Below are 72,089 nucleotides of genomic sequence, written 5' to 3' on the forward strand. Positions count from 1 at the left end.
GTGCATATGCGGTGCGGGGATTTAAAACAATAGTGCAGTGCGTGTGTCGTGCGATGCATTTAAAGCAATAGTGCATGTGCGGTGATTTAAAACAATATTGTGAGGCGCGGGAATTTAAAACAATGATGCATGCGCGGTGCATTTGAAAGCATTTATGCAAAGCATTTAAAACAATAATATTTGTACGTCGATATATTGGAAAAACTCATTTGGAAGACTAAACATTAATTTATCGCGGATTTCGAGAATTATTAATATTTGAGAGGCATAATTGTTAAAAGAATGTTCAAACCGTTCGACGCGCAATCCTTGCAAAGCCGCAAACATTATATATTTCAACTTCAGCAACTTGAAAATCTGCATCCAAAGAAAATTTGTAAGTTTTGGGGGGAAGGTTGATTCGCGTTGGCTTTGAAGATCTGGCTCTTGGCGCTTCGCTGCTTCCAACCTGGCCTGGACTTGTAACCTCTGCCCATTTCTAAGTCTTGGCTAACTGTGACACATTGAATCAAAGCGAGCGTCCTTTCTATAGAGTCTTCCTTTTTCCTGATGACTCTGTTGACCATATACTCTTTCATGTCTCTCGATGTCACTTGCGATGATGCCCTTAAAAATGTCCGAGTTTCTAGCATAGGAGGATATTGCTTTGCGATGATGCCCTTAATATTTGTCCCAGTTTCGGACATAGGAGGATGTTGAGCTTTTGCAAATGACGAGACCGAGCCTTATAGAGGTTGCCTACGTATTCTAATAAGGGAATCAGGCTAAGCGTAGTTCAAATTTAGAGACGAAAGAAGTCCCCTTATATCCGGAGGCGGCGCTCATATCCCAATAATAGAAGGTGGTGCTCGGCCTTTGCAAAACATCCGGAGGCGGTGCTCGGTCCATGCAACATATAGAAAGCGGTGCTCAGCCTTATGCAGAAATATCAAAAGGGCGGTGCTCAGCCCATGCAACAGATAGAAGGCGGTGCTCAGCCTTTTGCAGAAATTTTCAAGGGGCGGTGCACAGCCCATGCAACATATAAAAGGCGGTGCTCAGCCTTTTGCAGAAATTTTCAAGGGGCGGTGCACAGCCCATGCAACATATAAAAGGCGGTGCTCAGCCTTTCATGCCATTTCTATGGCGAATATGATAGATTTACTCGTTGTCCTTGTTGATTTGAAGGATACGCGTTCAAATATCCGATTTCTTCCCTTCAAGCTCTTCATAAGGGTCAAGCTCCGATCTTGCATTGGCTTGCAACTGGGTAGTAAATGGTTGAGCTTCTGCTACATATACCGGTGGCACATACTGCGTGCTATGGTTAGCGGTTTGTGCCAACGGTACGTGTTGGGTTGCTTGGTAGCTTTGGGTAACTGTAGGTTGAAGAATGTAGGGAGCGGTGAAGGGTGGCGGATTGGTTTGTTGAAAGTTAATTTGCTGGGGGTTGGCTTATTGCGGGTAATTTGGTTGCGGAATGGTTTGTTGTATATTGGTTTGTCGCGGGGCGGTTTGTGGCGGGATGGTTTGTTGCTGGCCAGTTTGTTGTGAATCGGTAGTATTTGGATGGCATGTGTAAAGCGGGGGTTTGTGGGAGAGGGCTGAGGAGCGGGCGAGTCAACATGTGAAAAAGATGGTGGAAGCGTCGCATTTGTTCTTTGCTCGTGGTGAGGGGTATTAAAGGTGATGGATAGATTGGTAAGATTTCGCAGTCGCTCGATCTCAGTTTGCATATTGGCTATTTGCTGCATTAGTTGGGCGATGAGTTCGTCGTTCCCTTCTCCGGAAGCTTCGGGTTCATCTCTCGGAAGGGCGACAAGTCCCAAGCCATTCTGTTCGGATGCCCCTGAATCATTCATGTTGTCGGATGCTCGTGCTTTTGATCTTGTGAAGTACGGGTGATCTTCCAGCTTGCAGTCAACACGAATCAACCTTTTGGGGGAATAATCAAAATAAAAGAAAAACCTTCTAAAATGGAGAAAACTGCATTAGTATTGTGCGAATGATTGCTTGCTTTAAATAAGATAATGCGAACATTTTCCAAATAATATTGAAAGAAACACACATTGCATAGCAGACAAATCACATAGTAAAAGGGAAATATAGCAAACACAGCGCGACCTATTATGCATGGGACCTCTTTTGTGCCAGAGGTAAGCCTAACGCCAAATATTCGGGATTATGATAGAGTGATCCAAGCCATTTAATTGAGACACTTGAGTTTGGAAATAAAAGGCCAAGTTTCATTGATATAATAAAAGCGAGTACATTGATGAGACAATAAACCAAAATACATAAAAGGTGACATAATGTAAAGACAATCCTAAAACTTAGCCTAGATCTTTCGCAATTGATCATGCTGGCGGCTGAACTAAAAATTATGTTAGCCAATTGAGCCCACATCTCGAGAGTGACAACCATGGTCCCTAAGCGAGAATGTCTTACCCAAATTGTCTTCCCATGACGACATCCAAACGCAATAAACATTCTCAACCCAGGCGAAACTTAATTAAATTAGAATCCTAATAGAAAATTTCCTTTCGCAAACCGAAAGAAGAAAAAAAATCATGAAATCAACTCTTATATGAATTTGTCCTTCTCTTTTTACTTGATATTCTATGAAGCTATTGGAGGTTGAAAAGAGGAACAATTAAACACACTCGGAGAAAATTGAATTAGAAAGACGAGCTAATGCGATCATATTGATCTATACAAGGGCATCTTCACTCTCTTGGTATTCTCAGTAGGAATTAATATTAACCAAACTACCAAAGTACCATCTTGTCCTGACTTTGCCATAATATCTATTCTGTCCGCGTGTATGTTTTGGTCTGGAAGGTTCGTTTTCATGGTCTCTTTAAAGATGAGGATTACAATCACAAACAGTTCGATCAGGCTTTGACCGCAAGGCATATAAGAGCTAACGGGAGAAGCAAGAATTTACGATGGAATCGGAAAATAACGGAAAAGAAGGCTAGCAGAAATGTTCGAATAACGATGGCTGACGGTCCGGTCATAAGCATGGATTTTTATCATCAGAACTAAGGCCATAGATGATGCTCCCGAATTTTCTGATTTTGAGAAAGTTTATCATAAGAAGATCAATCTGTCTTGTGTGGTCGGAAGTGTTGTTGTCTTCCTGCTATGCTGGTACTTCTATATATATATGGTGAGTATTCTCCTTTTCTATGTAAATACTTCTATATATATATGGGGAGTATTCTCATTTTCTATGTAAATGAATTTGAAGTCTATTTTCGAGCATGCTAAAGAGTGATATCGTGAAATGTAGCCCTTTTTATACAAAAGTGAAATTCATTAACAAGACTTAACCATCTTTTTTCCATCAAGTGCAACATCTATTCTCTAAGGGAAGTGACTGAATGTCAACAAATTGCAACAAGCTGCTTAGTAGCTAAGAACATCAAAAATGCAACACTAGGAGATCTATAATACAACACAGATGATTGGCCAGATACACCAGACATTTGCCTTAAAGAACTGGAACATTTCATCTCAACATATAGCAAAAACTCAGCCTTTTATGCGTGGCAATTACAGATCAAATACATGGCATCAGGGACTTCAAAAGTAACAACAACAAACCAAGCAGCAGCCATTCTTGTAAGATAACATCAGTCAATAAAAAATACAAATGGGAACTGAGCTACTGTGGCCAGCCACAACTGCTATCACTGCTCATGGAGTGTCACAGCTTGTGACATCCAGATGTCATATATTCTTGGTGCTCGACTCCATTAGCCTCAGACCATACCAAGAAAGAAAAAGAGTAAAGAATGAGAATTGAGAATGGCAGATCTTAAACAAGCTAACATTAAGTAGAATATCAAGTATTTCACATTGTAGCATTATCCTAACTTAAACTCATTTTGGAAATAAGTCAAGATGATAAAGGGGTAAATTTCGATTTTGAGAATATCCGAACAAAGAAACTCAAAATACGACCAAAATCATTAGGGATAAGAAACAATTTTGGAACTTATGTCAAACTAACAACTATTAAAAGGAAATATCGAAACGGTTTATTCTAGGAACAAAAGAGAAGAAGAGGCCTTTCTAATTCAATATGTTTTTTTTTCATAGAAACACTACCATTATGCTCAAATCAAATCAGGTCGAGATTTAAACAAATTGAGTCTTATTTTAGGCATACAATGATTCAATCTCAGTCTCAACACACACAAACCAGTTAGCTTCAGGCATTAGCCTTCTCAAAACTTAGCTATTTATAAGTACTCCTTCATCATAAAGTGCAACAAATATCTCGGAAACCGTGAGTTGCTAAAGAGGTCACTACCGCTTACCTCGGAAGATATTCTACATTTTAAAAGCACAGCTCATGGTGATCAGACCAAATTGAAGACCTTTGTATTTGAGAAGATGTGTATTTCATAAACAAGGTTAAAATATGCTTTTTAAAGAGGGATAAAGTAAACAGATTAGCCTGCATGGTTTAATTTAGACGCATATGGAGTTAAAATTTACATCACAAGGATAAGAAGCCTTTATTTTACCAAGAAAGAAAAGTTCAGGAATTTAACCATTAAGACAGAATGTTAGACACAAGTTCACTCAAAGAAAACATGTTAATATTTTAGAGATGACAAAACATAACTTAGTCTCTTAATCTCCAGCGATGCACATGCACAACTTCATACATACCTCAACAAATAAAGAAATCCGCTCATGGTCGGGATTAGATTCCCTATGAACTTTAACCAAATTACTTAGAATTTTGAGCGACAAAGAGAAAAGAACCTTTCAGCAAAAACCTTTCACAGATCAACTTCACAACTTCGGCTAGAAAATTCATGGACTGAGTTTTAATACTTTTGCACTGGTTTGGGGAAAGTAAACATATAATTGAAACACACTAACTATCGGAGTTGCAACTACGAATATTAAACAAACGAGAAAATTGCTAATCATTTTTAAGCAAGCAAATATCCCTCATGTTATCCCTCATGTTCGTAATAATCATGTTTTACACACAACATTTGGCACCGACAATCAAGACTATCAAGATCCCGAACAGAAACACATACACGTATTAGCTAAGTCAACAAAGAGCTGCTAATCAAGTTGCAAGGATTACCCTATCCAAACTATCATGATTCAAGCTAACTGAGACAATAAAAAAAAGACTAGCAACCACCATCAACATATAACATAATCACACTTGAACATCTACGCAACGACGTTTTATCTGACAATTTAAACATATGCATATCAACCATGTTTATTTAACACAGCCTCATAACCGAGATTCAAAACATAGTACCACTACTCTAAACTTGAAGATTCTTAACTAAATAGCCAAACAACTTCAATAGTCTAGACGTGGTGTAGCTTAATAGATAAACATTCAAAACTTCATAGATAGACACTTAAACCAAGGCACTCAAACAAGATGCAAACAGAATGAACAAACATTTACTTGACTGAATAGTAAATATGTGACAAAACCTGACGTAGACTGACTGACAAAGCCAATGAGCACACCAACTCAGGTCTGATTTATACTAAACAGGTGCAAGAAAATGAATTAAACAATCCTTATAAGCTGAGTACTCATCTAATTACTAGACAGATCAAAGGTTTCAATTGTAACAGACCTGAAACTCAAGCTTACTCTTCCTTTGCACTTAAACAAATCAAAGTTGTGACTAATGTGTATTAACATTTGAAAGAGTATTCATATCAATTTTAAGACATTGCTAATCCTCCAAGCTTTAAAACTAAAGAAGCCTCGATACTATATTAAATACTATTTCAAACATATAAATCTAATCTAATCTAAAACACATTAAACAAAGCATGTAAAGAACACATAATGCCACTATGGCAGAACCATCCTACAAAAGGAAATGATTCCCAAACTCGACATGTCATGATTAGGCTTGGATCCTTCTATCATTATCACGTTACACATAATATGCTTGTTGGTCATTGGGTTATGAAACCCGTCGACAATTTGGTAGATTTTCTAATTGTGGAGTCGATACCAAGGACCGAACCACCTAAGGTTTATGCATGCATGACTTAAATGGAATGGGTGGTATAGCTCTATCCTGAGTTTTATAAGATTTGGCTTTACTAGACGCACGGTTCCCGAGTGGACTACTCGAGTGAGAAGGCTACGCGGTCACCGGAATTCGGACACCCCGCGCATATGCCAACTCTCCTAAAGATTTGGATTTTTGAAAAAAAAATTGCGGGTGCGCAAAACACACCTCGCGTGTACGTGTGATAGTGTGAGTTTTCCAGAAATGGAGGAAATATGAACGGAATGCCAGTTTAAGGAAAACGAAGAACATAGAAAATTTCATATAATAAAAATAGTCGCCACTTAAAAGCACATAAGAAAACAAATAAAAGCAAAATAAAGCCAAAACTCCCAAAGCAATCCAATTAATTAACCTAAGTTGTTATGGTTAGAACCTAAATTCCCCAGTGGAGTCGCCAAGCTGTTATACCCCATTTAAACGGGTTAAATTAGGTACAACATATTGGAGATTCCTATATGCTTGGTTTTAAGGAGTCGCCACCTAATTAATTTAATGGTGAATTAGGACACCTATTTTATTAACTAAGGTAAAGCCTAACTAAACCTCCGTTAATGGTCTGCTTAACTTTCAATTCTAGGTAAGGGTTCTATATTATCCTAAAGGGAAGGGGTTAGGCATCCTTTAGAATCCGTTAACTACGGTTATCCGGCCAAACTTAGGTTAACTAATTAATGCTAAATAAGGTGCTTTGAATTTCAAGAAAAAGGGCTAAGAAAGGTTGTTAAGGTTTTAAGGAAAATATAAGAATGTTGCTTAAAATAAGATTTAGAGAAAATATAATAATTTGTATAAAATAAGACTTTAAATAATTTTAACATAAGAACTCGAAACCTAGGGAATTAACTATTGGTTTCTCCTTTAAATTTAACTACCCGTTACTACTAACATTATCCCCACTAATCCGCTAAGATTCGTCTAATGTTAAGAAAACGAAACAAGGCAAAGCGTTAATCATTCAATACCAAAGCCAAAATGCACAACATAGCATAAAATAGAGGAGGAAAGGAATTAAATGGATCGGCCCATTTCAGGCCAATTGTTGTGCACTTTGTTCTTTCGTTATAGGCCTCGACCCAGAATCGTCTTACACAGCTGGTGGGGCTGACTCGATAAAATGTTTCGTTGGGCTTTGGCCCAACATCGAATGCGGAAGAAGACGAGTTCCTCGGACTCGCACGCGGTGGTCATGCATAAAAAAAATGAAAGGAAAAAGATTAGTATGTAATCGATAAATATGGCTAAACATATAATATATAGACTCAAAACAGATCGGTAAGTTAAATATATATACCGTGTATATTTAAGTATATATACACAATTCGGCCAACACACATTTATGACACATGAACAAGGCAACACTCAATATAAACTGAATCAAACAAATGTAATATTTATTGGATTATTCCTATCACACACGCTAACTAGCATCCGATAGACACGAGAACATGCTACGTAGATCTACTTCCCCGACGATTAATACTTCAAACAAATAACAGATTAATAGTTCAAGCTGCTCTGAACTACATTACTATACTTGAATCATAGGCATAATGGGATAAAGACTAGCAGCTAAATATACATGAAACTAACATTTCGAACTACCTTAAAACATTAACACGAAACATGGAGGCAAATCATCTAAGCAGCTAACATGAGATCATACTGTTGAATACTAACCACTATATTAAGCGAGAAATCGAAACAAACGAGCAAGAATTAAAACACACATAAGAAAATGATAAAATTAAAAGGAGATGAAGATTACCAACTAAACAATACAATACGGCTGAACCCAAAACAATGCTAAAACGCTAATGCGCCTAAACATGCTTGCAACCATTAACGAACATAACTAAATAAGAACGACAACCAACACACATAAGCAGATATTGAACTAGTAATTAAAAGCTACCACAATACCATCCTAGAACACAGCTAAGCGGGGAAACAACTATAAATTCAAGATAACTAAAAAAGAGAAGCTTCACTGACCTTCTTCGGGTGCAGCGAAGTGGGTGCGGAGGGTTTCCAATCTACTCGAACACTATCAAATCCAAGCTTGCGATGCTCGGATTCGAACCAATACCCAAGGACGAAAGAGGGACAAAATATGATCTGGTATTTAAAGCACGACCGATGCAAACGAAAACAAAAATGACTGGATTTTGACTCGATATTCAGAAATAAAGCTGATGCACTAATATTGATTAGGGGATTTTGGCCGCTGAAAAAAAAAACTCTTTTTCAGAACTTTAATTTTTAGGGGGATTTTTGCGACTGAGGAAAAGGACTCTTTTATTTTCCAAGGGGATTTTGTTGCGGCCAAGAGAACTATTTTCCAAGGGGTTTCCGGCGGCTCCCAAAAAGACCTCTCCCCCAAATGAGTATAAGAGGGCTAGTATTTATAGTGACGAACTAGGGTTTCCTAGGTTCAAGATTTTGGGCGGGATTTTTGGTCAAACTCCACTTTAAAACCCCAAATGTTCAGATTTTGGACATAGTTGCAGGTCAGATGGTCGAAAAAATGGCAAGGTTTTAAAATCAAGAGTGAAAGCAATCTATGTCTCTATACTTTCTGGTTTTAAAAAAAAAAACGAATCTTTCCCAAAACAAGATATGCATTTTCTGACCATGGTTGGAGAGAGACGTTTCTTTGTGTCAAGAGGGAAGGGATGAGAAATGAGGAGAGGCGCTCATGCTTGCAGAAGAAAGAGATGAAGACTTGCACTAAAATCGCACGACAGGTCTGTCCATGGCTAAAGAAAAAGGGAGCTTAGCTAAAAATGGAGGAGAGAGAGGAAGGAGAGAGAGGAAGAGGAGAGAGAAAGTGGGGTGAGCGGCGGTGGGTGAAAACGAAAGGAACCCTAGTGGTTCCTTTTGTTCACGGATTCGGGTCGGGTCGTTGGGTAGGATAATAGGTAATGGGCCAACTGATTTGGACTGGGTAGGATGAATTAGAATATTGGGTTGGGTATTAAAATATGGGCTAGGTAGAGTAAATGAATAGCGGGCTAGGTCAGCTAAAATGTGGGCTGATTGAAAGAAATAATTTAGGCTTCTAATTTTAAATAAGAGACCCATTTTAATTAATTATATGCTAACGTGTGTTAAAATATTACTTCATATAAAATATATGTAATTATCAATGCCCCGATAAAATAAGATTATAAAATGTCGTAATAACCGTGCGATAATATTTAACAGTTCCACAGTAAATAAAATGCTATTATTTGATTGCGCGAGAATAAATGCGATGCGTGCGCATAAGCCGGTAAAAATGCTGAAACGATAAAAAATGCGACTTATAATAATACTGGTAATAATAATAATAATAATAATAAAATTAATAATAATAATAATAATAATAATAATAATAATAATAATAATAATAATAATAATAATAATAATAATAACGATAATAATAGTAGCAGTAATGGCAACGAAACGCCGGTATTAATAAGAGGCTGATAATTATAGTAAAATATAAAAAGTTACTAAAAATATTAGAAGCGTAAATAGGTATTTCGGAAGAAAGGTGGGACAAAATTGGGTGTCAACAGCCATCTTTCTTTCTCACGAATAATATTGGTGCTCCCCACGGTGATGAACTGGGTCTGATGAATCCCTTTTTGAGCAAATCTTTCAGCTGAGCCTTTAACTCCTTCAATTCTGCCGGAGCCATTCGATAAGGAGGGATAGAAATAGGCTTGGTATCCGGCAACACATCAATGGCGAAGTCAATCTCCCTTTCTGGAGGAAAGATTCACTACCGGAACAGATTGGAAAGTTGGCGATATTGCCTCGGTGTCATGAACTCGGACTAAATGATAAATATAGCCCTTAGCTATCATCATTCTTGCCTTAAGGTAGGAAATAAACCTACCTCTCGGAGTTGCCGTATTACCTTTCCATTCAAGCACGGGCTCCCGGAAATTGAAATCGAACTACTTTCATTCGGCAATCAACATTAGCATAGCATGAGGCCAGCCAATCCATACCCATTATAACATCAAAGTCTAACATTTCTAGCTCAACTAAATCAGCTTTGGTTTGGCGATCACATATCACAATTATACAACCTTTATACACTTGTTTAGCTATTACGGGATCACCAACCGGAGTAGATACCTCAAAAGGCTTAATTGGCTCGGGTTTCACCCCAATACGATTAGCAACATAGGGAGTAATATAAGATAATGTGGAGCCCGGATCTATCAATGCATACACGTCATGAGAAAACACAGTCAATGTACCTGTAACCACATCTGGGGACGACTCAAGATCCTGTCGTCCGGCTAAAGCATATAAGCGGTGCTGTGTAGCACCTGAAGTAGATGCTCCCCCTCGGCCTCTACCTCGGCCTGCTGGAGTCTGGGGAGTCTGCCCTGTAGGACGTGCTGAAGAGGAACCTGCTGCCGAACCTGTGGGTTGAACCCCACCTCTACCATACCTCGAAGGACAGTCTCGCATCAAGTGTCCTGTCTGCCCACAAATATAGCATGCATCTGTGCCTTGGCGACATGGCCCTGAGTGCAATTTTCTGCACTGACTGCATCGGGGAACTGGTGGTCTCCTCGACTGTAATCTCCCCCAAACTGAGAACCTGGGGCCTCGAACTCGGCCCCGTCCCGAACGGAAAGAGCGATCGATATTCCGCACCGTAAACCGGGGAGGTGCACTCGTCACTGACTGGCCTGAGTGCCTGGAATATGTCTGCCTCGATCCCCCTCCATACTCATTGCCTGTGCCCATAGATCTGGCCCTTTTGCTTTGCCCCCTATCAACATCGCGGTCACCCCTTTGCGGAGGTTGTTGTCCCTCTAAATTTTGGGCGTGGGCCTGAATGCGGAAAATGTCCATCCCGTCTTGCAACGAAGCCGTCAAGCAGTCTTTAAACAAATGTGGCCCTAAGCCACTCACAAATCTGTGCACCCGATCTCCCATATCGGCCACCATAGTAGGAGCATATCTAGCCAAGGAATTAAATTGAAGGCTATACTCCCGGGCGCTCATGTTACCTTGCTTCAAATTTAAAAATCTATCCGCTCTAGCTCGGCGGACCTCGGGAGGCAAATAATGATGAGTGAAAGCATCGACAAATTCTTACCACACGGGAGGAGGCGCATTCTCTTGCCTCGACGCTATCCAATTATTGTACCATAGGACCGCCACATCTCGGAGTCTATATGATGCTAACTTTACTGATTCGGTCTCAGAAGCATGGATAATCCACAACGTTCTCCACATTTCATCAATAAAGCCTTGCAGGTCTTCATCCGGCTTTGACCCAAAGAACTCCGGAGGATTTAGGCTCATAAAGTCACGGGCTCTAGTATTAGCTGAACGATCACTTGGGCCCGCGTTTTGCCTTTGTGCCTGGGCGGCAACCAACTGTGTCAATAAATTAATGGCCTCGGTCACTTGTTGACCCGATGTAGCCGGCGGAGGAACTGGAGGCATGGGAGCTGGAACAGAAGCCCCTTCTTGCTCTTCCGTAACAGGCGGAGTAGTGGAGGCATTAGATGGAGCCTCATTATGTGATTCATCCTCATCTGCATTCATAGGCGGCTCTCTTTCTGCCCGCCTCTTTGTCATAGTCTTGCCCCTCTGGGCGGCTTTAGCTTTTCCTTTTGGTGGCATTCTGAAATCACAACATACTCATTAGGGAGGATTAAATATTATACTCGGCTCTATCGCACGATTTCATGAGAAGAAAGATGACCATTTTTCCTAAATGTCCTGTAACCTCCCGTTTATTAGCGTGGCGCGCAACACACCATAAATAAGACTCTACTAGACACGGCTCGTAGACACTTCCTAGGACCGAACTCCGCTTCCGATACCTCTTCTCGTCACGACCCGAACTACGGCCATGACGGTATCCGGGGCTAACCACCGAACACCACTCATTACGTTATCTATATGCTCTCATTTATAATACTTGCTCAAATTCATGAAAATATATCATCATTTGAAACATAATTACTTTTATAAACATAAGCCCTTCGGCTATCAAAATAATATATATATATATATATATATATATATATATATATACACGCACATACATATACATGTAAACCGTGGGACCATACTACCCACACATGCGTATCTACGAGCCTCTACTGGAATACTAGACATATGGACGGGACAGGACCCCATCGTGCCCAATCATGAGTATATACATATATGTACCAAAAGAGGACAGTTCACATGAAGCACTAATATAAGATTTTTCTTTTCCATAAATCAAATTTGGTCTCTAAATCAAATTGTAATGCACACTTAAGCTAACAGAAATGCCTCATGGTTTCAAGTAATGGGAATTCAAGTAAACAAAAGGAGTTGAATCTTTTCCAAATCCTATTTTCACCCCAGACTTCCCTTAACACCAAATATTATGTTAAAGGCTTTACTTATCAAGACTAGCTTTGTAGACTAAGTTTTACACTATTAGAAGGGCTTATCTAGGTGTAGAGTCAAAATAATCACTCAAATGAAATCATGGAAACAGAGTCTATAGATAATAGGTTCACATCTCCAATTTCTCAGCTTTTAAACCATTAGTCAACAGAATTTTTAAACAATGATAAACAGAAATGAGACTCACAAGTTTTGAGTACAAGTAGCTAATACTAGGTTCAATGTGTACCCTAATCACTTAGCAAGAATTACAAAGGCAGTTTCACATAGGGAACAGTTTTACTTAACTTTTCAGGTTTGGAAAAATGAACAAAATGCCAACTTAGCACAGTTGCAATCATGGTCTACTTGTTTTAAACCAAAACTGGTTTTCACCCTTTTCTTTTCTTTCAAAATTTCAATCTTAAAGAGTCATGTTGTTTAAAAAAGTTTAGTTCCTTCCAAAATAGGTAAAATTACCCTAAGCAAAGGTACTAGTTATAAATACTATCACACACAGAGGTATTCCAAACCAGATTGGTTTCAAGAGGTCTATAAATATCTAAATAAGGCTAATGAGCGACATAGGCTAGTCTAGGAAAGATTTTAAGTCATATTTCTCACATTACAAGTCACATAACAAAGGCAGTCATAAAACAAAAAGTTCAACAGTTCAAAGGGAACTAGAAGGAACTCATAGAGGGTATAGGGTACCTATTCTAGAATCAACAAGGTAAATAGTGATTAACACAGTCAAGTCAAAGACAGAACAAGATAGACAATGCATACTTTGAGACTTATTTTGGAACAAAAGAGGACAGACTGAACTAGTAAGGGTGTCACATGGTTTTAAGTCCTTTCCTACTTAGTTCTCAAGCCTTTAATTGTTAAAATTCCTAAAAATTGAGTGACTTTAAAAACCTGTGATCAAGCCAAATTGGTTTTTGAGAACTCAAGCCATAAAACCAACAGTTTTTGCACAAATTGTGACATACAAGGAAAGGAAAGACAACTTCCATAGATTTAGGAATTACATTCAACTTTAAAGCTAGCTTGAACCTCTTGCACTTATTTTTTGAAAGACACAATTCAATTTTCAACCTCTTATAACATAAATGACCTCAAACAGGACAAATATTAAAACAAGGGCATTTCTGGCCTACTTTATTTTTAAACTTCCAAAGTTTTCAAACAAGAATAAACATGAAATTACACAGACTTATAAGATTGTAGTTTAGCAAAACAAATTCCAAAACTTAAGCTTAGCATCACTTAGTCAAGTTCTAGAATTTCAACAACTCTACAATCCACACACAAGACTAAACTAACAACCATTTCTTTTACTTATTTTGACAAAGTTAAGAGCTAGTGAGACATCCAAACTTCCTTTTAAACCATAAATCATACTTAGACAATTTTAAACTCCAAATTCTCAAACTACATCTCAGGAATAGCTCCCACCTTTTAAAATCATTTTTTTCTGGCAAAATAAAAGGCTAACATATTACAAATCAAATTATAAGACTTTCAGATTCACTAGACTATCAAATTGAGCAATTATAAAGTCAAGAATGACCTGCAAGTCCTGTTTCTCACACTCAAACTCATACAAGACATTCAGATTTTCATAAATTGCAATTAGATTTCAAACAAGACTCTAGGATCCATTTTTGGAAAAAACTTACTTTCTTAAACAGTCTTAACATTCTTAGAAATAGTTACATAGTTCTAAAATGAATCAGCTATTGAAACAAGTAAACAATCACTTAATAATGGAGGAAAGAAGTCTTTTTCAATACTTGAGACTAAACAGGCTCAAAAGGGCCATTTTAGACTTAAAGGTGTTCACTTAATCATACTTACCTTTCAAACTATTCAAACAGCTTTCCAATCTAAATTATAATCTTAAAAACATCAAACAAAGTCAAGAAGGCACAAGGTTATAAACTAGGACAAATTTCCAACCCACCAATGTTACTCAACAAGAACTATTAAAAGTAACTAACTTAGATCAAAAATACCAACTCTACTTAACTTAGTGTCAAGAATCCTAACCTAAACTATCTTTTCTTCATTTTTATTAACTTAAGCAACTCAAAATTTCTTAACATTATCTAAATTTAGGCTTCCTAATTTATTTTTTCAATTTCAAACAACAACAAGGAAACAGAATACTCACTTAAAACATAAATCAAAACAATAAGTAACCATTTTTCTAGCTAACAAACTAGGTTCAACATATCAGGACCTCATATTTTACCTCATTTTTTCATATTTTGAAAAAATGTTGAACATGTCAATATTGGGCTCATTTTCAATAGATCAGGACCAAACTAGGTTTAACATATCAGGACCTCAGCTTCCCAATTTGAACACATGATCACATACGACACATAACAACCAGCAATAACCAGACTAAAGTCTTTCATAACTAGACTTCAATTTCCCAACTGACAGATGATCACATAAGACAAGCAAAAGAATCAGACCAGGTTCAACATAACAAGACCTCAATTTTCCAATTTGAACATATGATCACATAAGACAAGCAGTAATCAGACTAGGTTCAACATAACAAGACCTCAACTTCCCAATTTGAACACATGATCACATAAGACACATAATAACCCGACTGGGTCCAACACATAACCAGACTTCAACTTCCCAATTTGAACATATGATCACATAAGACACATAGGACAAACAATGACCAGATCAGACAACTTACTTCAAACAGACCTCTTGACGCCCTCATTAATTATCCTCTAGACCAAGACACACCTTCAAATGAACAATAACAAGACACAAGGCAAATCAGTCATTCAAAGAGCTTGTGACTTCAAACTAACCCCCCATGAACCAAACTTATCACATGGGACACATGGGACTAGACCACTTATGACTTTAATAGACCTGCGTTGACTCTGATTCAGAACAGAGGACTTTCACCAAGCTAACATATTAACTTAAACTACATTCTAGTCCCTCACATAGAGCATTTAATGGTGTTTAGACAATCATGATAGAACAGAAAGTCTAGAGGAAAGTCCATATTAAACAAACTCCTCAACTCAAACTATAGTTCTAAGCCACACTTAAAGACCCTTAGTCACAACTAAACTAGCAAGACATAATCAGAAGGTCTAAATGGAAATGCCAAGTCAAAATAAGTATCTCAGCTTAGGCTACATTCCAAACCACACACAGAAAGAACACCCAATCATATTAAAACAAAACTGGTATGAATAAAGGTTCCAAAGGAAAAATTTGAGTCACAACAGGTCCATCAACTTGAACTATATTCTAAGCCCCACATAACCTCATTAAGCTAGCATAATATAGACAAAATTCAAAGAAAAGAGACAATCATAACAAATACCCTGGGTTGAACTTTGTCTTAAACCACAAACAATCTTATGAAATAAGCATGGCATGGACAGGAACAGGAAGGAAAGGTATTAAACCAACATATTAACCTAAATCCTATCTTAAACACACACAATTATCTTAACTAAGTATAATGTAGACATAATCTGAGTATAAAAGCAATAAACTAAACACTAACTTTAAACTTTATCATAAAACCACACACAATCTTATTAACTAAATATAACATAAATAGAATCTAAGCATAACAGCAGTAAACTAAAATACTAACTTAAACTTTATCACAAAACTACACATAATATAACATAAATCTAAATAATAAACCAATAAACTAAAAGGAATGTACCTTTTGTGAGTGCAACCGGGGTCAAGCAATGGACTTGGAGGCTTTTGTGCTCCAATGCCAAACTCAGGCCACCAAAACACCACACAAACAAATGAAAGACAAATTTTAGAACTAGAAAGCTGAAAACCCTTATGTTTAAAACTTTTTTTTTTTTTTGACTTTGGAACTCTTAAGACTTAAAATAGCAATTTTCAGCCTCTTTGGAACTCTTACTCACAAAACCAACATATGGTCCAGATCTAAGGTAGAAAATGAAATCAACGGTTCAAATACTTCAAGACTAGCAATAATGACAGAAAAAATATATAAAAGTAAGGATTGTACCTTTAAGGGCCTGTTTGGCCTGATTTTGTGGAGAGAAGGAGGAAGCATTAATGGCTTCGCCTTCTCTCTTCACGTTACCTGCCAACTACGATAGGATGGGATTGAAAAAGGGGCGGGGTAGGTGGTGGAACAGGAGGCGGCGATAGGGTTTTACCCCTAGCCGCCTCCCCTCTCTTCTTTTTGCCAACAGACCCCTAGGGTCTCTAAAATGAACGAAGTGGGAGGAGTATATACTCCCTCCCTTTTAATTCCTTAGTGGACCGGGTCCTGGTCCATATTTGGACTGGGCCTGGTCCTTTTTATATATATATATATATATATATACACACACACACATATATATACGTACCATGTATATTGGTATATACATAGTGTGTATATATATATGTATAGAGGATCGGGGAAAAATAAAATAACAAATAAATAAAGAAAAAATAATTATTAGTCCATTAGGACTTAGTTAATTTAAAACATGACTCATAAATAAAAAACATTTTGCGGATACTGCTTTGAATTAATTAATCAGATAAAAGAAAATTAATCAACTATGCAAACGCACATAGAATCAAGACTTAAAGGGTAAAATGGTCATTTTTTTTAATTACTCAAAGTTCTTTGGACAATATAATGGAAAAAAATTACCCATTAATCTAATTTTCCTTGATCTAATTAATTAAGCAAATAATTATCCAAAAAGGGTTTAGCCCTTTGATTAATTTCAATAAAAATATTCCTTGAATATCCTTAATTTCCACAAAATTTAAAATACCTTGGAGGTTTCTTTATTGTTATATCTCGTATTTTGTACGTTGGGACATTCTGAGCTAACCATGAAAAGTTAAGGACAAGACTACTCCGGGATGCGAGGTTGAGATTTTTGACCTTCGATTTTATTTTAAGGCGTAAGTTGCTTGTGATTTTATTGGCATGGAAAATTAAGGAATTTGGGGTTAAAAGTGCAATATGGAAAACTTAATGTTCATGAAATTAAAGGCCATGTGGCCATGCACATGACTTGTGGGCCATGGTCCACATGGATGTATAACATAAGTTATAAATATGATTAATTAGTCATCTTCATCATTTTTCACTTAAGAAATTTCAAGAAACATGGAGAAGGAGAAAGCAAGGAGCATTCGGCCAAGGGCTGGCCGAATGGGTCCATGGAAACCTTGCTCAAAAAATTTATTTCTTCTAGTTTTTCAACTCATTGGAAGGTCCTAAACAACATGAAGTGGTTGTTAGAGCAAGCAAATCCTTTGTTCTTGCAATTCTCAATCCTAGCCAAGTGAAGAATTAAGTGGACAAGGTAAGGTTCAATCTTATTTTTCATGTGTTATGGATGGTTTGTGTATGTTGTAGTGTGTAGAAAAGGATGAAATTCATGAAAATATGGATGTTGGTGTGTGGCCGTGTATATGTGGGGTTTTGGTAGGATGAGATGAACTAATTTTATTTAATGTTTTGGTTGTTGTTGCATGGATTCCATAATGAAAATGATGGTTTAGTGATTTAAATGGAAGTTGGAGTCATTTGTAGGTTGTTAGAGAAGCTAATGTGATTTTAATATAGTTTCTTGAATTTATGAGAATGATGTTGTTAACATGCGGATTATTGATGTAGTTTATGAATTTGGAAGAAAGAAATGTGTTGTTGTTGTTCCTATGGGAATTGGAAGGTTTTCGGGTGGCATTGCAAGTTGGTTGGGCCATGTGGAATGTTGTGTGGATTGGTTGAAGTGTTCTTGAATCTTGTTTGAATGGTTTCGGATTAGTACTTGAATATGTGTGCATTGGTGTTGGTTTGATTGTATATGGTTAATTTGAACGTAAATGGAATGTTGTCGAATTATATAGAAAAGAGTTATTGATGTTAGAATGCGTTTTGAATTGATTGTTGATGTTGTTAGTTGGTTATTGGTATTGTTGTTGAAGATTTGGCCGAGTTGAATTCTCGGGGTGTTGAATTTACAGGGAAAATGCGGCCCAAATTTCTGTAAATAAAGCATTAATCTAGAATTGGATTCCTAAGCGCTTATGACTAATGTTTGGTGCCAATGATGTTATTGTAGACTTTGGGAAGCCGAGACGTAAGTCTGGATTAACTTAGGAAGCGGACGAGGTATGTGAAGCTTACCCTTTCTTTCTTTTGGCATGTCTTAGTTGTAATTAGGCTATGATACGAGTCTCGGGTAACTCCATTCTTAAGATCCGAGCACGTATACGATTCTTATTCACTTCTTGATGTTAACGTTCTTAATATGGTCAAATTATGGCTTTTAAGTCTTTTGTACAGTTGAATTTCAAATGTTGCATAAAGAATGTTGTTTTTAAAGGATTTTATAACCACGAACGACCGTAACTTTTATAGACGAGCTCGGATCGCTTCGAAACGTTCGTAGGGTCTCCAACTTTCATAGATGGACTCGGATTGGTTTGATACTCGTCCGTGGGCCCCGAGACTTTCCCTTGTGTAATGCTAACAATTTTTGAAGGGATTTAGTGCGACTATCGTCTTAACCCTCGAGCGTTGCTTACTTACTTTTCTATCAAGTTTGTAATGACGATTATGCCCCTAATTTCCATAAGCTATTTCATATGGTTTGGTACGTATCTATAAGTCCTAAAGTTCTATTGGATATGCTCTCGAGCGACATTCGGAAGAAACTTGATTTGACTACCGTCTTGGTTTTTAAAATGATGATTCATTTTGAATATTTTATCGAGTCTTGGAAAATGTTCTAAACGCATATAGTTGCTCACGACTCGCTCGTGCATATGGTTGTTACCTCTTTCGCCGAGTCCCGGCCGGTTATGTATCGTGCGCACTATGTTATATTCCGGTGATGTGATGAGTTACGGTTCACCGAGCTCCTCGCTGAGGCCGGTTCCGTTTATATTTCGTGTTATCCGTGTTATGGCGTTATGGTGTACTATGATGTGTTAGCGGATATGTCGGGTTATAGAGATATGAAACCTTCCTGGTGATGTCATGGTGTATGCTTGCCCAATGACGGCGGGGCGACCATATTCTAAGAGCCCCACATGATTTATGTTTTTATGAGTAAGCATTTTGATATTCCGGACATTGCATTTACTTTCTCGTACTGGTTTTGATTATGATCCCGTTTTACTATATTCCATGCTTTGCATACTCGCACATATTCCGCATCGACCCCCCCTTCGGGTCGCGTTTCGTGCCACGCGCGTGTGTACGTATACTTATATGGATGATTCACCGGCTTAGATTCTCGTTCGGCGTCTTGGAGTGCTCCCTTGTTCTCGGAGCCTATACCTTGGTCCCGATTCTCGTTATTGTATATGTGTATATGTTTATTCACGCCCCCCCCCCCCCCGGTACACGGGGGCCCCCGTCCCGTCATATGATTCGTTATTATTCTTAGAGGTCGTAGACATATATGTGTGTGGTATGGGTAGTTACTTTGTTCGGAGTCACGTTCGTGTGATTTGTGTTTTGGACGTCCCCCCGTATTCGATAGCCTTCTGCCGGCTTATATGTGATATCATTGCGCGGCGATATATATATATGTATTTGTGACGATTTTGGGGGCGACGGTTCACTTCTTTGTATGTATAAGATCTGGTTATGCCAGCTATGGTCTAATGTCTGACTTTTATGTGTGTATAATCTGTTTATACACTGATTATGGTTAACGGGTTCGTATGAGTGCCCAGCTCGGGCACTAGTCACGGCCTACGGGATTGGGTCGTGACATTTATACAGTTAAAAGGGTGAAATATTATCCCAAATAATTTCATAAAAAATTACCTAGACCTTTTAGGGTGCACAACTAATTTTATTTATTGTCCGAGGACTCCGAGCACTTAAAATAAATTACAGGAGGTCAAAAATTAGGTGTCAACAGGGATTACTGACCTGAGTTACAGAGACTAGGTCCTTGAACTATAATTTTTGAAAATATCAGGCAATCACTATGAAGTGTGCAGAATTGCTTATGCTTAAGTTCTCCTGATCCTCCCATGCATGTATACCTGTAACGGTATAAGAGTGAGTTAGATATAGCCAAAAAAACACTTGCTAGAAGTGTACCTTTTCTCTTAGCGTATCCATTTCGATTGATTCCTTCCTGCAGCATTTGACATCAAGGATGCGTCCTATTTTACCACCAAGAGACACATATTTTGCTATGAGAGCTTTGATGAGAGATTTCTTAATCTTAGTCATGCATTTTGGAGCTGTCAGTAACCATCAACCATGTTCACTGCTCCTTCTCTCTCTCAAGCCTATAAGCGGTGTCAATGATTGGATTTAGAAACCCAAACCAGCTTGGGTCCCTTGTAGTTATAAAAAGGATGGATCAATCTTCTTTTAGCCCATTCGGGCAGCATGGTTTTTTTTCTTCTTATGAGATATTTTCTTTTGAGGACCTACTCCTTTCACTCTAGTTCTCTTCTCGATAAACTTCTCATTTGTCTGAGAAATTTTAGTTCTTATTTTGGAGGATTCCTGGAAGTGGCCTGCTTGACCATAATGTGTGTATAGCCAGATTTCCGTTATGGACACATGTTTTCTGTGAAGATTACAGGGCGTCTTCTCCTCCTCAAAACTAATTCCTTTACTGTCGTTTCCATTTCCCTCATTTATGAAAGTGAGTACGTCCGACGACCAGGTCCATTTGAGAGTTTTATCAAGATCAAACTTAACCCTTTCCAAATCTTCTTTTAGTTGCTCATTCTTTTTTATTTCCGCAGTGAGCCTTAATTTTGCTTTCTTTAGCTTGTCTTCAAGCTCCAAGGAGGTCTCGCTTGTTTCTCCTTCCTTTTTGAAGGAGATTTCCGCATCTTTTCTCAATTGACTTTCCAACAAGATGTTTTGGTGGTTTGTCTCATGAACTTGTTTCTTCATTTCTTTAGCTAGCACACACAAGTCTTCCTTATCCAATTCTATTTCATCAAGAGCAAGATTCAAGTTTCCTTTCTCGGTGACCAGAGCGTGATACACATCAATCAAAGATCCTTGACAAAGGACATGAGTTTAATTTGAGAGTAAACTTTCAGGTTTTTCTTGGCGTAATTTTTTTTTACCTCTTTGTCCTCATCATCATATTGATGTCATTGTCATTGTCCGTGTCAAATTCAACCATGAGTGTAAGATTTGTCTCATATTTAGTTGCTTCATCTTTGATGGCCATCATTGAGGTATCTCCTCTGTCATCTTCTTCCTCAGATTCACTAGAGGAATCTCTCCATCCGGTCAATTCTTGCTTCACCATTTCATTCGCAACTTCTTTTCTTCTGAATTTTTAGTTAGGAACCTGATTCCTCTATCCAGTTCTGTCATAGCTGTCTTGCTTATTTTGAGGACAATCTTTCATAAAGAGACCAGGTTTCCCACATATATGACAAGAGTAATCATTTCCTTTGAAGTTCCTACTGGAGCTTCCTATCTCGGGAATTCTGCCATTTCTCCTGATCATCTTATTAAATCTGTAGGTGAGATAGGCCATTTCAGATTCCTCATCCCTCGAATCTTCTCTTGCAGCTTTGAGAACCAGATCTTTTTTTTTTTTTTTTTTTTGCTTCGTTCATTCCCACCTTCTTCAAGGTCATCTTCATCTCATAGGTCTTGAGATTTTCAATGAGTTCATCAACCGTCAGCTTGCTAAGATCCTTGTCTTCATAGATGGCATTCACCTTTCTATCCCATGAATCAAGTAAAACAGCAAGAAAATTCCTTACTAGTTTAGTAGTAGTGATGACTTCTCCTAGGGAGTTGAGCTCATTGATTATAGAGGTGAACCTGGTGTGCATATCATGGATGGATTCACCTTCTTTCATTTTGACCAGCTCATACTCTATGGTGAGCATGTTGATCTTGGAGTTTTTCACCTACGTTATCCCTTCGTGGCGGTTTGGAGGGCCTCCCATATCTCCTTAGCGGTTGTGTATGCTGAGATTCTATTGTACTCATCTGCACACAGACAAGTATCTTCTTTGCTTTACAGTTCTTCTCCACGGCCTTCCTGTTTGCTTCAAAGGTATTCCTTCCTTGTCTTTGGAGTGGTTACTAGCCCGGATTCATCTTTGTTTACAGGAACATGAGGACAATCACAAATAATGTCCCATAACTCTGAGTCTTTGGCTATAATAAATTCATGCATCCTAGCCTTCCGCCACCCATAATAATTTCCGTTAAATCTGGGTGGTCTGGTAGATGATTGACCTTCTTCCAAGTTTGGTGGGGCTTCCATTTCACAGATTCTTTCTAGGTGTTAACCTTTTAGAAAGGACCTGCTCTGATACCAATTGTTATAGGTTGTGTTTCCACCAAACAGTATATGAGGTACCTGGTTGTTTACCAGTTCCCTAATGCAGTGCGGAAGTAAAAAAGGCAAGATATTTACGTGGAAAACTCCTTGCTCAAGGGATTAAAAACCACGACCTACTCCAGTAGGATTTCAAATCCACTACACCGAGCAACTCAGATTACAACCTATTGTAAACTAAGAATTAACTCCCATAATCCCTCACCCTTACAATAGCTATCTTGTAATCTTCACACTTGACTACCTCTAGCCAAGCAAACTAATACACCATAGACTAACACTAGCCAAGGGTACCACTTAATGGATTGAAAGGTAAACTGCCTAACAACTACTAAGAATTTGAAGTATCTACAAACAACTTCTTTTAGAGAAGAGTAGGTTTACGAGTTAAAGCACATGAAACAAAGGTTAATAAACAAACTAAGAGACTAAGGCATCTTCAGTGTTGGAAGCAGGTCCTTCAGTTTGTGATTAGCTTTGTTGAACACTTGGAGAGTCTTGTGACGACTGCACCTTTTGAGTGATTTTTAGGTTTTTCAAGTGATGCATAATATACTGCAACATGTTGTATATATAGTGGGGAGCATGTGGAGTGGAAAGAGACCACTCTTCAAATGTATGGGCCGCGTCAAGTCTTTGTACTTTTCAAAGAAAGATACGTGCGATGGTGGCACAGCTTTACATATTCTTTCTTGATCGTACGAGTACGAGAGAGCGTGTCCCGATCGGTCTCTCTTTGTTTTTTCATCAGTTTGACAATCATCAAAACATAGACTACACTTTAACTTATCAGGAGAGAGGCGTGAAAAAGGAAAGAAAGATAAGGGAAGAGAAAATAGAAACTTTTTGATGCCTAAAATTGAAGAGTTGTTACGTTTTAAAATCTTGCGATATTAATAATTAAGTATAAATATCTCTAATAATTATAATTACGCTTCAAATATTGGCTTTTGCTATCTCTAGAGAAAATTCTCAAAAAAAGGACTTAGTAAAAGTAGGGTCTAAAATTCAGTCAAACGGCCGCCAAAAACGTGACTTATATTTACAAGACCGAATTAAATAAATTATTGGCGTATTGTGTGTGGCTTTGATTGTATGAATAAAAAACCAACATACTATACAAATTAAAAGCACAACGTTGGACCAATCTAGCCTTTGATCATTTCCCATGGTTTAATTTCATCCTGTTCATATTATCGGTCTATTCTTGCACACGCTCTTAAAGAAAGAATAATAATAATAATATTAAATATGAATATAGTTGTGTAAACCATTCTTTATTTGTTATTAAATATCTCATTGGTTAATATTTCACTAATTAAAATAATAAGAATATATATTGAGAAAAAAGAACTACTCCATCCAGTTAAATTTCATATGGCGATGTTTAATTGTACACAAAATTTAAGAAGAAATAAGAGGCTTTTGGAGAATACCAGATGTGTTGTTAGAACTTGTTGCTAGAAATTATCTATTTAGTGGACTCACATATTTAATATAATTATACATAGATATGCTATCAATTAAAGATGCCCATTTTCTGATCTAATAAAGTGTTATTTTTATGGGCTATATAAATATAATTTTATAAGATTTGAATTTTATATGCGTAGAAACCTAGTTAACTCTTCAGTTATAATTAATGGGTTCATAACTGAAGAGTTACACCTCTTCTGAAATGTTGCATCTGAAGAGTTATATCTCTTCCGAAGAGGTGTCTCGCTATTATATATTGGTTATGGTCCCTAAGTCTGTTACGATTTTCTTTTCTTCTATGCCCCATTAAGAGAAGTGTTATTATAAAGAAAGTAACAAGACTTAGAAGATCCTGCCTTCCTTCTTTCGATTCTTATAATAGATCAAGGTAAGTGCTCTTACTGTTCTTCTTGATTCATGTCACTGTCTAATGATTTACTTGCGATCTTGTGTGGACTGTATAAAGTTTTCCAACAAGTGGTATCAGAGCACGGTCTTGTTAGATCATTAGACATGATTTTTAGTATTTTAGAATAGCATTAATATACAAAAATACCGTTGTTTTCAAAATTGAATAAAGTTTCCAGCCTTTTTTTTTTTTGGGACGGCAGAATAAAGTTGACTTGTTCATTGAATTCTCCTCTGTGTAAATTGATTCGTTTTGAATTTGTTATTTTGTTAAGTTATCTTTGATTTCTTAAAAAGAGAAAAACTGTTCGAAATATTCGGTTCAACAGAATACCTTCATGGTGTCGTTTCATATTTGATGTAGTCCTTCTGTTTGCTCCTCTCATATTTTTTTTCAAGAAAAAGAAAAGGGATGAAGATAGACTCACGTAAAAGTCACCATTAACTTCTTATTTAATATTTTTTCCTTATTTAAAAGGAAAGAAAAGGGATAAAGTTAAGTAAAGGTTTAATGCCCATAACGTTTTGATTTCCAAGATTTTGGTTGAGATTTTGCCGTTTCCTTCGGTTCCCAAATTTTATTTTTTGGAGCAAAGTATTTGAGATACTTTTTACTGGTTATTCTTAATTTTACGGCAATCTCTATTTTTTTTTTATTTTTTATTATTATTATTATTTTTTTTTTTTTTTTTTTTTTTGTTGAAATATGGAGCAGCATGAGCCATTTGGCCAAATTTGATTTTTCAACTCTGTTGATCAAATTAATTTTTATTTATCATTGAATTTGGCTCATTAAGTTATGCCTTATTTATTTGATTTTGTCATCATATATTAAGAATAGATTACTCCCCTTTTCACAACAACATGCCAAATTTCAATTTTCTTAGGGCACAAGTTATATAGATTGATGTTGGGCTTACTACATTTCTTTGAGCCATAAAGACAATTTTAGTTCCCTAGGACCAAGAATTAAGTTACTGGCCTATTTAAAAATTTCCGGGTCTTTCAAAAGTTTTGGTCAGGATATTAAGGAAATTATATTATTTTTAAAGCATTGTATTACTTGTCCAATTTGAAATAATTACAATTTTTGTAATTTGATTCCTATGTTATGCAAGATACAGTTTGATCCTCATTTATGCATATCCGATTCTGCATATATGTTTTAAGTTTATGCAATTTTAAAGTGATATTTTGGTTTAAGTTATTAATCTTTATTTGATGGTTTCTTTGAGATTAATATTTTAAAGGGCAAACCAAAATATATTAAAGGATAATTTAGTGTCAATTTTTCCGGATTTAAAGAGGTTTTCGGAGTAGCCAAAGCACTCTAACACCATAAAGTACTAAGCTTGGAAGATTTCATGTGAAATATGACATTAGAACTTGATTTGTAAATGCCAAGAATTTTTCATTAAATCTAAGATTTAGGTATTTCTCAACGGATTCCAAAACATAAGGTATTAGATTGTGATATATTTCATTTGGAATGACATTGAATTAAAGGACAAAAGTCATGAGATTTTCTCAAATCTAAGATTTTAGGATTGCTAACACATCCGAAAGTATAAGGTGTTAGATTTGAAAATTCCATATAGAATATGTCATTACACAATATCATTAATACCAAAGGTTACATGTCTACCAATTTGAGAGTAACTAAAGCATCTTAAATTTGATAGTCAAGATGTGTCAACCTTATAAGGTATGGTATTAATATTGCAATCAATTCATTAGGTTGTTAACTGGTTGCCCAAAGGTACGATTAATATGACGGATTTAATTGGGGTAGAATGAGACATTTAAATATTAAGAACGTAACTTTTCCGGTCGCCCAAAGGTACGGTAAAGTTCGAAGGGTTTTTGTAGTTAAATTATTTCAGTTCTATAGTAAGTAAGTTCCATGCAGTTTGCAAACTTTTGCCAGCTGATGTTGGAATTTACTAGTGTCAAGTTCATTTGTTTTAGCATAAAAGTAACTTTGAATTTTTTTGGTAGCATTATTCTGCAGAACTTTATGTAGATTTTTTATGTGCTTTTCGATTTTCTAAAGCAGTCTTACATAAAGCGAATATTGATATGCATTTTCCCAGTTGCATCTTTGGGATGTCTTTTTTGCTATTTTTCCGCTGCGCATAAAAGAAATAGTTATTTGTACTGGGAATGGAATTATACCATGTGTGCTTCTTGTTTCAATGCAAAAGATTAGTCTAATATGTTGCCAAAGTAACCTCCATTAGATAAAATTTATTTATTTTGAAAATTAACCATGTTTTGTCTATGCGAAATAATTATCCCAAAGGAGAATTATTTTGGCTAGATTACGGATAGTCATGAATATGTGATACATTTTGTAATGCATGCTAGTGATTTGTCGGTCCAAAGAAAGGCATATTGCTAGGCCATTTTAGTGATCAATATTTATGAATTATGTATAAGAGTACCACTTACAAATTACTATTTATGTCCAAAGACCGAATAATAATGTTGTGTTAGGTATCTTGAGACGAGTCCTTTTAGGATATATATGTGTTTGGAATATGCATATACGAGATTTGTCGAAACTAAAGCATATACACATTAAATTTCTAATTATGTGAAGGGAAGAGTTTAGAGTTTTCTTGTGTCAATAGAGCATATTAGTACAAACTCTGTCATTGCAGATCCACTCATGAAAGGTTGCAACATAAAGTTTTTTTTAATGAGCCTGTAGCTTATATGGATGTCGCTGGACTCTATGATGAGCCACTTCAGTGGGAGTTTGTTATTTTATCTATGCTTTTGACATGTTTAAGAATATTTTTTGTACAGATTAAAGTTTTATGAAATTCATGAATTATGTATGTTTATTGGAAACTCTGAAAATAAAGTTATTGACTTTCTACTGCCGTTTTGCATAAAGTGTAAGAAAGTCATTTTGGACTCTTTATAGTCATAAAGTAGGACCAATTGGAAATAGGCATGACTAAGATCAATTTTACATGTAATTTTGCTATGCATCCATACTTGATCTATGTCATTGATTTTGCTGATATCGTGACCATTGATGAGTTTAGTGGCGAATATATGTCACGAAAATCACTTTGATCCTATATTAGTACTATTAATGGACCAGATTGCTTAGAGATAGCAAATTGTGCGCACTATAAAGTTTTTGGTTATGTATAATTTTTCAGAAATATATGTGGTCCAAGTGGGAGATTGTTAGAAATTCTCTATTTAGTGGACTCACATATTTAATATAATTATACATAGATATTCTATCAATTAAAGACGCCCATTTTCTGATCTAATAAAGTGTTATTTTTATGGGCTATATAAATATAATTTTATAAGGTATGGATTTTATATGCGTAGAAACCTAGTTAACTCTTCAATTATAATTAATGGGTTCATAACTGAAGAGTTACACCACTTCTGAAAGGTTGCATCTAAAGAGTTATGTCTATTCCGAAGAGGTGTCTCGCTATTATATATTGGTTGTGGTCCCTAAGTCTGTTACGATTTTCTTTTCCTCTCTGCCCCATTAAGAGAAGTGTTATTATAAAGAAAGTAATAAGACTTAGAAGATCCTGTCTTCCTTCTATCGATTCTTATAATGGATCAAGGTAAGTGCCCTTACTGTTCTTCTTGATTCATGTCACTGTCTAATGATTTACTTGCGATCTTGTGTGGACTGTATAAAGTTTTCCAACACTTGTGGCCTTAGATTTTCTTGATAATTTTTTATAGCTATATGATCATTCCATAAGGTAAATTAAATGTTTAATATTGAAGAGATTTCAAACATAAAATTGTATTATTCTTTTTTAAACAAATTAATAATAAAAGAGAGTCATATAAGATGGAACAGAGTGAGAAAATAAATAAATATTAATATCTTGAAACCAGTGATTTATTAAAATGATTACTAACAGGATCGGAGTGAGTATTACTTTGTTAAAGCAAGTAAGAGCCCGTTTGGATTGGCTTATAGCTTAAAGTGTTTTATAGCTTTTTTATAAGTTAAAAAAAAGTTGGGGTAGTCCAACTTATTTTTTTAACTTATATAATCGTTTTCACTATAAGTCGCTTTTTAGATAAACTAAGTTAAATGGGTCCAATTATTTTTTGAAACCTATATTTTAAGACAAAACGATTTGTTCGGCCAAGTGAAACACTCAAAAAAAAAACGAAAAGCGACTTATAAAGCCAACTTATAAGCCAATCCAAACGGGCTCTAAATAATACAATTGCAGAAACGCCTGCCTTGGTTGTTACTAGTAGTTGTTTTGTCTTATGTGGTGGGATACATAATTAATGAAGTAACTGCAAACTTAGGACTAGCTCATCTAATTGACTTTCTTAGTTTACATAGAGTGGCTATATATTCTGCGAAAAGGAAATGTAACATATATATATATATATATATATATATAGCATTTTGGTAGTTTGACATTTCAAAAAACACAGGCGGAGTTATGTTGTTGGGTGAGTCTCGGTCGGGTTAGTATTTAAGGAAGAAAATTTTATTGTAGATCATTTTTTATACTGAATTTCAGAATATACTGGTATCCGAAAAATTCCAAATCACTCACAAAAATTTTACTCTCTCCGCCTCATTTTATATAAAGATATTTGACTAGGCACGCAGTTTAAGAAATAAAGTAAAACATTTGTAACTTGTGCTCTAAATCAAATCATAGAAATTTGTGTGGTTAGAAATCATTTTATTAATGACAAAAAGATAAATTTAAAGTTGAATTGTTACTGAATATAGAAATGTGTCATTCTTTTTTAAACTAACTAAAAAAGAAAAGTGTCATATAAATTGGGATGGAGGAAGTAACATTGTTCCAAGTTGTCTCATGTTCAAATATAACTTCAATTTTCAAACAGTATCAATTTTCAACTTTTTTCCAAATAATACTAGTACTTTTTGCATTTTTCACATTTTTTATGTCCAAAATACTCAGATAAACGTGAAAACTTAGGCAAACACCGTCCTAGTATTTTTCCTAGTTTGGATAAGATGAGAAAGGAAAAGGAAAATGCATGGAACCCGCCTATACAAGAGTCAACAGAAAACCAACTACCAAAACCCGTTGAATGGAAGTCAATGGCACTACGATAGTGACCCGTATTTTTCGAACCTTCTCTAGTCAATTAAGCTTTTCTTCTTTTTCTCTGGGCCACTCAAAATTTAAGTTTGTATCACGAAAATTCTCCTTTAATTGATAATGGTTAAAAACATAGTGAATTACTTATCATTTTTGGCGAGTTCACGGCCAATTATCGGTTGTTCTTTTTTTTTTTTTCTGCATGAACTCGATCACCATCTATATATTAAAATATACATATTTTTTCCGTCTCATTTTTTATTAGGGTGTTTAACTGGGCACAGAATTTAAGAAATAAATGAAGAAAGGTGAAAAAATAAATTTGAAGTTAAACTGTTACTAAATATACAAAGGTATAATTTTTTTGGGACTGACTAAAAATGAAAGAGTATTATATAAATTAGGACGGAGGAGAGTAGTTGATATTCGGATTGGAAAGCCTAATCAGACCAAGGTGTATTTTAATATATAAATGATGATAGTTCAGATAGGAAAAGAAAATAGTTGATATGTTTTAATACATAGATGATGATAGTCCAGATAGAAAAAAAAAAAAAAAGCTTATAGTTGGAGTGTAAAGACGTGTGTTCCCCTATATATATCAAGTACAGCTTAGACTCGGTCCATTTGTGTCCTACTACTAATGACTTACTCTTCTTGGCAGACAAGAATAATGTCTTGCTCCATTGTTGAAAAAACTCTTTATCTCATTCTATCCCAAGACCCAATTTTGAAAGTGGTGGGTGCTCGTGATATTCGACGGCTCACTAAGAGTTCTTTACGTTACCGGCGTCTTTTTTCTGACGCCGTTAAACCACTTGTTGATATGCTTCGTTCAACGTCGTTTGAAACCAATGAAGCTGCTCTCCTTGCACTCCTCAATCTCTCAGTTAAAGATGAAGGGTACGTCTACTTAAACGTTAGTTATTGATTATTGACTTGGCAAATAGTAGTTTCTAAGGGAGTTTCCTGAATTCTGTGTGGTGGTAGTTTTCAAATTTCTCTGGTTAGTTTCGATGTGCCTTGGCTTCGAGTTGGAAAGCATTTCATATATGGTCACATAGCTATAAATGTTTTTCACCAAAGTCACATAACTCTGTTTTGTAATAGAAAAATCACAAAACTTTCACTTCACTATACTAACACCAAAATCACAACTGCCGGAAAAGTTTACCTTCCAATGAGTGAAAATTTTTTACTCTACGATTTAAACCTAATTAAGGCCGTAACTTGACTTGGGTATTAGATCAGAGGTAGTCGCAGAGAATAGTAAAGTACAGTAGTAGGTACAACCTACAAGATTTATTTGATAAATAAAAACTTTTATCAAAATTTAAAATTCCATAGTTAAATGAACTTTACCAGTAAATCGGAACGTTTTGTTAAGTCTTAGTACTTGTTTTATAATCTTGTATGGGAACTACACCATTAAGTCACAAAGTAAAATGAAGCTTATGAGATTTGCATTTTGGTAAATTGTGAAGTACTATTATTGGTAGCCTGTTAATTTACTATTCTTTCACAATGTTTATTTTGCCTTTTTTTTTTTTTCTTTTTTTCTTTTTAATAACCGTGGTGTCCACTGTCCAGGCCAGCTAGCACACACCTCAACTAATTTCACGAGCTACTATTTGTTGCCTTCGTTTTATTCATTAATTCTTCGATAAGTAGGGCTGCAACTTCCTCTGTATCTGAAATTATATGCTTCTCTGCAGTTGTGTACCAATAATGGAAAACTTATTTTACAACCAACATCAAACAGTGTTCTAATGTGCAACTAAAACTTTGATAATTGATTTTATTTTCCTTTCTTTCTAGGAACAAGAAAAGTATCATAGATGCTGGTGCATTGGAACCCATAGTCGGCTTTCTTCAATCAAATAATCCAACTCTACAGGAGCATGCAACTGCTTCATTACTCACATTATCAGCATCTTCCGTCACAAAGCCGACCCTTGCTTCTTTCGGTGTCATCCCTCTACTAGTGAATATTCTAAGACGTGGTACCCCACAAGCCAAGGTCGACGCTATAATGACTCTATACAATCTTTCAACTTCTCAAGGAAATTTAACGTTGATCCTTCAAACAGAACCGATTCCTTCTATAGTTTCACTGCTTAAATCTTGTAAAAAGTCTTCAAAAACTGCTGAAAAATGTACCGCTCTTATAGAATCTTTAATGAGTTACGAAGCAAGTAGGGAAGTGTTGACATCTGAAGAAGGAGGAATACTTGCGATAGTTGAAGTTCTTGAAATTGGATCTTTACAAAGCCGTGAACATGCTGTAGGAGCTCTGTTGATAATGTGTCAAAGTGATCGATGTAAATACCGGGAACCAATTCTTAGAGAAGGTGTGATTCCCGGACTTCTTGAGCTGACTGTTAAAGGGACAGATAAGGCTAAAGAAAAGTCACAAACACTTTTAAGGCTTCTGAGAGATAGTCCTTATCAAAGGTCTCAATTTCGACCTGATACATTGGAGAACATTGTTTTGAATCTTATATCTCAGATAGATGGCAAGGAGCAAAGTGGAAACGCGCAGGGGTTGCTTGCTGAAGTGATGCAAGTTAGTATGGATCAAAGTTTGAGACTTTTACAACAAAGGGCAATGGTTTGTGCTCCGGTTGATTTGTCTGTTTCCGGTGGTATCTCCACGATCTCTTCAACATGATACGGTTTGGTATATTAGAAGTTTCTCTCATTTCATCCTGCAATCGTGTTACTGTGTTGAGGTCAATTTTTTGTGCTCGGAAAATTATTAGTTATATTAATTAGACAATGCCAGTTCAATTATTGTTATTGAACTGAGACGGGCTTAAATGGAGTGACATGAACAGTGCGGATTCATATAGCTAACTCCAACCTGTTTCGGAATAAGGCGTTGTTGTTGTTAGACAATGTCAGTCCAGGCCCTTCTAGGAGCTAGGCGACTGGCTAATGTAAAAGTTTTGGAGAATTAGAATTTTAGTTTTTTGAAGTTGGTCTTTGTATATTTTTGTACACAAACTTTGAAGGTTATACAAATAGTTAAGGCTCCAATTCTCCTTAACATGATACAGTTTGGTATATTAGAATGCACACTTTATTTGTCTCTTTAAATATTCTTTAATTTTCCTCCTGCAACCATGTTATTGTGTTGAGATCAGTTTTTGTGCTTGAAGAATTAGATATACTAGATAATGCTAATGCAGGCCGTTCTAGGCACCAGGTGACTGGCTAACGTCGAGGACCATTTGGGAGGATTGTAAGTTCTTAGAATATGAAGTCGGTTTTGGTATATTTTTAACACAAACTTTGAATGTTAGACAAATAGTGAAGAGTTGGAAGAGGAAAAGAAACCTTTTCCAAGTGAACCCTTAAGATATCTGATGATTCAATATGCAACATCTAGATTTATGTTCTTGATTTCTTCCACTATTCCAAATATGGATACGCCCTCTCATACTGAGTATTGTGTAATTGCGTTACCCACTCCAGCTCCCTCGAATAGACTGATATTTCATACTTACCAAAAAGGCTACACTTATCCCTGCTAAAGGTCTATACTTGTTGATAATAAATTATACTGTTTTTTTGCTTTTCCTGATGGTTACTCACTTTGAAGTGCTTGCTGTTGCTAATTGCCAGAAATAGCATTTAGAGGAATAGCTATAGAGATTGAATAACTGAGAAGCAGGGGCATATTACCTCTTTATTCCTCGCTATCAGTCTTTAGATAGAAATCAATTTGTTGTATAATTTTTTTTTGATAACCGAGAAATTTTGGAGGGTTAGTTGGCGCACAGGTCGAAACTCCATGGATAATGAATTCGTTCGCAGAGACTGATCTAAAATTTGATTATTATGGGTTTGAGTTAGGGATTCTACTACATTCATTTGATTTACTCTATTCGACATCTATTATTTGTACTTATTTATTAAGTTATACAATAGATCTTTCCCTACTCGTTCCTCTACAGCTCTACCCTCTCCGCTTGAACACAAAACTTTAATCCGTAACAACATTTGAACTCGTTACATGCACTTAATCCAAACATTTCGCTGCTTTCTTATTACTAAACCAAATCGCTGGGGCCAATTGGTTGGTGTGTTGTATATCTTTCATTTTGGAAATCTACCTCTTCTTATGTATGGACTAGTTGGAATGCCAATTAACTTGTTTGGTTTCAGGTCAATCTACATAAATTCCTTTTGTCAGGCTATTGTTATTGGATTCTTTTCAACAAAGTATGGATAAAAGTTTTAGACAAATATATATCCACTAAATACTCGTCTTATTAACTGCTTTTTCTAGTGGTAGTTGGTGAGCAGCCTGAATGGAACAACAAGTAGTTCTAGAATCATAAAACATTTCAAGGGAAGACCATTGGACCATGGTCTAACGACTATAGCCGGCAACTTTGATTTGACAAACTTGATGGTGAGTGATCCACTAAAAATTATGAGAATTATCCATTGAAAATAGTATGAGAATTAAGGACTAAAATTTACTGTAAAAATATATCTATTAGCGGGCTGGCAGGCTTTAGTTATTGGCTTGGACTGAAGAAGTTTTAAAGTCAATTGACACTGATTTAGAGGGTGTTTGGCTAAGCTTATAAGTTGGTTAAACTGGCTTATAAGTACTTTTTCACTTATCTATGCGTTTGGTAAAATTGAAAATGCCTATAAACCAAGTGCTTATAAGCCAAAATAAACGAAAAGCCATAAGTTAGTCATTCCTAAGTTGTTATTTTTCAGCTTATAAGCTCTTTAGGTTTGACCAAGCTTTTTACTATTTTATCCCTAATATTATTTTGTATTACCCGAATATCCTTACCGAAGTGAAAACCCTAACTCTCTCCGTGATTTCTCTCCGTCTCCTTTTTCATTTCTCTTAACAACTCTGCTGGCTACCATCAAGAAATTGTAACTCTTCGACATCAAAAGCAATCGAACTTGAATGAGAAAGTTTTATCTATTGTAAATCAGTCTTCTTTCCTTTTCCTTACTTTATAAAATTCGTTTGCATATGTTAAGTAAGAAACAACCGTGGTTTGCCCGGTTTCTAAGTAAATTATGCCGTTTCTATGTAACTACATAGAAATTATGCCTTGTCTGGCATAGTTTTGTAGGATAACTTAATGTCTACAGAATTATGCCGGAAAAGGCATAGTTTTTATGTAATTTTGCCCGAATAGACATAGTTTTTATGAAACATTGTCTTGCAAAATTATTTTTGTTACTATGCTGGTGTTTCAACCCAGAATCTCTAATTTTTAGACCAACGAATAAAGATACTTTGGCCTACAAATTTTCATTAAATGAAAAGTACGGCCAAATTAAAGAATATCTATTTGAGGGGTAAAAATTAAAGACCAATCCATATGAAGGACAATGCCTGCAAAAACATGCCCTTTTAGGGCTAGTTGGGCTAGCCCTTTTAAATGAAGGGTCATTCCATCCTACCCCAACAAATTCCTAAGCCCCTGAGACTTGTGTTGGACTAGGCTGACTCGATTTGACGGCTCTAGCCTGCAACAATCGGAGGGCAAACCTCCAAATGCTTACCCAAATCGCATGTCGCAGTTCAACACTTTTTTTTGTTTATCAAAAATGTCTAGAAAAAAAAAGCTTAATGATTTAAGATGATATATGTCCTGGTAACAATTACTGGGATAAAATCTTAGATGAAAAGATACATCATATCAAATTACATATAATTAGATGAGCAAGTGTACCTGAATCTAAGACGTGAGAATCTCTCTTTTTAACATGAAATATAAAAAATAAAAAAATAAAAATTCGTTCGATTGGGGACCATAATTCTATTTATAGTTGTATATAATTTTTATATTTCTTAGTTAGCCCATCATTAAATTAGAAATTATATCAGAGTATCTAGCCATAAAAACTCATACTTCATGAGTTATCTTATGCCCAAATAATTTACTTTAGCATATAGTATTTTTAAACTATTAATAAGTGAAGCTTTGGTTGTCCTGAGAAGGGTGCTTTTGGTATCTCCGTTATTTCATTTTCAATTACTCCCTTGATGACACGTTTTCAGTTAGTGTGATACAACTGGTTTCAACCTTCCAAACTTTCTATCAAACAACAATTGAGGCTAAAATTAAAGGTAGTTTTTCATCGATTGAAGCTTGGTCCGTTTCTTTCTTCCTTCTTCGATCGGTGTTCTCTTGTTCTCTTGTTCTTTTTTTTTTTTTTTGCCTTTCCCTCTGTTGGACTGTCGGTTAGTGTCCTCCTTTTTTATTTTTGGTTTACTTGACATTACTTCGCATCAATCAAGTGTTGCATGTGGGTAATTTATTTTAATTTATAGTTTTACGTGCAGGATTTTGAGATTTTCACTTAAGGTTTGAAATTTGCTTTAAGAATTTATATTGAACTTTTATTTCGAAGATGGAACAAACAATTGAAAGTTTTGAAGCTCGGACATGAATATTGACGATTGAGTCAGATATTTCTGTACCGGCAGAGACTAGATTGTCGTGAGTAAGTATAAGTTCTCGTTTGATTGTTCAAATTTTTCGGGAATTGACAAGATAAGCATGATTCTAATTCTTTTAGCGTGTTGGTTAGTTTCTTTTTCCTTTAATATTTGGGTTCTTCATTGCCCTCTATGTATTCTTGTTTGATTCAGAAAATCTCTCGACCATTTCTAGTTTTAAGCTTCTTCTTCACTTTGGTCAAATATTGTAAGGTACTGATAAGTATGAGTTTTCATCTTTATCCTATTCTTAAATGCCAAAATTCAGTTCCTGGATTGTTATTCTCTCACACATGACCATTTTTTTGTTTCCTTTGCTTCAGTTTCTGGTCTTCACTATTGGGTGCGGTTATTTCTCACCAGTTTGTCTTTAACCTCTACTGTATTTCTGAGTTTCGCGAGAGTTTTTCTTCTTATAGTTATTTTTTGGTACTTCTCCTTTTGTAATATTAATTTCTTTTACAGTATTGATGTTCTTTATGGATGTCATCTTAGCTTAGTGTTGGACTCAAAATGGTCAAGAAATAATCATTTAATACTCTTGTTTGTCATGATGCATGACTTCATTTGCTAAATTCCATGAATTTCTGATTGAAAGGATCCAATCAAGACACTTCAAATTGACGGTAATTTTTGGGGGAGGACCAATACTTGAAGTTTCATCATGAATGACTAAGTTGTTCTAGCTGTTGTTGGTTTCTGTTATCCTACCATGTACTCTAAAATCTTAACATCTTCACCTACACTCTACACTATTTATGTTGTACAAATTGCACCGAGGAAAGAGGTTATTCAAACACCTAGCTTAGAGCTAATATGTACACCCGCAGTAGTATTCACTTTGTCACGACCCAACCGGAGGGCCATGACGGGCACCCGGAGCTAACCTACCGAGCACCTCTCATCATACTCTCATAATCATATCTAGGTGAGCCACATGACCAACTCATAATTACCACGAACAAAAGGGCACAAGTTCCACCGAAGGTGGACACATTTATATAAACATCATTATCCATGCCCATATATACAAGCCGACAAGGCTACCCAAAAATGATATACAAAATATAGACTGATAAGGTTATGGGATATCTAACTATGTATATCTGTCTACGAGCCTCTACATGGAATATGTAATATCATAAAGACGGGACAGGACCCTGCCATGCCCAAGTATGTACAAAAAAGAATGGTACCAACTAACTGCAGCTCCGGATCAAATGGAGCACCTCCATGCAATCATTGATGAAGCAGCCTAGGGGTCTGGTCTGTCTCCCTGTCTATCTGCGGACATGAACGCAGCGTCCACAAACAAAAGGACGTCACTACGAACAATGTACTGAGTATGTAAGGCATGAATAGCAATATGATGAAAGCATGAAGATATCATAAGATAAAGAGAACAATTTATACCCCGTAATACCTCTTAAGACAATTGTCACAATTGTCATATATACTTAACCTTTCTCTAGAGGAAACATTTCATACATATATACATATGATAATACCATACCCGGCCATATAGGCTCGGTGGCGCCCATACCCGGTCATAATAAGACTCGGTATTGTCCTTACCCAGCTATAATATGGATCGGTGTTGCCCTTACCCAACTGCAGTGGTGTGCACAATAGATATCATACCCGACCATATAAGCTCGGTGTCGGAAAATAGCTATATACATATATAACATACATGAGAGTCTAAAGGAAACATTGCATATATCGGAGTGACATAAGGTCGGTGAACCTCCGATTTCATATTATGGAATAATCCTTATCATCATCATCATCATCAATATAGAAAATATTTGTCAACAATATCATGAGAACATTGAGAGTTATGAGCTTCTAGCGTTTTTAGGAAGTAGGATATTACGGACATCTTAGACGGATTCACAATAAGGAAAATCATACCTTTAGAAAGAAAGGGTTAGCCTTAACATACCTTTACGTCTTCTGAACTAATTAACGTTCTCCTCCAACTTCCGCAAAATCTACATCCAAGAGGATTCATACTAAGGTTAAGTCTTGAAAACACTCTTTGAGTTCAAACTAGTGTAATTAACCAGCTAACGAAATTTGGGCAGCACTTCCCCTATTTTATCGACTTCCACAATATTACTCCCAACAACAATAATAACATCCACAATATCATAATCAAGAATTTATATTCAATTTAAGCTCAAATTTATCCAAAATCCCCCTTTCAAGTTCATCTCATAGTCATCATCTTCACTTCAATACTTTGACTTCTCCACTTTATTTCTTTTGCTTTCCAAGGGTGACTAACCTTTACATCAACTCAATTATATAAATAATAGTAAGAACATACCTTATAATGGAAGAACTTCACCTTACTCAACTCTTTTTAAGATCAAGTTCATCACCACCTTGAAGAGAAACAAGAACAATCACCTTCCATAGATTATCTTTGAGGTTTTGATGTTTGATCTTCTCTCTTAATGATATGGAAAGGTTGGAAATGTTATGGAACCTTCAAGAACTCTTAAGAACCATCTAGAAGTGTGGGGAAATAAGTGTGGAAAGTTAATGTGAAAAATGGGGTCCATTGGTATTTAAAAAGTGCTGAAAATCGCCCCACTGCTTCGTGTTCCGGTGAGTATGCGGCTCAGCATACTATGTATGCTGCCGCATACTCACTCCACAACATGGGGGTGGTGTTGGGAAGAAAGATCAGACAAAATGGCTAGTTTTCTGCCAATATGCGGTCTAGCATATTGAGTATGCGGCCGCATATTGCCCTATTTTCCTCGGTCTCGCGAAAATGCGTTCTTTTCGATTCGTTTGGCCTCCAATCGTTATGGAACCTTCTTGGTACTTGTATAAAACTTCATTAAGCATCTAAGGGGCCCTATAAATCCCCCTCAAGGTAATTCTAAGCAATGTATAACTCAAATGATATGAAATCTTCCTAAAACATGACTCAAATTCCAATCTTTCAACAAACTTACTTTCGCCGCTTTATACGACTTTGAAACCTCAAGGTACATACTTAGAATTGTTAGATACCCTCCTTAGCCTTATAAGGGATTCTTGTTCACTTTAGGATTGCGTTAGTTCACTCATAATGCAAACGACACGAAATTTTCAAGGTGTAACATTCCTCCCAACTTAAGAACATTAGTCCTTGAATGTTAGACTCTTAGGGATCCTACAAAACTTTTGCTAGAGTTTTCCCTGTAATATGCTACTACCATCCTGTCACAACAACCCAAAATATACAACGCCTCACAGGGCTATAATATCAACAACAATAATGGCCACACACGACCAAGAAATCATAAAAAGAAAGCATTACGTAGCGGAAGATAACGGTGGCTCTATCTGAACCTCCTCTGGGAGTGGAAATAAATGTGGACACATGGACTTCATATCTTCCTCAGCTTCCCAAGTCATTTATTCTCTATTATTGTTTCTCCATAGAACTTTAACTAAAGCTACATCTTTAGTTCTTAATCTCCGAACTTGCCTGTCTAGAATAGCAATGGGAACTTCTTCGTAGTATAATTGCTCGGTGACCTGGACATCATCCACAGGTACAATTCTGGAAGGATCTCCAATGCACTTGCGAAGTATTGACACATGAAAAACTGGGTGAACTGACTCCAAGTCCGAAGGTAGATCTAACTCATAAGCCACCTGGCCTACTTTGCGTACAATCTTATAAGGCCCAATATACCGAGGACTAAGCTTGCTCTTCCTACCAAATCTCATCACACCTTTTATAGGTGACACCTTCAAGAACACCCAATCATTAACATGAAATTCTAAGTCTCGTCGGCGATTATTTGCATAAGATTTTTATCGACTCCGAGCTGCCAATAATCGATCTTGAATAAGCTTGACCTTTTCCATGGCTTGCTAGATCAAGTCTGGTCCTATCAACTTAGTTTCTCCTACTTCGAATGACCTAATTGGTGATCTACACTTGCGCCCGTATAAAGCCTCATACGGGGCCATTTGAATACTGGAATGATAACTATTGTTATAAGCGAACTCAATAAGCGGTAAGTGATCATCCCAACTACCTCCAAAATCTAACACACATGCCCGTAGCATATCTTCGAGAGTCTAAATGGTGAGCTCAGCTTGTCCAGTAGTCTGTGGATGAAATGCTGTACTAAGACTCACCTGAGTCCCCAAACCTTCTTGGAAGGACTGCCAGAAATTAGCTGTAAACTGTGCTCCTCTATCAGAATTAATAGATACTGGAACACCATAGAGTTGTACTATCTCTTTGACATAAAGCTTTGCATCATCTTCAGCTGAGTACATAGTTCTGACTGGTAGAAAATGAGCTTACTTCGTAAGTCTATCCACAATTACCCAGATAGAATCATACTTAAGCTGAGAACGAGGCAAGCCTATAATTAAATCCATATTAATCACTTCCCATTTCTAAGTTAGAATTTCCATAGTTTGCAATAATCCCCCGGGCTTCTGATGTTCAATCTTTACCTGCTGACAGTTTGGACATTGAACTACGAACTCTGCTATGTCTTTCTTCATTCTGTCCCACCAATATATATATTTAATATCATGATACATTTTTGTCGCTCCCGAATGAACAGAATAACGGGAACAATGGGCTTCTTCCAAAATTTGGGTGACGTAATACTGCCACATCAGGAACACATAATTTGCCTCGACATATGAGAACTCCATCAGCAGAAATCTCAAAGGATGACTTTTTCTTCGGAGGAAGTGTATTCCTGTAATGAACCAACATAGGATCCTCATAGTGGCACTCTTTCACCTCAACTACCAATAACGATACAGCTAAATTCCGAATGGTAACTCCTGCATTGCACGAGTCGATTAATTGAACTCCTAGGCTAGCTAACTACTGAAGCTAATGAGCTAACTCTCTCTTCTCTAGCTGAATATCACATAAGCTACCTATAGAACTACGGCTAAGAGCATTAGCTACAACGTTCTCTTTTTCGGAATAATATAGAATGCTAACATCATAATCCTTTAACAACTCCAACCATCGCCTTTGCCGTAAATTCAACTCTTTCTGATTAAAAATATATTGAAGACTCTTGTGGTCTGTATAAATATCAACATGAACACTATACAAATAATGCCTCCATATCTTCAATGCATGAATCACAACAGCTAACTCTAGATCATAGGTCGGGTAGTTTTTCTCGTGTTTTTGCAACTGCCTTGAAGCATAAGAAATAATTTTATCGTGCTACTTTAACACACGACCCAACCCTATACCTGAAGCATTACAATAGATAACATAGCCCTCCGATCCTTTTGTAAGCGTTTGAATCGGGGCCGAAGTCTATCTATCCTTCAGCTCCTGAAAACTGCGCTCATAAGCATCCGTCTATTGGAATTTAGCTGATTTCTGAGTCAGCTTCGTCAATAGTGAAAAAATAGAAGAAAAGTCTTCTACAAATCTTCTGTAATAACCTGCCAAGCCCAGAAAACTACGAACCTCCGTAGGTATTGTAGGCCTTGGCCAAGTCTTCACAACTTCAATCTTCTGGATATCCACCCGAATACCATTAGCTGAAATAATATGCCCCAAAAAAGTCACAGAATTCAATCAAAACTCACATTTTGAAAATTTTGCATATAGTTCCCCAGCCTGAAGAACTCTAAGGATAACACGTAAATGATCTGCATGCTCCGCCTTGGTTCTAGATTATACTAGGATATCATTAATAAACACAATCACAAATGAATCTAGAAAAGGACTGAACACACTGTTCATCAAATCCATGAACACCGCTGGTGCATTAGTCAATCCGAACGACATTACCCGAAATTCAAAATGACCATATCGGGTTCTGAAGGTCGTCTTTGGAATATCTTTCTCTCTAACTCTCACCTATTGGTACCCCGGTCTCAAGTATTTTTTTTAGAACCATTTGGCACCCTGCAACTGATCAAATAAGTCATCATTTCTCATGAGCGGATATTTATTCTTGATCGCCACCTTATTCAGCTGTCTGTAATCAATACACATCTGCAAGGAACCATCTTTCTTGCTTACAAACAACACAGTGCTCCCCACGATGATGAACTAGGCCTGATAAAGCCTTTCTCAAGCAAATCCTTCAATGCTCCTTCAACTCTGCGGGAGCCATTCTATAAGGAGGAATAGATATGGGTTTAGTATCCGGTAGCACATCAACGGCAAAATCAATCTTTCGCTTTGGTGGAAGGCCTGAAAGCTCGCCCTGGAATACATCCGGAAACTTATGCACTACTAGGACAGATTGAAGAGTTAGTAGCTTTGCTTCTATATCTTGAATCCGGACTAAATGATAATTACAACCTTTAGCAATCATCTTCCTTGCCGTGAGATAGAAAATAACCTACCTCTCGGAGACGCCGTATTACCCTTCCACTCTAAAACTGGTTCTCCCGAAAACTGAAAATGAACCTTTTTTGTTCTACAATCTACATTGGCAGAACAAGAAGCAAACCAATCCATACCCATAATACCATCGAAATCTACCATACTCAACTCAATCAAATATGCCATGGTGCGACAGTCACAGACTATAACCTTCTATAGCACAGGGTCACCAACGGGTACTTCGAAAGGTTTAATTGACTCAGGTTTCACCCCAAATCGACCAGCAACATAGGGAGTAACATATGACAATGTAGAGCCTGGATCAATCAATACATACACATCATGAAAAGATACTGATAGTATACCTGTGACAACATCGAAGGAAGACTCGAGATCCTATCACCCAGCCAGTGCATAAATGCAGTGCCAAGGACCACTCGGACTGGGCACTCCTCCTCTACTTCAACCACGACCTGCTGGTGTCTGTAAGCTTTTCCTTGGAGGGCGTACAGATGATAAAGAACCAACTGCTGATCATGTGGGCTAGACCAGACCTCTATCACCTCTCGATGGATAGTCAAGCATAATATAGCCTAGCTGACCGCAGGCATAACAAACATCTGAACCCAACCGACACTGTCCCCAATGTAACTTACCACACTGAGTACATCAAGGTAAAGGTAGTCTCATCTAGCCTGAATCACCCCTGTACTGAGAACCCAAAGCTCTGAAACTTTGACCCGGTCCGGAGTGAATAGGTCGATCAAATCTCTGGCCTAAAAATCATGGAGGTGCACTAGTCACTAAATGACCTGTGTGCCTAGAATACTGCTACATATGACCCCCTCTAAAATCACTAACAGGACCTGAGGATCTAGCCTTCTTACTATAACCCCTATCATGCTCATGCTCACTCCTCTGCTGTTGCTACCGCTCTTCCAAATTTTAGGCATGGTCCTGAATGCGAAAAATATCCATACCTTCCTGAAGTGAGGCCGTCAAACACTCATCCATCAAATGTGGCCCCAAGCTATTCACAAACCGATGTACGCGATCTCCCATAACAGCTACCATGGCTGGAGCATATCCGCCGAAAGAATTAAAATGAAGGCTATACTCTAGGGCACTCATATTCCCTTGTCTAAGCTTCAGGAACCTGTCAGCTCTGACCCGTCGAACCTCTGGAGACAAATAGTGTCAGAGGAAAGCATCTACAAACTTTTACCATACCGGTAGAGGTGTGTTAACTCCTCTAGAATACATCCAAACAACATACAAATAAACCGCAATATCCCGTAATCTATAGGAGGCCAACTCTATCGAATCAATATCTGAAGCATGTATTACCCGCAATTTTCTCAGCATTCCATATATGAAGCTATGCGGGTCCTCATTCAGTTTTGACCTAAAGAATTCTAGAGGGTTCAAACTAATGAAATTATGAGCTCTGGCGCTGATAGCTCTATTACCATAACCCGTACCTTCCGTTGGTCCTGAGCGGCGACTAACTAGGTCAGCAAATGGATGGCCTCTCTCATCTCCTGGCCTGAGGCATCTGGTCAAGGAACTAGAGGTGTTGGGACTGGAGCTGAAGCTCCTTCATGCTCCTCCAATGCAGGCAGTGAGTGAGAGAACTGAGATGGAACCTCATTCTGAGACTCGCCCTCCTCTATATCTATCGGTGGTACCCGCTCAGCCCTCCTACCTGCCACTGTCTTGCCCTTCTGGGCTGTTGTAGCTTTTCTCTTCACAGGCATCGCTGAAAACATAACGCACAATTGAGAAAAGGAAAATTCTTATATCATGGCTCTATCGCACGATCTATGATGAACAAGAAGTTCAATCATTCCTAAATGCCCGTAGCCTCCTGTTTATAAGTGTGGCACACTTCACACCCATAAACAAGACTCTACTGGACACGGCTCGTAGACACACCCTAGGACGAACTACTCTGATATCACTTTTGTCACGACCTAACCGGAGGGCCATGAAGGGCACCCGGAGCTAACTTACCGAGCACCTCTCATCATACTCACATAATCATATTTAGGTGAGCCACATGGCTAACTCAAAATTACCACGAACAAAAGGGCACAGGTTCCACCTAATGTTGACACATTTATATAAACACCATTATCCATGCCCATATATAAAAGCCGACAAGGATACCCAAAAATGATATACAAAATATAGATCGATAAGGTTATGGGATATATGTACATCCGTCTATGAGCTTCTACATGGAATATGTAATATCCATAAAGACAGGATAGGACCCTGCCATGCCCAAATATGTACACAAAATAATAGTACCAACTAACTGCAGGTCCGATCAAATGGAGCACCTCTATGCAATCATTGATGAAGCAGCCTAGGGGTCTGTTCTGTATACCTGTCTACCTGCGGGCATGCACGCAACATCCACAAATAAAAGGACATCAGTACGAATAATTTACTGAGTATATAAAGCATGTATAGCAACATGATAAAAGCATGAAGATAACATAAGATAAAGAGAACAATTTATACCTCATAATACCTCTTAAGATGATTGTCATATATACTTAACCTTTCTCTAAAGGAAACATTTCATATATATACATATACATATATAATATATACCCGGCCATATATATATATATATATATATATATATATATAAGACTCGGCGTTGTCCTTACCCGGCCATAACATGGCTCGGTGTTGTCCGTACCCAACTGCAGTGGTGTGGACAATAGATATCATACCCGTCCATATAAGCTCGATGTCGAAAAATAGCTACATACATATATAACATACATGAGAGTCCAAAGGAAACATTACAACCCTATCGAAGTGACATAAGGTCGGTGAACCTCCGATTTCATATTATGGAATCATCCTCATCATCATTATCATCATTATCATCATTATCATCATCAATATAGAGAATATTTGTCAACAATATCATGAGAACATTGAGAGTAATGAGCTTCTAGCGTTTCTAGGAAGTAGGATATTATGGACATCTTAGATGGATTCACAATAAGGAAAATCATGCCTTTAGAAAGAAAGGGTTAGCCTTGACATACCTTTACGTCTTTTGAACTAATTAACGTTCTCCTCCAACTTCCACAAAATCTACATCCAAGAGGATTCATACTAAGGTTAAGTCTTGAAAACACTCTTTAAGTTCAAACTAGTGTAATTAACCAGCTAACGAAATTTGGACAAAGACTTCCCCTATATTATTGACTTTCACAATATTACAAAACAACTCCCAACAACAATAATAACATCCACAATATCATAATCAAGAATTTATATTCAATTTAAGCTCAAATTTATCCAAAATCCCCCTTTCAAGTTCATCTCATAGTCATCATCTTCACTTTAACACTTTATGACTTCTCCACTTTAATTCTTTTCCTTTCCAAGGGTGAATAACCTTTAAATAAAATCAATCATATAAATAATAGTAAGAACATACCTTATAATGTAATAACTTCACCTTGCTCAACTCTTTCCAAGATCAAGTTCATCACCACCTTGAAGAGAAACAAGAACAATCACCTTCCATGAATTATCTTTGAGGTTTTGATGCTTGATCTTCTCTCTTGATGATATGGAAAGGTTTGAAATGTTATGGAACCTTCAAGAAATATCAAGAACCCTCTATAAGTGTGGTGAAATAAGTGTGGAAATTTAATGTGAAAAATTGGGTCCTTTGGGATTTAAAAGATGTCGAAAATCGCCCCCCCCCCCCCCACATATGCGTATGGAGATGCGGCTCAACATATTGAGTATGCGGCCGCATACTCCTTCCACAATATGGGGGTGGTGTTGGGTAGAAATATCAGCCAAAATAGATAGTTTTCTACCAATATGCGGCCCAGCATACTGAGTATGCGGCCGCATATTGCCCCATTTTCCTCGGTTTTGCGAAAACGCGTTCTTTTCGATTCGTTTGACCTCCAATCCTTGTGGGACCTTCTTGGTACTTGTATAAAACTTCATTAAATATCTGAGAGGTCTTATATCTCCCCCTCAAGGTAATTCTACGCAATGTATAACTCAAATGATACGAAATCTTCCCAAAACATGACTCAAATTCCAATATTTCAACAATCTTACTTCCGCCGCTTTATACGACTCTAAGACCTCAAGGTACATACTTGGAATTGTTAGATACCCTCCTTATCCTTATAAGAGCTTTATTTTAACTTTAGGCTTGTGTTAGTTCATTCATAATGCAAACAACACGAAATTTCCAAGGTGTAACACACTTGAGGTCTTGGAATTATGTTGTTTTCTACATTAGTGGACTTTTTGTTTTAGTTCAGTTTTAAAAGCTATAAATTACATTGTATACTAAGTTATTCAAATGCTTGGAATGAAATATTATTTTTATGATGGACTGATGTATAACTCATTGATAATTTTTTCTTTATCCTGCTAACTGTCCTGGTAATAAAATATTTACATGCAGGTACCGCTAAATTTTTTATTTTATAATGTTAATGAATGATTCTGATGCATCTCTCAAAATTTCTATGTCAATTCTTCAATGCAAAAAATAAAGTAGAAACTATTGCGAGAAATATCCTAATGCATTCATCGCATGTAAAGTAATGACATTTTATCTTACATAGTAATAGTTTTTTTTTGCAGGAAATGAAGTCCCTACTATCATTTCCAACTTGAATGCCCAACTCACTGGTAATTTCTATAATTCTTTCAAAGTTTCGACCGGTTTAGATCATATTTACATAGGGAAATAATTGTTGTCTCTATAATTGTGTTCATGTAGAGTGGTTGGAAGCTGGAAAGCTACAAAGGGTGGCTCTTGTGATATTGAGCAAGGCCGCTGGTAAGGTAATAGAGAAGTGGAAGTTAGCACCGAAAATGATAGCGAGGTTGAGGTAAGCTGATTATCATTTTTCTGATCTCTAGTAAATTTTGTGGATTGAAGAAAGTGTATATTGGAGGGTTTTTTTTTATGGCAGTAGAAAATATAGAAAATTTCTAATTTCTTTTATGAGCTTATATAACGACCCTCCTGATCGTTATGGAAAATCTAGGATCGCCCTACCAAATAGAACCTTTCCAAAGGTAGAATGAGCTAATAGAAACTTAATTATAGAAGTTTAAAAACTGGGAAATTAGTTTGTGATTATAGTTTGGTTGTGTTGAGTCTGTTGGGGGATGACGTAGGAAATTAGACATCCGTTGGAAATTTCGAGGGCACGGGTGTGTCCGTATGGTGTTTTTACATTTATGTGCATGTTTCGTTGATATTTGTGAGACCTCGAAATGAAGTGTTGTGTGGTAGAGTAAGAAATTGTGAAATTAGCGAGCTTACTGGCTCAGTGGTACCACTGCGGCGGGACAGCGATAGCGGCGGGTCTCTCGCCGCTGCGGTCAATTGGGTTTGGTATGTCCGCCATGGAGGGCACTGGACCGCTGTAGCGACGGGGCTATAGCGGTACCATGCCCGTCACAACAGGAGGAAGATTTAGTGAGGTCCGCTACAGCGAGCACTTGCCAGCTATAGCGGGACCGCTGTAGCGATCGACGGGGACAGAATTTCAGTTGTTAAACACTTAGTTTCGAATTCTTTATTAATAAAACTCCAAAACAGTTTCCAAGGAGCACCTAGGGCGAAATTCTAAGCCAAGGCAAGAATATTCTTAAGAGATAAGTCTCAACTATTCCTTCCTTTATTACTCGTTCATCTTTAAGAGTATCATCCTTCTAATGGGTCTACAATGGTGAATTGGGAGTAGTAATCCTAGAACCTAATAAACTTTCAATAGTTGGTGGGTTATGATTGTTGTTGTGGGATTATTATATAAAGGCTTGAGTTATCACTTTCTAATCAAGAATTGAACCATTAGAGACATGAACTAAGTGAATTGAGACTTAGGGTTTCATAAAAATGGTAGCTTGACCATAGAAACTGCTGGTAAGAGATAACTTGGTTGAATAACCTTTTAAATTGATAGTTGTGGTTGCTAAGGCCAACGTTAGGATGATTTACACCTAGTAATCATTCACCATTAGAAAGAGGTAAGGTGGAAGGGTGTGCATTGTATTGATATATTGACTAGAATGTTATGACTTTTTTAGCATCTTAATTGCTAGACTTTGAGCGTTCCGAGGCTTTACGGAAGGAAAAGGCTATAGTGGAGTGATTCGCATTGTTCCAGCTCTGCAGTTGAGGTAGGTTACGGTTTACTTGAGTTAGACTTTGATTAGTTGATTGTATGTGTTGTGAAATTGTTAGGAGAAAGCATGTCTAGTCTTCAGGCATAATGTGTGTTTGAATTCCTATATGCTATTTATTGGGTGATTATGTGGGCTTAGTGCCACTATTCATTGTGTTGTGACCTACCGTTTGATTATAATTGTGGTGAGAAGTTACTATGATCTTCTTGATGAAATTGAGATACAAATTGTTAATCGATTGTTGAAAGTGATATGACAAGATATATATATATATATATATATATATATGGAAAGGCTCATTTGACCGGGGGTGAGGATGATACCTGGACATAAAAAGGCACATTTGACCGGGTGAGGATGTGACCTAGATTATAGGCTCGTGGTTCGAGGTTCATTCCGGAATGAGTGGTACATTGACACCATGGGTCCCCTGTAGGTCATGACTATTGGGCAATAAGATCAATTAGCATGTGTGTACACGAGTGGTCAGAGGCTGAGTATTGAGAATGTTGTTGGTAGACTTATTTTCGTTGTTTGCTTCCGTTGACTTGGTTTTTGATATCATTGGGTGACTTGATTGTTAATATCATTGGTTGACTTATTGTTGGGCTATTTGATTATGTGTTGTTGACTGGTCTGTCTATCTTATTAATTTTATGATTCATGCATGATACTAATCTTAGTCGGCCTATGATATCTACCGGTACATAGTGTTTGTGCTGATCCTACCTTGTTGTATTCTTTTGAGTGCAGATTGTAATCCAGAGACTGCTACCGGACCTCACATTTAGAATTGAGGCCATTTGCTGACAGATTGAGGGTGAGCTTCTATCCATGCCAGGCTGCCCGAAGATCTTCCTTATCTAAAGTCTATTCTATTCCAGACATTGATGTTTATTATTTCAGACAGTCTACATTCCTTAGACAGGTTTTGGATTAGAGTCCTTGTACGGTGACTTTAGAATTTTGGGGTTGTAATAGTAAGGACTTCTGCATTTACGTTATTATTTTATGGCATGACTATTTATTGATTTATCTTTTGTTAACTGTCATGAATTGGTTAAATAAAAATGGACTTGAATGAGTAGATGGTTAGACGTATTAGTTCGCCCACTAAGAGTTAGCGTGGGTGCCAGTCATGACGGGTTAGGTCATGATAGCTTAAATGAGTGAAGAACCATATTTTCGACCCTAACTTTCTTGGAATCATGTAGTAATAGTTGTTAGAAAAAGTGTGTGTTGGATTGTTCATTAATTAGCATGACTTTTATTTGGTTAGTGTTTCGAGAGAGGAAAGTGATAAAGAGATAATGAGGGATATTCAAGCAATTATGAGACAAATAGCTTCCAACATCACTTATCCTTTATGCTTGGAAGCTGACCACTTTAGTCATGGAGCAAAGGTAATCAAAATTACACCTTCAACTTACCCTTCCTTGCATCTCTTTCAAGAGTAAAAACTGCAGTGTTGTAGGTTTGAGCAATGCTGATCGACTTGTTGTCCTTGAATCATCTTAACCAATAAGATCTATTCTCCGGTTTAGTTTCTTGAGTGCTGATTTATTTGTGGGTGTCTGCATGCGTTTTCCATTTCTTCTTCTTCCTTTTTTCCCCTTCACCCTTCACCGCAAATTTCTTGCTTCTTTTCATTTTTCTTAAGTTGTCAAGTGTGGGGGCTTGTTTTATTTATGATATAAGGGAAATATTTAAAAAATTAGCATGTAGTAATAGGCGGAGAGAAGATTTAAGCACTGTACAACTATTTAAATTCCTCCATCAAAAGCATGCTTTAAATCAGCTAAATTCTGAGGACTACTTTGATAAATTAAATCTCTTCTCAATAATCTATCCCAATGTAGTGAACGAATAGATTTACAGTCTTGCAGAGCCTATTTAGGATAGAGTGATCCACTTTTTCCTTTAAACCAACTGAATTCATCTTAAGAAAGAATTCTTAGGTAGATCAGAGATAAGCTTGATATACTGTCTTCCCTTCATCAGCAGGCTGTATAGTCGCATAGCCATTGTTCCATGAGAGTACTATGGAAATCTGTTGCTCGATCTAGGTTCTCATCCTCTCATATTTTCATTTAGCATATCTTCCTGCTCTAATTTTGAGCTATCAAATCTACGAAGATCACATATTTTATGATTGTTGTTGATCCTTAAAGAGAACTGCAAGATTTTGGTTTAGAAAAACGTCGGTGCCTTATCGAGAGATTTACTATAAAAATCTGTTGCTCGACTTAGGTGCCCGACCTCTTATTGCTTTCATTTAACATGCTTGTCAACTTGCCCCTACGCCTTAAGGTTTAGTCCAAGGCATGTGTTTGGAAGGATTTGTGATTACCATTTAGGCAAGAAGGTTGGTGATCTTTTATTTTGCATATCAATAAAAGGAAGTTCGTGATTATTCTGCTTTTTCTCTTTTGCCTTTCTCCTCTGCTTGACTATGGAAAACGAGAGAGTCCTACTATTATTTCATTTTCCACTTTATGTTTATGTTGTCCACGCTCTTCAATCAGATTGAGAGTGCAGTTATGAGTAGTTTGTTTTTTCTTTCTGAGAACTATTTTTCCAACACAGAAGTATCAATCCCTTTGTGTTTCCCCTTTACCAATTTCAGTGTTATACTACAACCTTAAGGGACCTAGCTTCAAAGCACATGCATTAGTTAAGGTTGACGGAAGCCGAAATAGTCAAGTTTGTCTCCACTGTCAAAAATTGGTCACATGTTCTAAATTTAATAAAATGTGGCTGTTAGATTAAAACTACAGCCTCAATTTAGTCCTCTTTCAATCTATATAGTACATCACTATATTAGTTGCAAAATTTTTGACATCCTATAGCGGAAATCTAAATGTTCAACCTTCATTATATATTTTCAGAAGGAAAGCGCATTTTATGTTCCTCCTAAATGAAACAATGACAAAAAAATGGCTTGAAGTGTGATTTACATGTCACTATTACTTGTTACACTATAGATGTGGATGCGGAACTCTAGGACTTATACATTGACACTAGTTAGGTATTTTTCTTTATAAGCAACTCCAAAATACTGATCTTTGCTTTTATGATCCTTTTCCAGCTACCCGTCCGTCCTAAGAAACTAGCTATGCATGATACATATTACACCTCGCACTTTTGTACGTAGATTTCGTCCCGAGTTAGTCGTCGTAGATTTCGAAGAATGGGACAAAATTTGAGGTCATATGGGATTAGACATGTCAATCTTGAGTGTAAAAGAGTTTAAGATCATGTTTAGTAGGTGTTGGAAGGTTTCGGGATCAACCGAATTGAAGAAATTAAATTCATCTAAACTCGGGGAAAATTAGGCAGAATTCTGGACAGGATTTTGGCCCAACTTTCGAGAGGTATATCTCCAAGTATATAAGGAGTTATGGAATGCATAATCTATCTAAATTAAAATTTAGAGAGTCTTCTTTCCAACACAACCTATAGTTTGCAAATCTGAGAAGTATGGTGCCATGTAAGGCCCGTACAAAAAGTACGCTCCATACATTGTGGGCGCAAAATTGAGGCGGTGGAGTCAACTCTTTCCCAAGTGAAATCAAAGGTTTAAAGTGGGATTCAAGTGCTAAATATCCCGGATTGCTTATCGGATCCTTGTTCCTCTTCCTGTGGAAGTTTTGGAAGGTGCTTCACGGTGAAGTAATTTCTGTGATGGGGAATTCTTGAGTTCTTGAGGTAAGGATTCACTTTATTTCCATGTTTATGAGTTTGTTTGATGATTATACAAAGTATTTAAAGGAGAAAGTTGGAGGGAAATGTCCAAATATGAGCTTGAGTTTATGTTGGCTTGTAATCTGATTTGAGCCATGCTATTAATGTATTATTGAGCTAAATTCTTGTTGTAGGGATAGTAGTTGATGTTGAGGTTGTGTTGGGGTTGTTATACTTCATATATTTGGAAAAAGGAGATGTATAACTATTGTATACAAAGCATATATCGGGCTATTTTATTGTATATCTTTAAATGTTGATTGATGTGCGTTGAAGAGGCTTATAGGAGGATATTGTTATTATTGTTGGTTGCTGGATGTTTTGTGGTGATTAGGAGATAGGAGAAATGCTGAATGCTGCCCGTTTCATTTTAGAATCGATTTGTCATTTGATATACCTAATATACTAGCGTTATCTAAGTACATATACGTATTCCCTTGTTATAGGATTGGCGTAAGCATTACAACGAGTTAGTTCTTGATTCATATTGGCGATTTGAGGTATGTAATGGCTATCCTTTCTTTTCTTGGCATGATCTGTAGCTAGTCAGTGCTTATCGAATATTAAATAAAGAGAACTATTGTTTAGAGCTGTCATAGAGGTGTAACGCATCTAGATGTGGTATTGTATCTTCCGAGGGATTTCTATCCGCTCCTTAGTTCATTGTTAGCAGAAGAGTTAGAAAGAGATATGTTGACATCTTCATATATTTCAGTTTACACTTGATATACATCATAATATACATATATTTTTCTTTAGCCTGGTTACTTGGTCAGTGAGACATATTCTTTAGCCTGGCCACTTGGTCAGTGAGACAATCTGTCCAAGCCTACGGGTCAGTGAGACAGTATTGCTTGGCCTACGGTCAGTGAGACATTATTGCCTGGCCTACAGGTCAGTGAGACAGATTTGCCAAGCCTACGGGTCAGTGAGACAGTATTGCTTGGCCTACGGTCGCCGAGAGACGATTTGTCCGGCCACGAGTCGATGAGACGGTTGCTGGCCTTATGGTCAGTGAGATTTTACAGTTGCCTGGCCATTTGGTCAGTGAGATATATGATATTATTATATTGCATTTCATATGAGACATGTCAGGTGAAGTATTCAGGGCATTCTTTGGCCTCCAGTTATTATGTTTTCAATTCAGTTTCAGTTATCTATTGTCTTACATACTCGGTACATTGTTTCGTACTGACGTCCCTTTTTTCACACCTCAAACCATAGCCTGGACATAACAGAGCACTCGGTGCCTTACCGCATGTGACCGAGCGAACCACATGGCATGTTGAATCATCATGTGGCATAACACGAGCGGAGTAAAAAATAAAACATAATTTGCCTTAATAGAGCATGAGAAGTCATAATATTTAATAAAAATACTTGCATAAAACGTGGATGCGGAAATATCATAAACTGAGCCAAAGATGGCTACACAACTCTGAGTATTGACATAACTGACTGACTAGTCTATGAAACCTCTATCATGAATCTGAACTATAAAACATACTTGCTGGGACAAGGCCCCCAGCATACCTTAACTTGCTAAACATGCCATGAAAATAAATAAGAATAACACCCCGAATAAGATGGGGTGCAAAGAACAAGCTGATACAAGCAAATCCTACTGAGCATATGCGGCGTCCTGTAAATTCGTACCTGCATCGTGAAATGCAGGTCCCCGGGCAAAACAAAAGAGGTGTCAACATATTTAATGTATTAGTATGTAAAACAACTGAATGAAATGAGCATGGTACATGAAATAACATGATAAGAGCTGAAACTAAAATTTAAACCTGGTCATGAACATGAGTATCTGACATGAACATAAATACATACACATATATATGTATGTGTGTGTGTGTGTATACACACACACACACACACATACATATATACAAACCTGGTCATGAACATGAGTATCTGACATGAACATAAATACATACACACGCACACACACACACACACACACACACACACACACACACACATATATATATATATATATATATATATATATATGTATATATATATATATATATATATATATATATATATACATATGTATGTATGTATGTATGTATGTATGTATGTATAACCGACATGTAACCACCACGTTAATACGTGGCGTCTGATATCTGCCTGATCAGCTAAGCCATCTTGTACCTTGCCAGGGTACAAGACATGAACATAACATGAATGGATCCAAAATCCCTCAATGGAGAATATATGAAGGAATCATTCTACTGGGTGGAGCAATCCTTATCCTACATTGGCATCCTTCTCAGTAATATGTGCAACTCCCAATAACACGAACATGAATATAGGTGGCATCTAATCCCATGATTTTTCATAAACATGACTTGTAAACATGGATTGTAAGTATAATATAACATGAATATAATTACATAATATAACTCGCATGAAAACATGGGGACATGTAGTATTTCCATGAAAATAAACATAAAAAATTATTTCATAACTTGCATGAAAGAACTCATGGAATGCAAAGTATGGGTTTTCGTGGATTACAGACGGATTCCCAATAACCAAAATGGAAGATTAGGAATACAATAACGAATTTATAATTCAAGCATGGTAAATCATGGTATATGAAATTAGGGTTATTATGAACTTATCTAAAACCCTAGTTTTTGGTAAACTTTCATATAATCATGGAAGAACATGGTGTACGGAAGAACAAAGATGTTTCCATACGTAGATAGAAGCCCTAAATACCTGTTAGTGCTCCAAAACTTGTAATAGAATTCCAAAAGCTTAAACCTTGAGCCTTGAGCTGGGTTTTCTTGAAAACCCTAGGTTAGGAACTATGATTTCCTTATTAGATTACATGAATATATGTTAGAATTGACTTGGAATGGCTTACCTTGTTGTTTTGGATTGATGGGAGAAGAAAACTTTCGTGCTAGGGCTTGGGAGTATGAAAAATAGAATAAAAAGGCTGAACTGGGGTATTTATACTTAACTACGTCAGGGCATTATACGGTCCATTTATAGGGCCAACATAAAGCTATACGGTCCGTATAACTGACCGTATTTAACAATGATTAAAATTACAAAAGCTGAATTAACCCAAAGAGTTTTATGGACTGAAAGTAAGGTCCATATATTATTATACAAAAGTAAGGTCCATATATTATTATACAATCACCAAGTACGGTCCGTGTAACTTTATACGGGCCATACCGAAGCATTCAAAAACTTTGGCAGAAAGTAGAATTTTCCACCTACTAAACATGGTCTGGAAGTACGGGTTGTATAATAATATACTGTCTGTATATTTGGACGTAAAAGTGGGACTTTGCTGTACTAACATGAACTTATTCTCAACACTTCTCATCTGGTCTTCTAAGTCTCAAATCATGAACTTAGCCTAGTTTAATGGTACGAGGTGTTACAATATCTTCCCCTTGGGATCATTCGTCCTCGAATGATGGGTCATGGTTAGGGATATGGCTGGACATGGCTTAAATGCAGGAATGTGAGGAAACATGACGTGAAACATGGAGACTGAATTAATCATAACATGGTTACATGGAAACATGAATACTGAGACATGGAACATGAGCAATGGGTACATGAGCATGAAACATGGGATATGACATGACATGGACTATAAAAAGGTTACCTTGGGTGTTCTCTGCTTGCTTTTCAAACAAATATGAATACTTGGATTTTATGTCTTCTTCGTCTTCCCGTGTAGGCTTTTCAACTTTCTAACTTCTCCATAAAACTTTAACCGAGGCAACTTTCTTAGTTCTCAACTTACGAACCTGACAATCAGGAATGACTACGGGGATCTTCTCATAGGTGAGGCCATCCTTAACCGTTATAGAATAAGCAGGAATAACTGACGACGGGTCTCCCACACACTTCCTCATCATAGACACATGGAATACTGGATGAACAGCAGCCAATTCTTGTGTCAATTCAAGCTCGTAAGCTACTGGACCAACCCTTAGCAGGATTCTGTAAGGTTCAATATATATGGGGCTAAGCTTCCCTTTATTCCCAAATCTCATAACACCCTTCACGGGTGAGACTTTGAGGAATACCCAATCATTAACTTGAAACTCTAAGTCTCTTCGCCTCAACATCTGTATAGGACTTCTGGAGACTCTGAGCCGTGTTTAAATGCTTCTAAATTAACTTGACTTTCTCCATAGCCTGGTTGACCAAATCTGGTCCTAGCAATTCTGCTTCACCAACTTTAAACCAACCAATAGGTGATCTACACCTTCGCCTATACAAGGCTTCAAACGGTGCCATTTTGATACTAGCATAATAATTGTTATTATAAGCAAACTCAATGAGATACAAGTGATCATCCCAATTACCTTTAAAATTTAAGACGCATGCTCTCAACATGTCCTCAAGAGTCTGAATGGTACGTTCTGCCTGGCCGTCTGTCTGAGGGTGGAAAGTTGTGCTGAGGTTTATCTTAGTACCCAATCCTTTCTTAAAGGATCTCCAAAATTTCCCTGTGAACTGAGCACCATGATCTAAAATAATAGAAAAAGGAGTCCCATGTACTCGAAAAATCTCTCGAATATACAATTTGGCATAATCTTCTGCTGAATCTGTGGGCTTGACTGGCAAAAAGTGTGCTGACTAGTGAGTCGTTCCACAATCACCCAAATTGAATCATGTCTGCGAGATGAACGAGGTAGACCTGTTATAAAGTCCATATTTTTCATCTCCCATTTCCAAACAGGAATATTAATATTCTAAGCCAAGCCACCAGGCCTCTGGTGTTTGACTTTCACGCTGGCAGTTCGGATACTTAGCCACAAAATCTACTACATTCTTCTTCATATCATTCCACCAATAGATCTCGTTAAGAACATGATACATCTTAGTGGCACCTAGATGAATGGAATACCTGAAATTGTGAGCTTCTGACATAATTCGCTCTCTGAGCCCATCTATATCTAAAACACATATTCTGCCTCGGCACCTCAAGGTACTATCATCTCCCCATTGTTTGAAAGTCATTGTCTTATGCTTGTGAATCCCCTATTTCAGCTACAATAAAAAGGGATTACTAAACTACTTCTCCTTAACTTCTACCACTAAGGAGGGATGTAACGACCCGTTTGGTCGTTATAGTACTTTTGGCACTGTTGCCGTTCTCGAGCATTGATTGGCTCACTTTTGACCCGAGATTTACTTTTGGGCAAACGGACCTGTTTCAGAGTTTCGTCAACTCCGAAAGGTCCGCATGGTTGTTTAGAACCTGTCCCAATGCATTTTGGTGCATTTTGGGACTTTGGATGGGAAATGGGAGTATGCACCAGTGGTTGAATCGGTCAACGAGACCTCCGTTAGAAATTTCGAGACCACGAGTGCTTTTGCAGTGTATTTTTGTATGGGTTTAGGTGGTTGGGTTGTGAGCACGAGAATAACCCGAAATTTCGATCGAGGACTTAGAAAATTCATGGAGAATCTGGTGTCTGAAGCTCGCAACGGCGGTGCCAGAGCCGCCCCAGCAGCACCGCTATAGCGATGTGATGGCCACTGGGGCGGTCATGTGGGATTTAGGCTTCACCTTTGCAGAGGTGTCCCAGCCGCCGTGGTGGCACTCCCTCCGCCGTGGCGGTCACGGGCAGTGATATTTCATTTAATGTGTCTTAAATAAGTTCTAGACCCTCTTTATTTCATATCTAGACCCTCTTTATTTCATATCTCGATATTGAGGCTTAGGAAAGCTGTTCTTGGAGACAAATTGAGGAATTTCTTGGAGGTAAAACTTTGTCCAATCCTTTACTCTTCCTTAATCACAATCATCTTAGAATTCCCCCTTTCCCTTTTACAATCCCTTAGGGTTGGAATTTAAAGAAGCGTTTTGGGAGATTTTCTCTTAAGGTCCTATATGATAAATTGATGATGTTGATGATAAAACTTGATGATTCTAAGCTTAGTAATCATATATCTTTCACTTTTAACGTTGAATTTCAGATTTGGAGAACTAAGGTTCATACCCAAATTGGGGGTTTTTACTTGAAATCAAATTTAGACCAATTCTTGAGTTAGATCAATAATTAATGGTTAGGTTATGATCATCTAGGACTTAATTTGGTATTTTGCCTCCGAAATTCTCGTTTTGCCCTTTTGAGCCCGTTTTCCAAATTTCTAGGATTAAAATAGACCTAACTGATATCATAGCAATATTAGTATCATTCTTCATGATTTCTAATATAGAGTTCGATTATGCTTAGACTACTTTGGTTCTGAGCTTCAGAGAAAGGGCAAGGCAAAATAGTGACTTATTAGTGTTGCGGTTCGGCAGTCCAGGTAGGTTATGGTTTACTTTTGGTGAGACTTCGTATAGTGAATCACATATTTTATGATGTCGGAGACAGCATGCGAACCTTCGAGTGTAAAGTTTGGATGAATATTGCCTTAGGTTGGGCCCTGATGTTTGTTGGGACTAGCCACCCCGTTATATATGTTTGATTGTTCAATTGTGTTGGCTTGATGCCATATGTAGTTGGTAGATAATGAATGTCGCTTGTTGTCCTGATTCGGATAGGATTGGCATACCCGTTGTTGGTATTTGTACTTGATATATTATTGGCGTACCCCCTGTTGGTACTTGAGATTATTGATATATTATTGGCGTACCTGCTGTTGGTACTTGATTTATATATGTTGGCAAACCCACTGTTAGTATTGTGATGTGATGCATTGTTGGCGTACCCCATTAAGGTACTTGTGATATTGAGCTTTCTTGTTGATGATTGACATCGCATTGCACATATTCCTCATATTTATCATGCATGGCCGATATCCGGTGATGATCTGGTATCATTGATTGAGTGGAACTGATATTTGATAAACTCTTTTACTTGAGTGATTGTGAAAAGGCCGATGTCCGAAGATCTATTCTGGAATCGTCGTTGATATGAAACTGATACTTGATAAACTCTTTTACTTGAGTGATTGTGAGGAGGCCGATGTCCGAGGTTCAATTTCAGAATCGTTAATTTGTGAAACTGATATTTGACAGACTCTTTTGAGTGATTGTGAGGAGGCCGATGCCTGATGGTTATATTCGGACATCGTTGTTGCATGGCCGATTCCGATGTTATTCCGAAATCATTATTAGTGCATGGACTCCGCGGGTCCCCCAGGGTGGTGCCGGTGAGACTCCCCCTGTGAGCAATTAGCCAGGGTCCCGTCTGTCTGTTGGGCAAAGATCCGGGACGGGTGGCACTTAGACTTCGCGAGTCACGCTAGGTTGTGCTATCGAGACGTCGATATTTTCGTTCGGAGTACATGTGTACACCTCATTTGCATGGCATGTCATCGCATTCATACCATTATTGCACTGCATTGCATTGTGACTTGAGTGAGATGTTGTGATGACTGGATTGTGGTGACTGTGTTGTGATGATCAAATTGTGATGATTCCCCCGTGGTGATTGGTTCGGATCGGATGTCCTCAGACTTATTATATTGGGGTTAGATGTTTACATATGTGATGATGGATACTTTGTTATGATTATATTGTCTCATGTTGGTTGGTTTATTTGCTTATCTGCTTTATTTTCTGAACTGTGTTAACTATGCGTAGTCGGCTGATGATGCCTACCAGTACTGTTATTTGTATTGACCTGCACTTGCTGCATTCTTTTATGAATGCAGAGTACCATATCGGATCTACCTCTCCGACCCATGGCTGATCGACTTATCAGCTTCTACTTGAGTTCTCCTGGGTGAGCATAGCGTCCGCTGACCACGTGTCTACTACGGTCTCGTGGATCGTTACGATAAGCTCCGTACTTATCTGCGGGAGGCTATGGGACATTTAGGAAATCTCACCTTCTTTCTTTCTATCGTGTCACTTCATTCAAATTGGCATCTGGAAAGACCAAATTGGTATCTGACACTTATCTCTTCTCTCACAGATGGTGAGGACTCGAGCTACTATGGCCCAAGGTCAGGTGCCATAGTCCACAGCTACATCTAGCACCCGAGGGCGCGCTACAGTCAGGGAACGCGGCAGGGCGAGAGGTTGCTGGGCTGCCCTAGCCAGTGGTAGAGCTCCCGCAGGGGGCTAGCGACGAGAGAGGTCTCCATCTCCCAAGCTCGAGTATCAGCCGGGTAGAGACCAGATCGCAGAGGATGGTGCAGCCCCAGCACGGACACATCCAGAGGTTACTTCTGACCAGGCTGTACATGACACTATGGCTGACCAGGCTGTACATGACACTATGGCTAGGATTTTACTTCACCTTGATACCTAGCAGGCAGGCGCCGGTGTCACTACACCCGGCAGAGGTTCACAGACTAGAGTTGGGGTGCAGACCCCTGAATAGGGACCTACATGGGTAACAAATTTCGCCGCAGCTATGGCTCCCCGCATTGATGCTATACCCACCCCTGGGGAGGATATTACACCCATGGATGACGCCGTTATGAATGCTGCTGATCAGGACCTGGTAGGGAGGTTCAGGAAGTTAGAGCCGCCGAGGTTCTCTGGTTAGAGCCGCCGAGGTTCTCTAGTACTTCGTCTGAGGATGCCTATGAGTTTATTGTTGATATGCATGAGTTGCTGCACCGTATGAATATAATGGAGCGTTGATTATATGTCCTACCAGTTTTGCGGCGATGCAAAGACGTGGTGGAGGTATTTCGTGGAGTGCAGACCTGAGGGTTCTCCTCCGTTGACTTAGACTCAGTTCTACCAGGCCTTCCTTGAGAAATATGTGCCCCGATCCTTGAGAGAGGCTCGTAGAGAATTGTTTTTATACCTTGAGCAGAGGGGCATGTCCTTGGAGTCTTATGTGACCCGTTTCTTCTATTTGGCCCGATACTCTACACTGTTGATGCCTACCGAGGCTGATAGGATCAGACGCTTTGTGTGAGGACTAGTGGGCTCTCTAAAGATTCCTTGTCTTCAGATGGAGTCTACGGGGGCTTCTTTTCAGTCCATTATTGAGCATGCTTCTATGGTTGAGGGGTACCCAGAGATGACTACCGAGCACCACTCACCATGCTATCTATCATACTCAACCTGGGCATACATCATTCCCAACACAAGACTTATCATGAATAGTCACTACGTACCTCCCGAAAGCATACTTATAAACACAGGCCCATAAGGCTACAAAAATGATGTACAAGATACACACTAAGGAGGTCACATAACACCTAGTACCCACACATAGTATTTACGAGCCCCTAACTGGAGTGCGAAAGTCATAAAGACGGGACAAGACCCCGCCATGCCCTTATATGTACACCAAAAGAATATACCAATAGGCTGTACCACCGAAGTAGTGGGGTGCTCCTGTACAACTGCTGATAAGCTCCTAAGGGTCTGCACCGTCTCCCTGTCTACTTGTGGGCATGAACACAGCGTCTATAAAAGAAAAGGACGTCAGTACGAACAATGTACTGAGTATGTAAGGCATGTACAATAAGGCATGTACAATAACATAATCGAGAACAAGAGAGCATAAGAAGAAAAGATAACCTGTAGCTAATTGCCTCTTAAAGCAAAATCATGCATGCTAACAAGAGAAAACATCACATCATGTATACATATATATAAACTGCCTGACCATATAGGTACGGTGTGATCATCATTAGTCCGCATCCGGGGTAAACATCTTAAGCCGCCTACTAGTGGTGTCTGTCTGGCCATATAGGCACGGTGTAATCATCATCATAGCTGCCCATTACGCCCATCGTAGTGGTGACTGCCCGGACATATAGGTGCGGTGTAATCATACATATACATAACATGAAGCATGCATGAGAGCTCAAGTAAAAGCTGTAACTCTATCGGAGTGACGTAAGGTCAGGAACCTCCGATTACATTATGGAATAATCCTCATCACTGCGTCTCACCTTGAAGGAACTAATATCAGGAGGTGAGGTAACAACAAGAAATACCTCAACGAAATCATAAGGATAAGAATATCAAGATTATCGTAGCATCATTATCATGGAACATATCTCATTTTTATCTCATAAGAAGCTCTTAAGAATCTTTAACTTTCATCTTTTGGGATGTAAGAAAGTCATGGAAATATAGAAAGGAAATCACAATATAGAAGTCATGCCTTTGAAAGAAGGGGACTAGCCTTACGTACCTTTACGTCTCCTTAATGACTAAGTGTTTTCCTTCCAAGCTCACAACTCTACATTCAAGAGATTTCGTAGTACATTAGATCGTTAGAAACATGCTTAAGGCTAAGCTAAGGCGACTAAGAGCTAACGAAAATTGGGAAGCATTTCCTTTGTTTCGAAAGCTTTCTCCATATAGTAAGACAACTCCCAAACATCAATAACGAAACACATAATATCATAATCAATAGATTCTTTAAGTTAAACATTGTTTACTTCTCAAATTCACTTTCAAAATCATCCATAACCATAGCTAATTGCCTCTTAAGGCGGAATCATGCATGCTAACAAAGGAAAACATCACATTATGTATACATATATATAAACTGCCCGACCATATAGGTACAGTTTGATCATTATTAGCTCGCATCCGGGCCTCCTGCGTCCGGGGTAAACATCTCAAGCCGCCCACTAATGGTGTCTGTCGGGCCATATAGGCACGGTGTAATCATCATCCTAGCTGCCCATTACGCCCATCCTAGTGGTGACTACCCGGCCATATAGGTGTGGTGTAATCATATATATACATAACATAAAGCATGCATGAGAGCTCAAGTAAAAGCTGAAACTCTATCGGAGTGACGTAAGGTCGGGAACCTCCGATTACATTATGGAATAATCCTTATCACTACGTCTCACCTTGAAGGAACTAATATCATGAGGTGAGGTAACAACAAGAAATACATCAACGAAATCATAAGGATAAGAATATCAAGATTATCAAAGCATCATTATCATGGAACATGTCTCATCTTTATCACCTAAGAAGCTCTTAAAAATCTTTAACTTTCATCTTTTGGGATGTAAGAAGGTCATGGAAATATAGAAAGAAAATCACAATATAGAAGTCATGCCTTTGAAAGAAGGGGACTAGCCTTACATACCTTTACGTCTCCTTAACGACTAAGCGTTCTCCTTCCAAGCTCACAACTCTACATTCAAGAGATTTCGTACTACATTAGACATAAGAAACATGCTTAAGGCTAAGCTAAGGCAGCTAAGAGCTAACGAAAATTGGGAAGCATTTCCTGTGTTTCGAAAGCTTTCTCCATATAGTAAGACAACTCCCAAACATCAATAACGAAACACATAATATCATAATCAATAGATTCTTTAAGTTAAACATTGTTTACTTCTCAAATTCACTTTCAAAATCATCCATAACCATAACTATAATACATCATATTTATTCTTCACATTACACTTCCTCAACATCATTAGCATCATTTATAACAAGATTATACTCATCTCATGCTAAGAATCATGATTCACATTAACTTACTACTAAAATACCATTTTATTCATATTCGAGCTCATATTCTACTTTCTTCTCTAACCCAAGTCCTTCAACCACTCAATACCTTCAATAACATGAAATAAGTGTAAAAATCACCTTTAATTATGTAGGAATGGTCTTTGTATGAAGGTACTCCACTTGAGAAAAACCCCAACTTCAATACTAAAGAAATTCTTGACTTGTATCAACCCTAGTGAGCATCCACACACCTGATTCTCTTGATTCTCGGTGTTTGATCTTTGACTTTTCCTTGGATATGTGTTGATATGGTTTGGGGAAGGTTCTAGAGTTTTTGAGCGAGTTGGAGAAGATGAAAAATGAGAGAATTTAATTTGGGGTCCTCTTTTTATAAAATTAAAAGGCTGCCTGACGAGGATTATATGGACCCTTATACGGTCCGTATAAGTGATCGTATAATACCTCTAGTGAAAGACCCGTCTTTGGACAGGTTATACGGTCCTTTATATGGACCATATAAGTTATACGGACCGTATAAGTGGCCGTATAACTCACATTTTCCGAAGTCGATCCCGTTGTTTCACTTGACTTCCAATCCTTGTGGAACCTTCTTGACACTTGTATAATACTTCATTAACTATCTAAAGAGCCTTATAACTTCTCCTCAAGGCATTACTAAATCAACATTAGCTCGGTTGTTACGAAATCTTCCCAAACACAACTTATATTTCACTTCCTTTGACGAACTTAATTTCTCCAAGTAATATGACTTCAAAATCTTGTCGTATACTCTTTGAAGCTATCAAGTACTTTCCTTAAGGCCATATGGACTCCATTTCTCCCTTAAGCTCGTGTTAGCCTATTCACAGCCTGACGTATGAAAAATCCAAGGTGCAACATTCTCCCCTTCCCCCTCCTTAAGAACATTCGTCCTCGAATGTTAAGTTCTCGGGGGATTCTACAAAAATTTCACCAGAGTTTTACCTGTAATATGGAACTACCATCCTATCACAACAACCCACAATAACATCGCCTCATAGGGCTATAACACAATGGCAAGAAAACAGGGCCACACACGACCAACGACATTAAAAAGAAAGCATTACATACCTTAAGGCAATAATGTCTCCTCCTGAATCTCTTCGGGGGGTGGAAATAAATGCGGATACCGGGACTTCATGTCTTCTTTTGCTTCCCAAGTCATTTCCTCTTTATTTATTTTTTTCCACAAGACCTTAACTGACGCTACCCCCTTGTTTCTGAGATTCCGCACTTGCCTATCTAGTATAGCAATGGGTACCTCTTCATAAGCCAACTTCTCAGTAATTTGGACATCACCTACTGGCACGATTCTAGAAGGATCTCCAACACACTTACGGAGCATCGACACATGAAAAACTGGGTGGACTGATTCAAGTTCTGGAGGTAAATCTAGCTCATAAGCTACTTGGCCCACCTTGCGCACAATCTTATAAGGTCCAATATATCGTGTACTAATCTTGACCTTCTTGCCAAATCTCATTACACCTTTCATCGGTGATACTTTTAAGAACACCCAATCATTAATTTAGAATTCCAAGTTCCGTCGGCGATTGTCCGCATAGGACGTTTGGCGACTTTGGGCTGTCAACAATCGGCCTCTGATAAGCTTAACCTTTTCCACCGCTTGCTAAATCAATTCTAGACCTATCAATTGTGTCTCCCCGACTTCAAACCATTCAATTGGCGACCTGCATTTCGTTCCATACAGAGCTTCATACGGAGCCATCTGGATGCTGGAATGATAATTGTTTTTACAGGCAAATTCAATAATGGAAAATGATCATCCCAATTGCCTCCGAAATCCAATACACATGCCCGCAACATAGCTTCCAAGGTTCGAATAGTGCGTTCACTTGTCCATCGGTCCGTGGGTGAAATGTCAGCCGAGTCTCACTTAAGTTCCCAAACCTTCTTGAAAGGATATCTAGAATTTAGCTGTAAATTGTGCTCCCCAATCTGTGATAATGGATACTGGAATACCATGAAGTCGCACTATCTCTTGAAGATATAACTTTGCATAAATTTTCTGCTGAGTATGTACTTCTGACTAGAAGAAAATAAGCTGATTTTGTGAGTCTATCAACAATTACCCATGTGGAGTCATACTTACACTGAGAACGAGGTAAGCCTACAATAAAATCCATGTTGATTACCTCCCATTTCAGGTCAGAATTTCCATAGCCTGCAACAATCCTTCTGGCTTTTGATGCTCAAGTTTTACTTGTTGGCAATTTGGACATTGAGCTACAAATTTTGCTATATCTTTCTTCATTCCATCCCACCAATACATTGACTTGAGGTCATGGTACATCTTTGTTGCTCCTGGGTGAATGGAATAACGGGATTGATGAGCTTCTTCCAGAATCTGATGACGTAGTCCTGCAACATCTGAAACACATAGCCTACCTCGGTACCTTAGAACCCCATCTGTAGAAACCTCAAATGGTGATTTCTCTTTCTGAGGAAGTGTATCTCTATAGTGGATCAACTGGGATCTTCATATTGGCGCCTTTTCACTTCCATGTCTAAGGATGAAACAGCTGGGTTATGAACAGCGACTCCTGCATTGCCCGAATCGATTAAACGAACTCCTAGGCTAGCTAGTTGGTGGAGTTCACGGACTAATTCCTTCTTTTTCGGCTGAACATCACATAGGCTGCCCATAGATTTACGACTAAGAGCATCAGCCACCACATTTGCTTTTCCCGGATGATATACAATATTCACATCATAGCCCTTCAATAATTCTAACTATTGCCTCTGCCGTAGATTCAACTCCTTTTGTTTGAAAATATATTAGAGACTCTTGTGATCTGTATAGATATCAACATGAATAACATACAGATAGTGTCTCCATATCTTTAGTGCATGGATAACCGCAGCTAATTCAAGATCATGGGCCGGATAATTCTTCTCATGTTTCCTCAACTGCCTGGAAGCATAGGCTATAACCTTACCATGCTGCATTAACACGCAGCCCAACCCAACACCAGAGGCATCACAATAAACAACATAGCCTTCTGATCCTTCTGGAAGTGTCAAGACTGGGGCTGAAGTCAATCTATCTTTCAATTCCTGGAAACTGCATTCACAAGCATCGGTCCATTGAAATTTTGCTGATTTCTGAGTTAGCTTCGTCAATGGTGCTGAAATAGAATAAAACCCTTCCACAAATCTTCTATAATAGCCTGCTAGTCCCAAAAAGCTACGGACCTCTGTAGGCGTTGTAGGCCTCAGCCAAGTCTTCACAGCTTCAATCTTCTGAGTATCAACCCGAATGCCATCAGCTGAGATAATATGGCCCAGAAAAGTCACAGAATTCAACCAGAACTCACATTTTAAAAATTTTGCATATAATTCTCGAGTTCGAAAAATTCCAAGGACAGTACGTAGATGATTTGCATGCTTTGCTTCTGACCATGAGTATACTAGAATATCATTGATGAACACGATGACAAATAGATCTAGAAAAGGCCTGAACATATTATTCATCAAATTCATAAACACTGCTGGAGCGTTAGTCAACCCAAATAACATTACCCAAAATTCATAATGACCACATCTAGTTCTGAAAGCCGTTTTCGGAATATCTTCTTCTCTAACTCTCACTTGATGATATCCCGATCTCAGATCAATCTTGGAAAACCACTTAGCACCCTGCAGTTGATCAAACACATTGTCAATTCTCGAAAACGGATATTTATTCTTTATCGTCACCTTATTCAACTGCCTATAGTCAATGCACATTCGTAAAGAACCATCTTTCTTTCTTACAAACAAGACAGGTGCTCCCCATGGTGATGAACTGGGTCTAATAAATCCCTTCTCAAACAAATCTTTCAGTTGTGCCTTTAGCTACTTCAATTCTGCAAGGGCCATTCTGTAAGGAGGAATAGATATGGGTTCGGTGTCCGGCAACACGTCAATAGTAAAATCAATCTCCCGTTCTAGCGAAAGACCTAGAAGATCATCTGGAAATACATCGGAAACTCCTTTACTACTGGGACGAATTGAAAAGTCGGCGGCTTTGCTTCAGTGTCGTGAACTCAGACTATATGATAAATATAGCCTTTAGCAATCATCTTCCTCGCTTTGAGATAGGAAATAAACCTACCCCTTGGAGATGCTGTATTACCTTTCCATTCAAGCACTGGTTCTCCCGGGAATTGGAATCGAACCATTTTTGTTCTGCAATCCACATTAGCATAACAAGAGGTCAACCAATCCATGCCTATAATCACATCAAAATCCAGCATTTCAACCTCAATCAAGTCAGCTACAGTATGACGATCACACACCACAATCACCTAATTTTTATATACTTGTCTAACTATTACTGGATCACTAACCGGAGTAGATACCTCAAAAGGTTTGATTGGCTCGGGTTTCCCCCCAATACGGTCGGTAATGTAAAGAGTGATATAAGACAAAGTAGAACTTGGTTCAATCAAGGCATAAACATCATGAGAGAATATGGATAGTATACCTGTAACCACATCAGGAGAGGACTCCAGATCCTAGCATCCGGCTAAAGCATAAATACAGGGCTGGGAGCCACCCGAACTGGATGCTCCCCCTCTGCCCTTGCCGCAGCCTGTTGAAATCTAGGGAATCTGCCCTACAGGGCGCACGGACGAAGAAGAACCAGCTACTAACCCTGTAGACTGGCCCCCGACTTTACCACCCATCGATGGACAATCACGCATCGTATGCCCAACCTGACCGCAGGCATAGCAAGTATTTGAACCTCGACGACACTGACCCAAATGTAATCTACCACACTGGCTGCATCGTGGTAATGGTGGTCTCCTCTGACTGGGATCACCTCCAAACTGGGAACCCGAAACTCTCGAGCTCTGGCCCTGTCCTAAATAAATAGGACGGTCAAGTCTCCTGCCCACAAATCGAGGAGATGCACTAGTCGCAGACTGGCCTGAATAGCTGGAATATAACTGTCTCTGACCCCCTCTATACTCGTTACTAGCACCGGCAGATCTAGCTCTCTTACTATACCCTCTGTCCATATGATGCTCACCCTTTTGCGGCTGCTGTTGCTCTTCCAAATTTTGAGTGTGAGTTTGAATACTGGAGATGTCCATCCCCTCCTGTAGCAAAGCTGTCAAACAATCTTTAATCAAATGTGGCCCTAAGTCACTCACAAATTGACGTACTCGATCTCCCATATCAGCCACCAGGGTCGGAGCATACTGGGCCAATGAATTGAAATGAAGACTATACTCCCGAGCACTCATATTTTCTTGCTTTAGATTTAGAAACCTGTCAGCTTGGGCCCAACGGACCTCCTGTGGCAAATAATGGCGGATGAAAGCATGTACGAATTCCTGCCAAATCGGGGGAGGTGCATTTTCCTTTCTCAAAGATATCCAATTATTATACCATAGAACGGCTACATCCCGCAACCTATAGGACGCCAACTCCACTGACTCTGTATCTGAAGCATGTATAATCCTCAGTGTCCTCAACATCTCATTTATAAAACCCTGCGGATCTTCATCTGGCTTTGACCCAAAAAATTCTAGCGGGTTCAAACTCATAAAATCACGGGCTTTGGCACTAGTGGCTCTGTCACCTGAACCCGCATTCTGCCGCTGAGCTTGAGCAGCAACTAGCTGAGTCAATAGCTGAATAGTCTCGGTCATCTACTGGCCCAAAGCAACTAGTGGAGGAACTGGAGGCATCGGGGCTGGAGCTGAGGCCCCTTCATGCTCCTCTAAAACAGGCGAAATGTGAGAGGTATGAGATGGAGCCTCATTATGGGACTCACCCTCTTCTATATTTACCACTGGCTCCTGATCAATCCACCTTCCTATCGCAATCTTGCCCTTCTGGGCGGCTGTTGCTTTCCTCTTTACCGGCATCGCTGAAATCACAATGCATAATTAAGGAAAAAGGAATTCTTATAACATGGCTTTATTGCATGATCTATGAAGAAGAAAGACGGTCATTATTCCAAAATGCCCCGCAGCTTCTCGTTTATAAGTGTGGCGCGCTTCACACCCATAAACAAGACTCTACTGGACACGGCTCGTAGACACACCCTAGGACGGAATTGCTCAGATACCACTTTTGTCACGACCTAACTAGTGGGTCGTGACGGGTATCCGGAGCTAACTACCGAGCACCACTCACCATGCTATCTATCATACTCAACCTGGGCATACATCATTCCCAACACAAGACTTATCATGAATAGTCACTACATACCTCCCGAAAGCATACTCATAAACACAGGCCCATAAGGCTACAAAAATGATGTACAAGATACACACTAAGGAGGTCATATAACACCTAGTACCCACACATAGTATCTACGACCCTCTAACTGGAATGCGAAAATCATAAAGACGGGACAGGACTCCGCCATGCCCCTATATATACACCAAAAGAATATACCAATAGGCTGCATTTCAGGAGTACCGGGGTGCTCCTGTACAACTGCTGATAAGATCCTAAGCGTCTGCACCGTCTCTCTGTCTACCTGTGGGCATGAACAAGCGTCCATAAAAGAAAAGGACGTCAGTACGAATAATGTACTAAGTATGTAAGGCAAATACAATAACATAATCGAGAACAAGAGAAATGATAAGAAGAAAAGATAACCTATAGCTAATTGCCTCTTAAGGCGGAATCATGTATGCTAACAAAGGAAAACATCACATTATATATATATATATAAACCGCCCCGACCATATAGGTACAGTTTGATCATTATTAGCTCGCATCCGGGCCTCCTGCGTCCGGGGTAAACATCTCAAGCCGCCCACTAGTGGTGTCTGCCGGGCCATATAGGCACGGTGTAATCATCATCATAGCTGCGCATTACGCCCATCCTAGTGGTGACTACCCGGCCATATAGGTGTGGTGTAATCATATATATACATAACATGAAGCATGCATGAGAGCTCAAGTAAAAAGTCCGTAACTCCATCGAGGACGTAAGGTCGGGAACCTCCGATTACATTATGGAATAATCCTTTATCACTACGTCTCACCTTGGAACTAATATCATAGGTGAGATAACAACAAGAAATACATCAACGAAATCATAAGGATAAGAATATCAAGATTATCAAAGCATCATTATCATGGAACATGTCTCATCTTTATCACATAAGAAGCTCTTAAAAATCTTTAACTTTCATCTTTTGGGATGTAAGAAGGTCATGGAAATATAGAAAGAAAATCACAACATAGAAGTCATGCCTTTGAAAGAAGGACTAGCCTTACATACCTTTACGTCTCCTTAACGACTAAGCGTTTCTCCCAAGCTCACAACTCTACATTCAAGAGATTTCGTACTACATTAGACATAAGAAACATGCTTAAGGCTAAGCCAAGGCAAGAGCTAACGAAAATTGGGTAGCATTTCCTTTGTTTCCTGACAACTTTCTCCATATAGTAAGACAACTCCCAAACATCAATAACGAAACACATAATATCATAATCAATAGATTCTTCAAGTTAAACATTGTTTACTTCTCAAATTCACTCAAAATCATCCATAACCATAACTATAATACATCATATTTATTCTTCACATAACACTTCCTCAACATCATTAGCATCATTTATAACAAGATTATACTCATCTCATGCTAAGAATCATGATTCACATTAACTTACTACTAAAATACCATTTTATCCATATTCGAGCTCATATTCTACTTTCTTCTCTAACCCAAGTCCTTCAACCACTCAATACCTTCAATAACATGAAATAAGTGTAAAAATCACCTTAATTATATAGGAATGGTCTTTGGATGAAGGTACTCCACTTGAGAAAAACCCCAACTTCAATACTAAAGAAATTCTTGACTTGTATCAACCTGCTAAGCAGCATCCACACACTTGATTCTCTTTGAGTAGTTATATTGCTCTGTTTGTCTCTTTGACTTTTCCTCGGATATGTGTTGTTTTCATTTTCATGGTTTGGGAAGGTTCTAGAGGTTTTGAGAGAGTTGGAGAAGATGAAAAATTAGAGAAATGAATTTGGGGTCCCTGGTCTTTTGTAA

The 72,089-nt window shown here is 37.9% G+C and overlaps 1 protein-coding gene and 1 long non-coding RNA gene across 2 annotated transcripts; both read left to right on the plus strand.

The window, feature by feature from the left end:
- The first annotated feature begins 30,441 nt into the window (after positions 1-30,441).
- On the plus strand, positions 30,442-32,913 carry LOC132036803 (U-box domain-containing protein 4-like). The gene is made up of 2 exons (XM_059427190.1): positions 30,442-30,723; positions 31,639-32,913. The coding sequence occupies exons 1-2, from the start codon at positions 30,464-30,466 to the stop codon at positions 32,489-32,491; spliced, it is 1,113 nt and encodes a 370-aa protein (XP_059283173.1). The 5' UTR covers positions 30,442-30,463; the 3' UTR covers positions 32,492-32,913.
- Positions 32,914-35,046: 2,133 nt separating this feature from the next.
- Positions 35,047-36,997, plus strand: LOC132037429 (uncharacterized). The gene is made up of 2 exons (XR_009409883.1): positions 35,047-36,315; positions 36,464-36,997. It is a non-coding gene; the product is annotated as an uncharacterized LOC132037429 (long non-coding RNA).
- The last annotated feature ends 35,092 nt before the right edge of the window (positions 36,998-72,089 follow it).

Source organism: Lycium ferocissimum, chromosome 11, assembly GCF_029784015.1.
Source record: "Lycium ferocissimum isolate CSIRO_LF1 chromosome 11, AGI_CSIRO_Lferr_CH_V1, whole genome shotgun sequence".
NCBI lineage: Eukaryota > Viridiplantae > Streptophyta > Magnoliopsida > Solanales > Solanaceae > Lycium > Lycium ferocissimum.

Bases quoted from the DNA above. Each gene is read 5' to 3' on its own strand.
- LOC132036803 (XM_059427190.1), top strand. From the start codon at position 30,464: ATGACTTACTCTTCTTGGCAGACAAGAATAATGTCTTGCTCCATTGTT. The intron at 30,724-31,638 runs GTACGTCTACTT...CTTTCTTTCTAG, and splicing joins CTCTCAGTTAAAGATGAAGG to GAACAAGAAAAGTATCATAG.